General features: G+C 40.2%; 1 protein-coding gene across 2 annotated transcripts; it reads right to left on the reverse strand.

The window, feature by feature from the left end:
- Positions 1 to 386: 386 nt before the first annotated feature.
- Positions 387 to 37920, reverse strand: EIF4B (eukaryotic translation initiation factor 4B). 2 transcript variants are annotated; one of them, XM_036759238.1, is made up of 15 exons: positions 37667 to 37920; positions 25842 to 25982; positions 21919 to 22127; positions 19726 to 19842; positions 17583 to 17637; positions 16559 to 16699; positions 11928 to 12041; positions 11457 to 11630; positions 5306 to 5534; positions 5029 to 5120; positions 4539 to 4758; positions 4159 to 4220; positions 3584 to 3692; positions 2988 to 3060; positions 387 to 2536 (listed from the first exon to the last, which is right to left on the reverse strand). In XM_036759238.1, exons 1-15 carry the CDS (start codon positions 37677 to 37679, stop codon positions 2456 to 2458), a joined length of 1830 nt encoding a protein of 609 aa, XP_036615133.1. In that variant the 5' UTR covers positions 37680 to 37920; the 3' UTR covers positions 387 to 2455. The 2 variants fall into 2 exon arrangements, with proteins under 2 accessions (XP_036615133.1, XP_036615134.1); XM_036759239.1 differs by having other exon boundaries at positions 3584 to 3689; positions 37667 to 37742.
- Positions 37921 to 72089: the final 34169 nt, after the last annotated feature.

The raw sequence follows: 72089 nt of genomic DNA on the forward strand, positions 1-72089 counted from the left end.
CCCCTTTTTTCAAATATTTGAAGATAAAAACTGAAAATATGGAGAAAAATTAGTCATGACTACACTGACCCTGTAGCAGACACTCTTGAGAACTCCTGGCCCTTCATGTATGACCAAGGGAAATAGTAGAGGAAATGGGCTGGGACAACCTTGGAAAAGATATTCAAGGGCAACACCATGGGAAATGGGCAGAGGCCATTTAAAATGCTCTCAATTCCTGGTCTTCAATGTGCATTAAATGGGATGCTGCCTACAGTGGTCCCTTCCAAAGAATAGCATCCATTTGTAAACTATAGGAATATGATGAACTTTCAATAACTGGCGGTGCAATGTCCACGTACCAAAAATTTATAAGCACTAAATGTGCAAATAAAAGAATTTCAGCATTAAAAAGGAACTTTAAAGATTAGGTTTATTTGGAGAAAACAAAACAAAAAACCCGGAAAAAAAAAAAAAACACCACCAAATCCCACAGCCCAGAGGATGGGGATTTTACATCATAAGACATCTCCCAGGTAGTAAGTCTACAGATTACAAATCATTTTCATAGAAGATATCTTTGTACAAATTTTACATGTCTTCAGGTGCTGGACACAAATCAATCCTTGTACCTGGTCTAACAGAGGGAGCAAGAAGGGAAGTGGAGAGAACAGCTTTTTGGATACAACTATTTGGAAGGAGAGTAGAAATGAAGAGGGCAAACCCTACCTTATCAACACCTATGGCAAATGGGTTGTTAACTGCTTAAGTCTGGATATGCCTTCTAAATGTCCACTTCCTAGCTAATGGCCAATCCATGCCAATTACTTGTATTTAGTAATTTATTCAATTTGCCTATCTTTTATTTCCACCTTATAAAATGATTCAATATACCCACTGCTGCAGCCACACAAATACCAGCTCACCAACTTGGCTAGGCTGGGAATCATCTAAGACTGCCTGGAGAAGAACTGTGCAAGTATTAAGAGACTAGGATGGCATCTTCCTCTCACAGGTGCTAATATTTGGTGAAGGGGGAAGAAAGTATCTACACTAAGCTGACCTTCACAAAGTTGCACATAAAATCAAATACAATGGTCTTTTGTGTTGCAACAGAAACCAATGCCCTGTTGAGTAGTTCTCTTATGATCATCATTTATTCTCTCAGGGGAAGATAAAAAAAGCCACACACTGGTCTAGGCCACATAATAAATCTGAATATTAGTGTGGGATTCCAGTGGAGAGAAGGATAACTCCTAAAAACCATCAATCATCAAAATGAATGGAGAAAAAGGCTGGGGAAAGGCTACCAATTTAGTTGCCTCTGTCAATCCATTCCTTATTTACCTCCTAAGATCACCTCTTCCAGTTTGCTGGTGCTCACAAGGGATCAAGGAAGCTGGTGCTGCCACAGACCAGGGTGAGGAATAAAGAGTACCAAGAGGGGTCAAAAAGGAGCAATGGGAAGCTCTTTTGCTTTAGAATAGCAACTCAATTCCTCACCTGACAGCTCCCTGGTATCTGAGGCCCAAGAAATGACCTGTTACGTGACATAAACAGAAGAGGTTAGTTGGGAGACTTGCAGAAAAGGGGAGTGGGTAGTAAGGGAAGTACATAAGACTTTAACTGTACTTAAGGCCCGAAAATTCTAAGATTCAGGATTACAATAGATTATGGATGAATCTTGAAGTTCCCACACCTACATTCCAAGAAATAACTGCTTGAGTTTCCTAGACATTCTAACCTTTCACTTTATCTGGTCAAAAAGGATTTACATCACCCTCAGACCCAGATTTCCCTTCCCACTGCATCTGGTCACCAAGTAGTATGTTTTATCCTCTTGGTACCAACTCCCAACCACCCCCTTGGGGGGTAAAACTGGACGACATTTCCCTCCCTTACTGGCCCCCAACAGCTTGGGATTAAATGAGAGGAGCAGCTGGCAGCCTCCTGGAGACTAAAATAACCTCAGAGACTAGTTATCCTACCTTCAAGGATGGAAGTTTTATTCAGATAATGTTTCAGAATTCATATATGCCACAATAAGATAGCAAGAATTAAGAAGGAGAAAACCCACCTCCTTCCTTGTATCTGTCCTATAGCCCAACCAGCTTTTAGAAACCAACTCATTAATATTATTAATGTTTCTGCTAAAAGGAGGACCCTAGGCACTAATCATACAGGCAGTTATGTGGTGCTGCTAAAACACACCAGAACTTTTCTTTTAAAAAGCTGTACGTGTTTTTCTCTCTGACTACACTGGCTGGAAATTTCTCCAGTTAGTTTAATACTTTAAAGGCTGCAGCAGCATGCAAAAGAATTTCATTGTTTTCCTTTTTTTTCCTTTAAAAAAAAAGTTAAGAAAGGTCTCCAGGAGATGGTGAGTTTTATTTTGTCTTGTCTGGATAGAGGTTTGATTTGCTCTCGATTGTTGCAGGTTGGCGAGAGATGGGGAGAAAGCACAAGATGTGGAGGTTTATTCGTTGTAGTCTTCGCCCTCGTTCTCATCCTCCCCATCCACAGAGAGAGCAGCGTACTTGCTTGCAGAACTGAATTTCTGTAAGAACCAGAGTGACAGTGTGGGTAAGACACATGACACTTTCTTATGTGGGGATTATGGGCTTTCTGAGTCACATGTTACTATCACTGGGCTCATCTTCTTAACAGACGACATCGGTGAAATTCTCTGCCTTTGTATCTTTATTTTGAAAGCTATTTGTACTCCCATTTGTATCTTTTTTTTTAAAAGCTCTTCTCCCCTCTCAGAAAATGGGAAAAAGGATATCTTTTTACACTGCAGAGATAAAGCACTTTGTCAGTGTTCTGCATTCTACCCCCATAAGAGTACATAAAGACCCTGCCAATTCCAACAAATTAAAAAAAAAAATTCCTCCATTTACATTTGTCATGGGCAAGCTAGCACAATTCAAGTAATAAAGTCCCGGAGAAGTAGAATTTCAGAAAAATGACAGCAAACAAAAACTAAAGATTAATACATTAACACTTACAGAGGCCGGATTTTCTTCAGGTTTCTTTGGCTCAGATGCAGGTCTTGAGTCTTGATCTCTTCTGCCATCTTTCCTGCAAAGAGAGAGGGAAAAAAAAATGCATGCCCCCTTCAGATCCCTGCTACCTGCACATTCTGAGAGGTCTAATTTCCTAAGCCTGAAGTAGCCTAGTACAGATGATATCAAGTTTAGTAAAAATGTACTATGAGGTTCTAGTTCTGGTAGATACTTAACTCTGATAGATATAACTTGAGACAAAAAACAAGAGACCACGCCTGCACAGGCATGGAGCATGTAACAGTGAAGAACACAAAAGATATAGGTTCAGAATCTCTACTCGTGGGCAGGGTATTTATATTCCTGGTGCCTCAGTTTCTCATCTGTAAGATCAGACCTGGACTAGATGATTTTCTTAACAGTTCTAAATCCTACAGTGTGATAAATAGTCTTTTTGAGGTTTTTTTTGGGGAATTATGGTTTCTCTGCCATGAAGCCACTCGCGTTTTATGTGAGCGCATACACCCACACACCACACTCAGAAAAGGAAGCATCTTTCCTCCAGCTATACACTTGGGGGGCAGGGAACACAACTGTACCTATCAGGCTCCTTCCAATGGTCTTTACTTCCTCCATCCACTGGACCACGGTTGGAGTTCCCACTTTGGCCTTTCAGCACACTCACCCCATCTACCTTATTTTCATCTGCTGGAATAGAAAGATACAAAATTATTGAAGAAAAGCAATCACTCAACTCACTCTTGTAGGCTTGGGTGAAAGGGAAAAAGTGGCAACCATGGTTTAGAATGGAGGTGGCATAGCTAAATCAATACTTGGATGGAGTGACTACAGGCTTCTCAAACTCTCTCAAAAAAAAAAAGAGTCGTTACGTTTTTAAGTGACCTTGGCCTTGTGGGTTTGGTCTTTCAATTCTGATGGGGAATGTTCATTTCCTTCCCTTTGTTTTTTCTTCCCCCTTTAGAGATGAATGTTCTACCAGGAAAGGGCAGGGCCCTGGGCTCTCTCAAGAGAGCTTTCCTGCCCTCTAGTGGCAAAAGGAGGCACTGACCAGGAATCCAGAGAGTAACACCTTAAGGGAAAGGGAGGCATGAGTTTTGCCTTCTACGTAGGTAGGCTAATGGTTAAAGAACCCCTTCCAAGGAATACACCTCACCTTTCCTTGAAATATTAGCTGGTCCTTCCTCAGACTGCTGGGATGTTACCTTTCCTCCACCACTAGGGAAAAATAGACATTAAGATTTATCAAATAGTCCAAGGAGGCATACGTGGCAAATTTAGGACTATGTTGTCAAAAGCTCTGAAAGGCACTCTAATATTACATTTAACATCATGACATTTAAAAGAAGAAAAGGAGAGATAACATGGAAGATATTACAGCTTATGTTTTATCAGGGACAGCTAGGTGACACAGGGAATAGAGTGCTGGGCCCCGAGTCAGGAAAACCTGAGTTCAAATCTAGCCTCACTTACTAGTTTGTCCAACCCTGGTAAAGTCAGTTAAAGTGCTTGCTACATCCACATGCCTAGACTCACCTTGTGGGAGACTGTTGCTCTGAAGAGTCCGAGCTCTGAGATCGGGCAGGAGGATTGGAGCTTCGCTTCACCCAGGCATTTTCCTTTGGTGGGGGTGCAGGCATCACCTTTAAGGGAAGCTGATCTGATTTAGAAGGCTTGGAAGTTGGAGACTGAGAGTCGTCTTCCTTGTTGAATGTTTCGTTTTCTAGGGATTTCTCACTCTCCCTCCTTCGTGTGTCTGTAGGGACAGCATGATAATAACCCATCAACAGAAAGGGTAGGAGCTCTTCACTGTGACTTTGCACCCTTAATAAAAGCTAATGAATTGAATTAAAAAGATCATTTCTTATAAGAACGCTTGAATATTTGTCAAAATTAATAATTAAAATAAATTCCTTGGATAATTTGTGTAAATTTCATTTCTACATACTATCCCTGGCTTTGAAAGCACAGAAAACTGAGCGGGCCATAAGGTATGTTTCCCTCCCCTTATCTGGTCTTAACTTACTTCTGCCAGATGGAGCTGTATTCCCAGTCTGTGAAGATTCACTTCCTGTCCTTGACCGTTCCTGAGTTTCCTCACTTCGCCAACTTGGGTGTCTATATAAAAGAGGGAAGGATGAAATACAAATATCTACTGCCCAAATGACAGGAGCTGTGGGGCTATTTAGTGCCTACTGATTTCAGCTTAATTACAGATGCCTCTCCAACACCTACTTCTCTGAAAGAGCAGATGCAAGCACACTGCCGACCAGGGAAGTCCTGGCAAGCGTTCCCCACCTCACCTCTCCCGGGGCCGTCTTTCAAGTTTCGGCTCCTCCAACTGACGCTGCAGTTTCTCTTGTTCCTTTTGTAGCCGTTCTTCTACTTCTCGTTCCCGCGCAGCTGTATCCACTGGCTTTGCTCCTCCAAAGATGGAGGCAGCTCGGCTAGACTGTGAAGTGCTAGCTGATGAATCTTCGTCCTTGGGTGCACTGCGGGGCTTCAGATTCAGCTTGGGTCTCTGAGGGGGACCTGAGTTAAACAAAGCCCTATGTAAGGTCTCCTCAAATCTCTGTTTACTACAGGTTTAAAACCAGATTCTCACACATAGGCACCTGCTCCAGGTTAGAATGGTCTACCCAATTGAGTACCATCTTTACAAATGGCAACAAAAGGGGCAGCTAGGTGCCACAGTGAAAAGAGCCCTGGAGTCAGGAGGACCCGAGGTTCAAATCTGGCCTCAGACACCTGACACACTTACTAACTGTGTGACCTTGGGCAGGTCACTTAACCCCAACTGCCCTCCAAACAAAACAAAACAAATGGCAACAATGGACTCTGTAGACAGTACCAGCTGTTCTCCAGGAACCGTCCTCCATGCAGCTCAGCCCATATCCCCACACCTGATCCTGCTGGCTCCTTAAGCTACTGAACCAGAATCTCTTTCTGCTTCCTTTCACAGCTAAACACCACCGAAAAAGCCATCTAAATTTAATGTCTCCACTTTCACTGTCCCCACTCATTTCTCAAACATCTGCAGCGTCGATCAAACATCATCAGTCTCATCCCAACTAAAACTACCTTTTCCAAAGTCAAATTGATTTCTCCTCCTACTTACCCAACTGCTGGATCTTTATCCACATCTCATACCATGACGGCTCAAAAGCTTTGCTCTGGCCCATCTTGTTGTGACACCTTCCTTTTGATCCTCTTCTCAGTTCTCATAGGTTTGGGTTTCATTGTCACCTCTAGGCAGTAGATATCTAGCCCTGGAATTCTCTCCATAGCTCCACTCCTGCTCCCCTGACTGTCTGATAGATACCTCCAAAGTGATGCCCCATAGATATCTCCAACATATCTAAAGCAGGACTTTAAACCCCCCAAACTTCCCTGCTGCTGAAGGAATTGCCACCTTCCTAGTCATCCAAGTTTACCCTCCTAAATGCTTCCCTTTCCACCTCTTATCCATGACCATTCAGTTTGCCTTATTGATTCCACCACTAAAATATCTCCTCCCACTACTCCCTATGTGTTGTCACACGCTATTAGAATGTTATTATTTGAGGGTAGAAATTTCTCCTCCTTGGCCATGAACCTACAGTCCTCATGACTTCTTTACCTCCTGACTGGAATAGTGAAATAGTCTCCTAACTGCACGTCTCAGCTTCCAGCCTCCCCTCCTCTGTAGTTTTTCTTTTACATAGCTGCTGAAACAAATTTTGCTAAGGCATATGTCTGACCATGTAATTTTCCTGTTCAAGAACGGTAAGTAGTTCCCTATGGCCTCTAGGATAAAAGACAAACTTCTGGCTTGCCCTTTAAAAGAATTTGAACCGGCCCACATTTCCAGGCTTATTGCATGTTACTCTGCTGATCCCCTTAGCGTGCCCTCTTCTTAAGAGAGACTGCTAGGGGTAACTTGGCCTCAGACACTAGCTATGTGACCACAGCCAAGTCATTTAACCTATTTCCTCAATTGTAAAATAGAGATTACAGCAGCACCATTCTCTCAGGATTGTTGTTGTTAAGAATCAAATAAAATAACATTTATAAAAGTGCTTTGCACAGTGCCTGGCACACAGCTGGCACTATATAAAAGCTAGCTACCATTATCGATATTATCATAATATATACATGCAATGTTATATTCTACCAGTTGAATATAAATGGCAAAGCCCACATTTTGTTTTTGTAATCCAGGAGCTCAGCACATAGTAGGTAGATACTTAAATATATTCCCCCTTTCTGTATTCCCTTGATTAATTAGTGTTTAAATGTCCTAAGACCAGTCCAGAATTTTATTGCTTTTATGCAAAGATAAAAGTTGAAAAACTTTCAAAGCAAAAAATAGCTACAATGTGTTCTTTGAACACATTTATTTACAGAGAGAATACAATTTAGTTTCTGAATATTTAAGTATACAATGTTTTGGAGTCAATTTCTAAGTTGATGTTACCTGAACTACACACTGCACTGCACACATATTTATGATAGATATTAAGTAGCAACTTCTCAGGCCATGTGAATGAATACTAGAATGAATAACCTATCCCAATAAACTTCTGGAATGACTGCAACATTAAGGAAGTTTATCTATGCAGAAACTTTAAAGAGGTCAGTAACAGAAAGATTTTGCATGTATCAGAATATTCAAGGCTTCACTCTTTATGATAGCAAAAAATGATAAAGGGGGGAGTAATTTTTCATAACAACAAATTTCAGTATATGCCATTAAAAACCAACAACAATGAATGTTAGAGATATAGAGAAACACAGGAAGACTTGCATTAAGTGGCAAAGTTGAAGAAAACAAAACCAAGATAAGATGGTTAAGTAAAAAGAAATGCAAAGAGAGAACTTAGTGCAGTGGGCAAAGGAAGCACAAGTTGTCAGAGATAGTTGCTTTCTTTGGCTCTACTTAACTGTTTCTCTTTATTAAAGAGGCTGGCTAAGGTGGGGTAGGGTGGGGAATAAGGAAGAGCAATACTTAATAAAAACCAAACCCTGTAAGGAGTAATGTGGAATATCCTCAAACTCAGAGTTCCTGACAAGACTACACCAGCAGAAGGGGACCTTGTTTCTGGCAGGGCTTTGGACCAGGCCTGGAATCAGCCTGAGATAAGTTTGTCTGAACTTTGGAAGAATGATAGTCCTCATACCATTACACTACGAGCTTTGTACCAACTTCAAAGGGAACCTTAGGCTAATTTTTGACCCTCCCTCCTTTCCACTTCACCCCTACCCCCACCCAATCAGGGACCTTCTCATCAACTCGACATGTCTCCCAGCCACCTCCTCACCCTTAGCCAATACCCCAGTGTCCTGGCCCTCATTAAACCTTTTCTTTTTTAAAGATATTTTGCTGACGTATATGCACTTCTTGACAAATCTCCTTGCTCCAAAAGAACCTTCCCTTCTAACACTAGAAGCAAAATACATGAGCGCTTGACTCTCTACTTTCTCCTCAAAAATTTAATAGCTTGTTTGTTGTCTTTCCCCTTCCACAAAGCTGTCCAAATAAACGAAGGCAGAGATCTGACTATAACATTCTTCCCCATTTTCAGTGGCTCCCCACTACCTCTAGGTACTGGAACATCACAACCTGGCTCCAACCTGGTTTCCCCAATGTTCTCTCATGTCACTTGCTTTTGTACGTAGTCTGTTCTAGTTAAAATGGACTACTAGTTGTTCCATGTCCTTCACGCTGTTCTCTACCTCCTTGCACCATGACCAGCTGTCCCTATGCTAGAAAGCTTATCCACTTTCCGATTCTTAGAATTCTTATCTTCCCCTTCAAAGCTCAGCTCAAGTGCTCTCTCTTCTATGGAGCTTTCTTTGATCTTCCCAAATATAATTGCTTTCTCCACCCCCCCTCATATTTACATTACATTATTGTATCTTCCTGGTAGAATTTAAGCTTTCTGAAGGCAGGGTAATTTTTAATCACCAATGCATAATGGTGTTTTGCATATTAAATGGTTTTTGAAACTGAATTTTAAAAATCAGTCTGGGATTTGGGGAAGGAGGAAGCAAACTGAGAGCCTGATGAAGTAGAAGACTGAGGCAGTTTCTGATGGCTTTAGTACCAGAGGAACAGAAGAGTCCCGATGGAGGGTAGAGCAGTCATGACTCTTGGGACAGTTTGGTCCCATTTAACATTAAGCCACCTGGAAACAATACCAAATTCTACTGTGGGGGGAAAGAAATCACAAGATAATTCCACAACCATAGAAAGCACTTGAGCCAACATTTTACATGTTGTACTGCAAGGTCAGGAACTGTTCTTTCAGATTCAAGAGATACTTCTAGTTCTCCAAAATTTACACTATTTAAGTCTTTAATGAGACCATCAAAGTTATTTTTTTAAACGAGTCTTATTTTTGGGTAAGGGAAGGAATGCTTCTACTAATCTCAGAGGAATATGAGTCAGGTCAAAATCTTCCACGTCGCTGAGGCATACATTCCTCTAATTCATCCTTCTAAAGGACTTTTCCTTCTTGGAAGCAAGATTGTGTTTAAATATTATATATTATTAGCTTTAGAGCAAATTTAGGAGATTTTAGTACCTACCTGTATGCATACTTTATAATCAGACCTTTAGAATGGCAACAGCGTATGAATTACTTGGGGTAAGCAATAATTTTGACATAGCCTCCTATTTGTGAATGGAGTGTGCTTCTATTGTCATCTGGGAGACTCTGACCTGGACCACATGAACCTGGATTCAACTGGTTTCCCCACTTTTAGGTAGTTCTCTTTTACTTGTGTTGGCGTTCCCCACATTGCTTTCTCTTGCTAAGTTTTAAATTTTGTGACTTTAAAGAATGGATATTCCTTGATTACTGCCAAGGAGGTGTTTGATGGCTGTAGCTCTTAAAGAGCACATTTTGATGACTGTCAAAGATGGCAGGGGTTAGTGATGTGGGGAAGTCAAGAATTGTGAATTTCATTCAAGCCCACAGTGAAGTAGAATCAGTTGCACAAAGGAAAATATGGAAAAAAAGAAAAGATTTTCAGAGGACCTGGCAACTAGCCCATCCAGGTTGTTACTGTTGCCAACCATTGCCACAAACTAAAAGTACTTATTAAAGGCAAGGAAATACAAAGGCCAGAATTCCAAAGCCTGTAAAATCTGGGCATCAGACTGTGAGAGAAATATTTACCCCAAAATATTTCAGGATTTTTTTAATGGAGGTCTTGTTCCAGAAGGAATGATGAATTCTGGCAAATATACTAAGATAATGAAAAGCAGAACTGTTCTATATTTACAGAAATTCCCAAATGGAGATGGAATACTGAAACATTATGCTGTATGTCAGCGAGGTAAAGAAGTTTCCCTAAGAATTAGGTAAACATGGCCTAGGAACTCAACTGAATGAAACACTATTGAAAACCTATGAGCTATAATCAAGGAGAGACTTGGAAAAATGGACTATTTATCTAAAGTATACCTAATATATTTCTAATGTGATAAAAGTTTGGTTTCATAATAAACTTTCATAATGAAAAAGATGTGTCAAAATCTTATGAATTCAATGTCGGATTGTATAAAATAAGTAATGGCATCAAAAGATGAAAAAAGTTGTAAGATTTATTGTATTGTCAATAAATTTATTTTACTTAGTTCTAGTTGATTTGCACACCACTGTAGAAAGGACCTTAACTGACTGATCAGCTAGTATACAACTCTCCCATTTTACAGATGTATAAATTTAGACCCACAGAGGTTAAATGACTTCCCCAGTTATATAGCAACACATCTGAGACTGGAACTCAGATCTCTTCAGACTATGTGGCTCCTTATTGTGTACAATACATTCATGCCCATTTCATAGGACTTTCTGGTCATAAGTATGTGTCTAAATAAACCTTGATGCAACCTTCATAGCTTGATGGGGAGGATTAAATTTTAAGATTAATGCAAGAACACATAGTTGTGTCTAATGGTAGCCTTCTAAGGGGGGTGAAGGGGAGAAAAAGAGAGGGAAAAAAGTATACAGCAGAGAACAAAATAGCACAGAAAAGCAGGGTCTTTGAAAACGATGTGTAGTATTTATTATAGTTTTTTTTTAAAAAGTAAACACTGTGAAATGGAAATTCATGGTTTTATATAGAATCTTCTTTTTATGCTGTGCTGTGTACATGGAGATGTTCTTTTCTTTGTCTTTTTGTATTTAAGTTAAAAAAATATCAATTGTAAGAATGAAACCCAATCTCTGTACAAAAGCCATATTGTTTTTTCCTATGGGAAAACATAATCTACTTTATGATACTTTCCAAGAATGCACGGTGAGGAAAATTGGGAAACTGTTGGTCTTAAGCTTTTTGCTTTGTTTCCAAAGGCTTCTTCTGACTGGACATGAATTTACAAAAAAGATGTTTTCACATCATTAATTCTCTAATTGAAGTTTCCTTAGCTGTCGTGCCCTGAACAAAGTAAAAAGAGTAAGTTACCTCTGTCTTCACGCCTATAATCATCCCGGCTGTAATCATCTCTTGAATTCCATGACCGATCATCTCGTCTATCATATCTGTCTTCGTAGCGATCTCCTCCACCTCTGTAATCATCATCCCGACGGTACCCACTACCAAATGCTCTTCTGCCGCTGCCTATCCTAGAATCAAAGCCTAGGGGACAAGAAAATAGCACTGACAAAAAGATACGATTATCCTAAAATGAGAATTACTATGGTAGTGGAAAAGGCAAAGGGGCACTTGGAAAAAAAAAAAGAATAAGCCAATGAACTCTTCAATAAGCTTGCTATGTTGTAGTATATAAACCCTACCTATATTGGCTTAAAACTTGAGAAAGTCACCAGAAATTTTAATTTTAAAAAGAGTAATCCCCCTCCCTCCCGCCAGGGTAAAACCTTTTATTTTCTTCCAATCTAATCCTTCAGGGGGCAATCTAAGGGAACTATATACCTCTATCATAGTCTCTGCTGCCCCTGTCATCATATCGATCTCGACCTCCATATCGGTCCATGTCCCGTCGTGGACCATCACGGTACCGGTCTGAATCATAACGATCACGATACTCTAGGAAGAAACATGCGGGTAACAAGACTGATGACAGCACTCAGTACTTCTGAACCATTTAGACAGTATTACCAAGTGGGAATTCTGGAGTTCTGTCCTAAAACATCAACACAGTTTGGCCTAATACTGAGCTAAATAAAATAAAAACAAACATATATTAAGTAATTATTGTATGCAAAGCACTGGATTCTGAAAATATATGAAGCTGCTTTCAAGAAGTTTATGATCAAATGATGAAAATTATACATATGCACATGAATACAAATTAGATAATTGGGAAAGAGGTAGCATCTAAATTGGGCCTTAAAGGATGGGAAGGATTTTTATAGGTAGAGACAGGGGGAAAGGATGGACATTGTAGGTGTGATCAGAAGGATAAGAAGTGGAAAAGGACAGAATTAGAAAGCCCGGGAAAAGTCTGTGGAGCAGTTGAGCAGTCATCTATTTGACGCACTGTGAATAGTGGTTAATAACAATAACAGGTCAAAACATGTGATTAAAGAGGTAGATTTGACCAGATTAGAATCCTTGAATACCAAGATAACTCAGTACAATGACAGGTAATGGGAATAGCTCTGAAGATTTTGAGATATGAAAATGAAGAGATATGAGAAGCTATTTCAACAGCTTAGGTTAAGGAGTAATAAGGACCTAAAACCTGAGCAGTTGGCAGTTAAAATGAAGGCATGGACAAAAATATTAGAAAGAGGAAATAAAAATTAGAGAGGTAGAACTAATAGAACTTGATAATTAGTTGGAATGAGTTATAAGAGCGAAGGACTTGAAAATGACTAAGGCTTTAAGCTGGGTGCCCAGGCAGTTGAGATACAATAGTATGAAACGTGGTTGAGGATATGAATGAAATGTTCTCAAATGAATTCAAACCTTAATAACTGTATCAAAGAATGTTCCAAATCACTAATAAGAAAAATGCAAATTGTCCTAAGTAACTTATGTGATTTTTGCCATACTCCACAATACATTCTAAAAAGATATGGGACTTTAATATTAAAGTTCATATGATAAAAAAATTAGAAAACAAGCAAATCATATACCTTTCATATATATTTAAGCAATGAATAGAGTCAATCATAAAAGATAAAATAGATATAGATCTTTCATTACGTGAAACTGAAAAGCTTCTGCACCAACAAAAATAATTTGTCAAGGTTGAAAGGGAAAATTTTTTTTGTATCAAATTTGTTTGATAAGGTTTCACCTCACAAAGAAAAAAACCAGCAAAGATAGCAAAAGATAGAGGTTGTAGGAAGATAGGCACACTAGTGTATGGGGGGAGTTGTGAAGAAATACAACCACTTTGGAAAGCAATTTTTAAGAATGCAAAACAAAGTGACTAGAATGTCATCCTCTGACCTAGAGATTCCACTCCTTGGTTTATTATTAACCCCTGCCCCGCTCAAGTCACTGAGAAAAAAGGATCCTCCTATATCAAAATATTTATAGCAGTAATTTTTATGATAGTACAGAATTAGAAACAAAGTAGATGCCCACTGATTAGGGAATTAATTGTAGTAAATAAACATAATGGAATATTACTGTGAATGTGATAAATGTAGAGAAGCATAGAGGTATCTATATAAACTGGTGCAGGATTAAGTAAGCAGATTCAAGATAACAATTTACACAAAGATTACATCATTTTAAATGGAAAAGAACCACCAATAAAAGATAAAAAGCAAATATTAACAAAATTATTAACAATTATGACTGCAAAGAAGAGAAAAGAGAAGAGATACCCCCTTTCCCTTCTCTTTGAATAGTTGGAGGGTCCACGAGTGTGGTATGCTGTATGTATTTTCAGATTTTTTACTGATTTTTTTTCTCTTTCCTTCTCTTTTTTTGGCTTTTCACCTGAGGTTTCACCTCATGCACATTAAACTGGAAAAATATTGAAAGACAGGAATATTCAATTTTGGTGTAACTATTATAAAGTAACTAAAAGTGCAAACCTCATGACCTAGATATTTCACTGATAGGCATATACTCCAAATAGGTCATTAACAAAAAAGAAAGAAAAGAAAAAGAGGCTCCATATACACCAAAATATTTATAGCAGCACTTTTCATGATACAGCAAAGAAATGAAAACAAAGTAGATGCCTATCAGTTGGGGAATGGCTAAACAAATGTACTCAAATGTAATCAATACTCTGCCTTAACACAATGAATATAGAAACATGGGAATAAATTACATGAATAGATGCAAAGCAAACTAAGCAGTTAGGAAAACAGTATATACAACTGCAACAATGTAAAAAAAAAAAACAACACTACAAAACAATCTAAACCGAATATTTTTAAAGTACAAAGAAAAGGCCTGCCCTCAAAGGAGAGATATGAGGTGATATATTTAGCTCTGCAGAGCGGGGAGATATAACAATGTGTTCATTGGTTTTTGCTGGTTTCTTCCTCTTTTTACCTTTTTCTTTTTTTAAATTACTTATAATGGATAGCTTTCTAGGAGGGAGGATAACTAGAGGAGTGTATCTAAGCAATGTCAAAATAAAGAAATGAATAAAAATCTATCATCTTTATTAAACAAATGAAACAGGGAGGTAATTTTGGAAGAAAGTACATGAATCCTGCTTTGGACTTATTACATTTCAGGTACTGGTAGGAATTCCAAGTGGAATTGTCCAGGTCTGGAATAAGGATCTTGGAGCCTTAACTTGGAAAACATATTTATGAGTCATTTGTATTGATGGGACAGTTGGATGCCCATCAAAAGGAAATGCAGAGACACAGAAAGGCAGGCAAGGACAGATCTTTGATGAATATCTACCTATATTTCATAGAATCTTGGAGCAAGAAGGGATTTTAGTGGCCATAAAACAAACATTTAGTAAAACTTGAAGAAATACAGAAATGTGAATCAGTATCAATACTTTTAAACACTGATTATCACAATTATTGTTGTGTAATCTCAAGTATAACCTTGCAATCATCCAAGTAAAGATGGTAAATAAAAACATGATTATAATGTAGCTTTATTATGTTATAAGGAAGATAGCTATAAAGAATTCAGTGAAATAATGGGAAGACTTTCATAAAGTGATGCTGAGTGAGGAAAGCAAAGCTAAAAGAACAACACACACGATGATTGCAACAATGTAAATCACAACATCAACAAAACAAAACAGGTCAAATAAATATAACTGCCAATGTTAAGAGCCTACTGCTTAAAGTAAAGAGATATATTTCGCCACTTCTGTCAATCATGGATATTTTAACTTTTTTAGGGAATATATTTCATAAGATATGTTGCATTAAAAAAAAAACTTTTTTTTGATAAAAAATGTTTGTGCAATTGTAAGAATGGATAGACAAGACAGAACATTATTTCTGTTACTGATATTTTGATGCCAATTTTAACAATGAAACAGAATTTTTAAAAAATCAGTGTTCAACAGTGTCAAATTTCCTGGAGGTGAAGGAAAGAGAAAGACATTGAATTTAGCATTTAAGAAGTCACAGGTCCCCACAGACAGGAATGTGAGAGTGGTGAGGATTGGAAGCTGAATCATCAGAGACTGAGGGGCAGATGGCATTGAACAGGAAATGCATAAGAAAATCATTTCAGGAGTAGCAGGGTCAAGTGAAGGGTAAAGAGTGCTGACTTTGGAGTCAGAGGACTTGGGTTTGAATCCTGGCTCTGGAATCACTACCTCAAGTACCCCATTGTTACGATTGCTTATTTCATCATGACATCTCCGAAACTACTCATCTACAGATTAGACATGATAGATGGTAAACTAATCTCAACTATACACAGCCTTTGGTAATGCTTACCACAGCAGAGCACATCCTTCCTAAAAATGTTCATAACCAGATAAACACCATCCTCCTTTCCCACAGGCTGATTTCAAGGCTTCAGATAAAGAACAGTTCCTCGATGAAAAATTTATTGATCCTTAAGCTAATCAATTACCCAGAAAATCATCTTTTGTAGCTGCTAACACCTGAAATTTGCATTTTATAATTACTTTCAACTCTTATTTCTTCACTCATGCCTAAAATAAACCGTATTAATGATAGATGTTAAGATATAGTAGAAATTCAGATGAAGCCTACGTATAGACCCCTTCCTTCAGAATGTTTTTAAATATATAAAATACACAGGGTTATAAATGAAACCAATGATACCAACATATTATCAAAGTATTAAAAAAAAAACCAAATTCAAGGACATCTAAAAAGCCTTCACTTAAAGCAATGTTTCCCCAAACTGGTGTTCATAAAGTAATTTAATGGCATATTTATTCCCTTCTCTTTATCTTTTCTAGGCTCCACTTTCCCTTCTACAGTCATTAACATAGCTGAATACCTTTCAAGGCCCAATCACAATTAAAATCCTTGATTTCCACCAGCCCAAGCTGTGTTGAGGTCAGGATGTATTACAGAATTTTGAATATTTGGGAAATATTGTTATGGAATATGGCTACATTTCTAAATAGGTCCCTGATTTGCAAGAGATGACTTTTTAGAATATGAACTTACTGTCTCCAAAGCTATCATCACCCCTTCGAGGAGGGTAGTCATCAAAGCTGTCTGTGGCAGGGCGAGCCCTCCAGTCTGTGTCGGTTTTGTCAGAATCCCGATTTCGATCCCTATCACGGCCAAAGGAACGATCATCTCGGTCTAAAGAAGGTCAACAACCAAGGAAATACTTTGTTAATTATTCTAGTCCACAAAGAATAGATTTCTGCTTCTCAGGGCTCAAATGATGTGCCCCCTCTCCCATGATTAATACCTGAGCTATCAATCTATACACAGCTGAACTAAATTCTGGGATGCTAGGGAGAACAGAGCCGGTAGAGTCTAGCAAGCATGAAGCTCTATTATGGTAGCACAGCACTGGGCCTATTGTCAGTAAACCTGAGTTCAGATTCAACTTCAGGCAAACTAGAGCTCTGTGACACTGGGGGAAAAAAAAATCACTTAATCTGTTTGCCTCAGTTTATTCAACTGTAAAAGAGGGATAATAATAGCACCTACTCTCCCAGGACTCTTGTCGGGATCAAATGAGACAATAATTGTAAAACTTAGCACAATGCCTGGCATCTAGAAAGTGCTTACTGTTTGTTTCCTCTCTTCCTTCTTACACTAGGCATTTGGCTATGAAGAGTAGATGGATGTGGTAAACGTAATGCCATGGTTTTTTACTGGGAACTAATTTTCCTCTGAAGATAACTTCTACCCAACCTGCCCTAGATGCACAGAAGATCCTCATTCCTTGCCTGCCATACCATATCCTTTCCACATTATAGTGCAATGTTAGCACCTGCCTCCCCAAAGCTTTGTCAACCTACTCTTCAATCCAATTCAGTTAGCTAGTCCTCCTCATAACATTTGTTTTAGTTTAATGATGACTGTTACTTGAAACAAGTCCAGGCAAGGCTATAGCTAACTTTAGTTGGGTAAGACAGGATCTCTTTATTCAAAACCTTTGGGGAACTAACAGCACCTTAGTTGTAATCCCAGGTCCTTGACAAACCCTGAGTTTCTCCATTGGTTCTCTCACCTTTATCCTGTGCTTGATCAGCAACATCCACTCGTATTCTTCTGTTGCCTATAGACTAAGAGCACATAACCTTATTAACCAACGTTAAATACCAGAATGTACAACTCTCAAGAGAGGCCTATAGTTAAGTTTCCCTGAATGCTGGAGCTAGCCAGAATATGAAAGTCCAGGTAACTCCTACCCCGATTTCTGGAACTATAGAATTCTCTAAACAACAACAACAACAACAACAACAACAACATAAAAGACTGGGAACCTCTAACTGAGAATTACAATTAAGTTGAGCTATATTCAGACACAGAAAAATTAAACGAAAACTGCACAACATCAAGCAACATTGCTTTTTAAATTATAAAGGGCAATTAAATAATTAGGAAATCATAATTAGCTTCCTTCCCCACAAGAAGAGCCTTTGTAAGCATATTTAAAGTGGCTTTTCAGGTACTTTCTCACACCATTGTTAAAATATCTTGGACCTCTTCAAGTCTAAGTTTATAGTACCATAAGCTTCTCTATTAATTGAAAATGGGACAAATTCAGAGAAGGAGTAAATTTTGATTTGAAGCTCTTGTTTTGAGAGGCATATTCCTACCAAATTATGTGAAAATACCACTCAACGAAAATTTCTGGTTTGACAGAAAGGGAGAATCCATTGTTTCCTCCCAACATATTGTGCTCCATACTTAATTTCTGCCTCTAAACTGTGTCACTTTTTTTAATAGCAAAAATGCATGTAAAAAAGGCCTGCATTGCACAGTATACAAGTAGAGGAACTTTTGTACAGAAGAGAAATTTAAGTGGGGAAAAAAAAAGTTCCACTAGCACTAAGTAGGTTATTCTAAGGCATCCTTATCTAATCAATATTCTAGCTTACTCTGCATCATTCTGATTCTAACCTTATCAATGAGGCTCACTTCAATTTTTCTGACTTCTTTCTACATTCTTATTTAACAGAGGTGTCATTTAGCTTCTGCTTAAACACCTCCCAGATAGTGAACTCACTAGCTTACTCAAGGTAGTCCAAGCCATTTTTTAAAAAACAAAATTACTTGGAAACTGTTCTTATGGTGAGCTGAAATCTTCCAGTCTACCCTCCACCTATTAGTTCTAAGCTCTACCCTTTAGAGCCAAGTAAAACAAAAGCAAATTCTGCTTCCGCAGGACAATTCTTCGATTATATGAAGATGCCAATCATTACTCTTCCCTCCCAACTGGAATGAAGAAAATGGCTTTGTTAATCATCATTCAGTTATAAAGTCTAAAAATGCTCTTTTTCCGTACGTATTCAGCTGCCCTTCCCCTCAAATACTGCTAAGAATGTCTAGGTCTCTAATTACAGGGTGTCCCTAAAGTCTGGACACATAGGAAATCTCATTAATCATTTCACCGAAGACTGTTGTTCAGCGACTTCTTTTTCTGGTATATGCTAAAAGAGAAGGTGAATGAAAACGAAAATCACAGATGTAACACACTTAACTGAACGCATAGTGAATGTGCCAAAATTGATGGCAAAATGGAGTTATTGCATCGAATTCATGTAAATCTTGAAAGCGCACCAACCTTTGCATCACAAATGATAGAAATCATATTGAAGATGTTATTTGTTAATACTCCAATCAAATAAAATATGCATTTTTGCCTATGTGTCCAGACTTTAGGAACACCCTGTATATCAAAAAATAAAGTTTTATACTTCTTAGTTTGGAACTCTTTGCCTACACAGATGTCACTAAAACCCTATTCTTAAAGTGAGACCACCTCTACTGAAACATTCAACTGAGGATTATGTTCCTCTACTGGCCCAAGTCAAACTGCACTTTGTTAGCTTGGCTTACAGTTGTGATAATAGAACCTTCTGAGAACAAAGAAGGGGCTGTATACATAGAACTTTCTGAAACGCTTTTCTGACAGTGACCCTGCTTAATGTGAAATTCTATTAAGAAAGAACAGATTTGCTAGGGTGAGACAAGTTTCCTCAACTCCCCTGGCAAGCCCCATACTATTGAGCCTATGGAATTGAATAGGCCTGCCTTTTCTTCATGTTTTAACAGTCTCAGGAAGACGGTGCCCAGGCATCTCTCAGTCAGGATGCCAGCAAACAAGCCCCTTGCGAGCAGGGCCACCACCTCCTCTAGCTACTCACCTCTTCATTCAGGCTCAAAGCGCTGAGCAGTGAGTCCAGGTCCTCAAACTCAGCATAACCAAAACCTTTCAACCTTTCTGGATTGCTGGGTTCCCGTGGCAAACGTACTGCACTGATCTAGTAGAAGAAACAAAACCGACATCTTCATTTAGAGGCTTATGGTTCTTTTCCCTTTCAATGAGCTCAGCTAGCTTTATCAAAGTAGGAATGATGCCTCTACTTTCTGGTATACCATTACAGTATTTCTTAGAAGAAACACCACGGGAAGGTCATTTGAACTGATCACTAAGTGGTTTAGTACAAAGCTAACTGATCACCAACAAGTGTTTATTAAATACCCACCATGTGTCAGCAACTGCTCTGAGGGATATGACATAAAAATCAAACACCCTCAGCATTCAAAAGCCTACTGAGGAATGGAGCAGTGCTGATGGTTATAAGTACAAGGATACAGAACAAAGGAACAGAATAAATACCCATTTCTGCCAGCCATGCATCTTTTGTAATCTTTGAGTTAAATGTTATTATGAACAGAGTCAAAGGACAATTCATATTTCTGAATTTGCCGACAAGAATGTGTGTGCCACTGAATTTTGAGCTAGTCCTATCCATCCCCTCAACTCCCCTTCAACCCCAGTTGACTCCCTTTTATCTCTAAGATCCAACATAAACTTCTCCTGTTTGCCATTCAGAGACCTTTATAACCTGGTCTCACCAGACCTTTCTAGCCCTATTATCAATGACTTCCCTCCATGCACTCTGGTCCAGGCACACCTGTTTTCTTGCTGATCCTCAGACACCAACCTCTACGTCCTGTTCCTGTCCCTTTGTACTCCTCTCAGTCCTACATGCCATGTTCCCTGTCTTCACCTCTGCCTCCTGGGATATCAGCTTTCCTTCAGGTCTTAACTCAAGAACCTTATTTTTCACAAGATCTTTCCTGGTTCCTCCAGGACACTATAAGCAAGACAGTTTGCTCTGTGCTGGGTATTCATGTGGGGTTACAGAAATTTGACATTTACTTTAATAAACTATAATGTGAATTTTCACAGTTATTTTCCTTTTGTCCACAAATGATAGAGCATATTTCACCTTTATGACTCTTAATGAGATAGTGTTTAGATCTTTCTCATTAAGAAATATACATCTTCCCCACATTTTATTCATTATCTGCTGTTTTCTGTCCCCCGAATTCACTGTTTGCCTTAGCCTAGTGCCCATCTCTTGGAGATATTTGATGACTGAACAGATCCCAAATTAGGATGTGCCCAAAGCCTAAGTAACCTTAAAAATCTACTTATTCACCTAGCTTTTTCACAATAAAATAAAACTCATTTGTTAAGTATGATAGACACTAGAAGAATTTAAATAGCATTCTGCTATAACAAAGCAAAAGCTGACTTTTGTTAGCAGGCTACTGTGGTTTTTTTTGAGGATGTGCTTGGCTAACACCCCATGTTCATGTCTTTTGTTTTCCCCTCCAAATGAAGAACTAAGAATGCAATTTCCAAAAGCCTCAGAAAGTTAAGCAGAAACTTAGGGACAAATACCCAGCTCCATTAACTCAACTGCCACAAGACCCTGGGTATCTCTGTAAAATAAAAGGAAAACTATCCTGGACATCAATCAAGGCTCTTACAATCAAAAAGAGTTAAACCATAGGTGAAAAATGATAGTTTTTCTATGAAAGTCAACATGTAAAAATAGGAATTTTTTTGTCTGACTTCTTAATGGTATTCTTAAATGGATTACATAGTTGTAGAAACAAAGTTCTCACCAATCCTATTCAACTTATCCCATATATTTGCTAAATAAGATGCAAAAGTGGAAATCTGTAAAATCAGATTTGGGCTAACAAACTGAAGAAAATTTCCAATTAAAGTTTCTTCTTTAATCCATTCCTAAAGTCTCACAATTTTAAGTGCTATGCATCATTTCATTTAGAACCGGAGAATCACCTTCCCACTGATTTTTGTAACCACTGACAAAACCATTTAATATAGCTCCTTGTGAAGTGAGAATTGGTTGTCCATCCATTTCTTGATGCTATCATTGAGCTACTAAGACCCACACATGAAGGAAAAGAATTTGGAGCTCCCAAGCACCACAATGCCAGGTACATCAGGTCTGAAACAGAAAGGGTTATTATATACTCTAGCCAAACTACTTAAAAATTTTTTTTAAATGCCATACATTCAATCCTCTAAAGAACTCCTTGATGGAATCCTCTGTCACATCATAGGGCAGGTTCCCTAGAAAAGCAGTGTAGGGTGGCGACTTGGGAAGACGGCTCCGGTCAATATTGGGTTCCCGAGCAGCCCGAGGAGCAGTGGGCAGGATGGAACGGTCAATTGGAGGTGCCCTGTACATGTCGTCATCATTACTATGCCAAGTGGTGGAAACTAGAAGACAAAAGTTTCCATAGAATCAAAAGACGAAGCCCAGCTCCCACCCCATTAGCATTTCCAGATCTAGGAGTGCTAAACTTAATCATTAAAATTACCAGATTCCAAAAAGAGCCAATAAAATTAACTTATAACATGACAAATAAAAGTGCAAAAAAAAAAAAAAGGGGGGGGGGCCTGTCATTTGTTTCTAAGTGTGCTATTTAAGGTATAAATCAAGTCAATCTACAAGATCCTTCATGGTTTGGACCCAACTTATCTGAGGTATGCTACTCCTACTCCTATTGGTAATGCACAAACTCCATCTCAAGTCTATGGAAACTTTACAATGTGAAGTTTTTTTTCTTAATTTTTTGTGGGTGAAGTTCTTTTAAAGATATTTATGTAAAACAATTTTCTGAGACTTGCAAGGCTTGAACAGGTCGCAGAGAGCATTGTTCCACTAGCTGTCTCACCCTTTCCACAAGGATGGTTTGGGAAGGCTCTTCTTGTTCCTAATCCCAAGACACAGGTATCCTCCTCCAATTCCTACTGTTTTATGCCCTCTCACACATAGCCAAATCTTGAATTCATAAAAGGCATGCCTAAACCTTTCTCCTGGGACTAGGCTTAAACCTACCAGATAGCAAGGCAGTTTACTTTGCCAAGTAAGAATCATACTGGCCAGTTCATTTTTATTGACTTCTCCCCCACCCAGAAGCTTCCTTTCTATGTAGTTCCTTGGATGCATTTTTATTTTTTATCAGTAGATGAAAACAAATGTGATATGCTTATCAATTTCAAGTTGAGAGAAAAATATGGGAGAGGGAAGTCTAATTTGCTATACAGCAATCAAATCAGAGATGACTGGAAAACAAGATAAATTAAACCACTGCAAGTGGTATATCATATAGTATCCAGATCAAAGGAGATAATTTTCTACTCATACTTTGCGCTGAGTTAGCCTTCATTTAGAACATACTGCTGAGTTGTAAGATATCATCACAGATAGACTCAAGGGTATTCAAGAGGGTGGGTGGTTAAGAGTATTGTTATTATGTTTAAAAAGTCACACTGTATGTATCAAGTACATTAGTTTCTAAAGCACTTATATATAGTGTCATTTAATCCTCATGACTACCCCACAAGGTAGGTTTTGCAGTTACTGCTCCCTTTTTAAAGTAAAGGAAACTGAAATTTAGAGGTTAAATGATTCAAGGTCACATGACTTAAGAATCTACTGAACCAGGACTCTTCCACATGAAAAAGAATCAGAGGGCCAGGACAGCTTTCAAAGCATATGAAAAACTGCTTAACCTTAAGTGTGTGCAGTTTGGGGTTCAATATAGAAAACTTGCAAACAGTAAGCTCCCTAACTACCAGGAAAAGCCATCAGAGTCTGGGGCTCACCAGCTGCGTGGCACAGGCAAGTCATAGAACATCCCCAAAAAAACTGTTGAGAGGATCACACGAAATCTTGCAAGTAAAATACTTTACAAACTTAAAAAAAGTGTTACATAAAGTTTTTAGCTTTAATTATTTTTACTTATTATAGTAGCAGAAACTAGATTTGCCTGGGATGTGGAAGAAGAGAAGCTGAAATTTATTAGGCTATTGCTAAGACCTTTTCCAACTTTGAGACTGTAGGTCCAATCTAGGGTCAAAACCCTTCAGAGTAATTTTTTCAAATACATGTCACCAAAATCAAAAATAAAATCAAGGCAAAGTGAAGGAAGTTGTACCATGATTCAATTTCAACTAATTCATCTTTAAAACGTCAGGATTCATCAAGTACCTGGACTATACTCAACACTACAGAATAACAACAAAGAGTGTGAGATTCTGTTTTCAAGGCGAGTTTAGAAAACAAAACCAGCACAAGGGGTGCAGTGTGAACTGCAGAGGTGGGGGCTGGGCTACTCCTGGAAAGAGGGGCAGGATTTTGATTGGCTAGATGGGAAGGACTTTTCAGGTGCCAAGAGTCGCTGTGATAGAACCCATCCCGCTCATCATCACTTGTCTCCCCTCAACCTTGCTGGGGAATAGTGGACTGAAGCTGAAAAAGTTGGGTGGGGCAGGATGATGGAACCTTCGGAAGCAGCACTTAGAGTTTTAGGCCCCAAGAACATCTAAGGGACTACGGAGCCTAGAGGACTTTGGGCCAAGAGGTGATCTGCCTAAGTATCTGAAGGGTCATCACGCAGGTGAAAGATAAAATCCCCAGTGGTTTGGACCCTGGTGCAGTTCTCTCTTGGAAGCAGACTTTTTTTTTTTAAGGGAAAACTTGGGGAAAAAAAAAAGTTGGCTTAGATGATTTGAAGTTTGTGACTGGGAGTCTACGAAGGTGAATAGACTCCTCTTTTAAAAACAAGAACTGAATGTTCTAAGCCCCCTAATAGCAACTGCCCACTTCCCAAATTGACTACCTTGCAGTCAGTTTTCCTTCCACGGGTCTGGCCTTCCTCATTTCAGACATAAAGGTCGGTTTTTCAATAAAGGTAATTGCAAAAGGGGAAGAGAATGCAGGACGCAGCATCATAACTCAGACTTGGTTTCAAATCCAGGCTCTGACACTTATCCTCCTATGTTCATAAATGATTTAAATTCTCTTCTGGCCTCAGCTATTAAAAAATGAGGCATTTGACTAGATGATCTCTAAGACTTGTCTTCGAACTAAATCTCAGTAATCTGAGCTAAACATCCTTAAGAAAAGGGAAAAAGTCTTCCTATTCCCATCAGATTTTGTTTAAAGAAAAAAAAAGGGGGAGAGGGAACAACGATGACAACAGTGCACTGGGAGGTGGTCTACTGCAGATTCCTTTGTTACACCCAATTGAATCTTTGTCATCTCCCTGAAAGTGGAGCTACTATATACTCTCAGATTCTATTTTCAAGATTCTGAACCCTCTGCCACCACCACTACCTTCCCCTGCCCCTTATAATACCTGATAATTTCTCCCATGTCCAGGGATTTAGGGGCATCGTGGCAGAGTGGAAAATGTGTTGAATTTGGAGTCAGAAGACCCGAGTTCGAATCCTGGCTCCACCACCTCCTATCTGTATGGCCTTCGGCAAGTCATTTAACTTCTCTGAGAGCCTCAATTTCCTCATCTGCAAAATGAGGGGGTTGGGCTAGATGACCTCTAAGGTCCCCTCCAATTCTAAAGACAATAAAACAAGGCAGCAATATCACACCTTGGTCACAGTTGGCATACTATGTAATAGAGAATTACGGATTTTTCATCAAAATCCCTTATTTTACAGGTGAGCATAACTGAAGCCCAAAGAGTTGACTTAATTAAGGCAACAGTGGCAAAATGGAGAAGTTCTATAACATGGAAAGATTGGACCAGATCAACAAGCTCCCTCTTGTCTTCTCTTGATGCCCTTTCCCTAATACCTCGGTTCAGTGCTCTTTCCACTCTTGATATATTCAATTATTATATATTATTTTAAGTTCAAAGCTTCAGGTTACCTCAAATAGAATCAATGCCCTAAATGATCAATTCTATGGGCATGAAATTCTATAAAATGAATTTGTTAAATCACAGATACCTGTAATCTAATGACCTAACACTCCACGTTCATTCTTTCACTTGATCAGAATTTACTGGGCTACTTTGCAGAGCATCGTGCTGGGTTTGATAAGCAACAGATATGATTCAAAAATTCTGATTTAAATGATTAGGGAGCAGTTTTTATCTACATTAAGAGGAGGGAATAGAAAATTACCATCTCCTTCCAGGTCATCAGTTTCATCAGCCCAGCTGACTGGTTTGGACACAAAGGTGCTTCCTCCACCACCGGTGCCACCATCCTCAGCAAGGAAGTCTGTCAAGGTGAGGGTCTTCCCCTTCTTATTCTTCTTTTTAGCTGTCCAAGAATAAAGCGAATCAACATAAATCAATTTCTGATTTAGAAGACCTAATAGTATCATTTCAAAGAGTTTATCTCCCCTAAGAAGTTAAGATTTGTATTAATAGTCTACCCATTACTATTTAAGGGCATTACAGAAAAGTTACATATCCTGCCCCCTGAACATCTCCTTTGTGAACACAAGACAACTTAGAAAATAGAGGAAACACTTCAAGAGAAATCTGGATGTGAGCACACATTTTTTGATTCCTAGTCTAGTTCTTTTACCTAACACCACACATGATTCCTACGAGGTTTTAGAAGATATTATAAGATGTATAGTCTTCACTTTAGATCCTACAGTGTTAATGGTCATCCGACATCAACACCAAGGCTCACCACTGTTGATAATAAGATAAGCTCTAGAACTAGACCTTGAAAGGCATTCCTGATGGGAAGGGAAAAAAACCAATTAGTTTCTTAGTAACAAACTTCATCTTTACTGCTTCATTTTCTAGACCTCTTTTTTCCTATAACTCCCCCCCCCAATAACTCTACTTGCCTAGTAGCTCTTAAACTCATTTAGATTTCAAGAAACATGTGTCTTGGCTCTCTGATTTTGGCTCAAGGCAAAATTCAATCACACATTCTCCTTTTCCTCATCTTCATAATTTATTAAGTATTACTATGAGTTGTGCTAAAGGCTGAGGATGCAAAGAAAGGTCTAGCCCTCAAGAAGTTCACATTTTAACGTAGGAGACAACATATGAACAACTATGTACATACAAGATACATATAGTGTAAGTGGGAGGTAATTTGAGAGAGAAGCTGGAGAGATACAGTAAGGGAGGGGATCATGGGAAAGGGGTAAATAAGAAAAGTTCTTTTAACAAAAGGTGACATTTGAACTGACTCTTGAAGCCAGGAAGGTGGAAAAAAATAGCAGTCTAAACATGGGGGAACAACTCATAAAAAGGCAGTCAAGAGATAAGAATGCCCTGTTTGAAGAGTAGTGAGATTAGTGTAACTGGATTGTAGAGTATGTGGAGAGGAATAAAATATAAAACTGGAAAAATAGAAAGGGGACAGACTGCGAATGGCTTTAAATAAAGAATTTTATATTTGATCCTAGAGGTAACAGAGAGCCACTCAGTGGGGAGGGGGGAGGAGGAGGAGGACGCAGATGAATCGGAATTGGAGAACAATCAGCAGGCTATTGCATTAGTGTAAGCATAAGGTGAAGAAAGCTCGTACCAGAGTCACTGTTCTGTGAGTGGAGAAGGGAGCACCTACAATATATGTTGGGAAAGTGAGGAACTGAAGATGATATTTAGGTTATGAGCCTGGGTAATAACTGGGAGGATGGTATTGCCCTCCACAGTAATAAGGAAGTCTGGAAGAGAGAAAAAATAAAAAGTTCAGTTTTGGATACACTGAGATTAAGATGCCTGTGTAACATCCAGCTAGTAATGAAACCAGAGGTCAGGACATAAGTTAGAACTAGATCAATAAATCTGAGAATCATTTCATAGAGAGAACTGGATCCATGAAGAGTTCATGGGATCACCAGGTGAGAAAGTATAGAGGGAGAAGAAAGAGGGACAAGGACAGACCCTGGGGTACATCCATGGTTAGCGGCTATGACCTGGAGGAAGATCCAGAGACTGAGAAGGAAGAGGGACAAAGAATCAAGAGAGAACAATCACAAACCTACATAGGGTAGAGCACCCAGGAGAAGAGGGCAGATCTACAGCAGGGCTGTCTAACCTTAGGTTTTTATTGAAACAACAGACAATGTATTTTGATTTGCCATTTTAGTGAGAGCTCTGCAGTAGCTCAGCTTCCTTTACTAAAGCATTTATGTAAATTTCTTTGCTTGTAGGTGGGCCACATAAATCCCACATTTTGGACAGCCCTGATGTACAGCATAAAATGCTTAAGAGAGGTCAAGAAGGATGAGAATCAAGAAACCAGATTCCATTTGCCCTCCTAAACAACTTCCTTTTCAATTCTAACACCAGGAAGCCAAGGAGAATTTCCTGTTACAAAATATTGAGATAGCATACTGAGCCAAAAAAGGGGATATAAGCACAATAAGTGTGCAATCCCTTTGCAGGAAATTTAACCTTTTAAGCTAACGGAACAGTAGTACTAGTTCTATATTAAGACAACTTTCTAATGAAAAGTCATAGTTACTACCATTTGTATGCTTGTTAGTCCTAATTATGCTCCACAGAGCCACAGCAACACTTATGTGAAAGCCAACCAGGTCAGGGTGAGTAGAAGAGAGGCATAATAAAAATTTGAGCAAAAGAATAGCCCTGGCTCATATATTGTTGTCAGGGAATCTTTAAAATTGTGTGTGGTTTTTTTTTGGGGGGGTGGGGTGGGAGGGAAGAGAGTGTATGTGTGGTTGTGATCCAGACACCTGAAGAATACACTACATATCACTCAGAGGTGGTAAATTTCACCTTTGCTTCAATAATGGTTTGTTCTAATTTCTTTTATATCCTGATGCTACTTAATACTAGAGAAAGGTCTTAGAATATTCTGTTCTCTTGTTAGGGAAGTTTTTGTGATACAATAATGTTTAATATTCATCCACGCATACATTTTCAACATATGTATTCAGCAACAACATGTGTGAAACACTATGCTATGTAGTTTAAGGGATACTAAGATGAATAATGCTTGTAGGGGCTATTTCAAAGGGTTGTTGTAAGAGTTCAATGAGATAAGATACATAAACTAGTTTACAAACTTTAAAACTCTATGTAAACAAATGTCAATGGATATTTCCTACTTTTTGGTCTTCAATTAATTGAAATAAAGTTGGGTACTTATGTACAAACCTGCCTTTTAAGAAAACATACCAAAAAGTTGCAACCCTTTTGTTGGGAATTTTGTTCCTAAAAACTTTCCAAAAATGCCCCCCAATAAACATGCTTTATAGTTTACAGTCTCAGATATTTTTGAAACTGAGCCATAGGGTCAAATGTTAGAAGTCACTTTAGAGTTGACCTGATCCACAGCTTTTTTTTTTTTAAACAGACGAGGGTACAAAAGTGGAACAAACAACTAAAGATGACAGCAATTATGAGAGCTGTATTTTATAGGTCTTCTGATTTTAAGTCAAGTTGTATATCCCCTGTAATCTGTTACTTTCCTAGGACTGGCTTGTCCATGTTACACACACGTTAAAAAAATGCATTCACTAATCCTAAAAGACATTATGTGGTATCCATGCAATGCCAAGATATCCAGGAGTTCCTCCAACCTAGCTAGATGTTGGGTGAACTTGTACAATTTCTGGGAGGGCATGGACAAGAGAAGATACCTCCCCCTCAATGAGATTTAAGTGTGTGCAATATTAACAGATTAGTCCACTGAAATACATTCATGGTCTACTACATCAACTAATTAATCAGCAAGCATTCATAAGGTCCCTATTCTGTACTAGGTCATGGGTAGGGAACCTGCGGCCTCTGGGCCACCTGTGGCCCTCTAGGTCTTCAAGTGCAGCCCTCTGACTGAATCCAAATTCCACAGAACAAATCCCCTTCACAAAAGTATTTGTTCTATAAAACCTGGACTCAGTCAACAGGCTGCACCCAAGGACCTAGAAGGCCATATGTACCCTCCAGGCCACAGGTTCCCCATCCCTGTATTTGGCTTTAGGGATACAGGGACATAAGTAAGCCAGTCTTAACTTCAAGGACCTTACATTCTACTGGAGGGATGGAACACATGCACTGATGGTTGAGTATAGGATATATACAAAACAAAGTAATTTCAAGGGGCTGGAGAGGAGAGGGGATTGACAACTGCTTGGATAATCAGGTAAGATTTCTTAGAGGAAGTGGAACTTTAGTTGAGTCTTGAAGGGAGCTAGAGGTTCTAAGCGGTGAAGAGTGAGAATATTTCAGGGATATGGGGGTGTGTGTGTGTGTGTGTTCAGTGTAAAATATGAACATCTCCAATAGTATGTCCCATAGACATTTTAAACTCAGCATGTCCAAAAATATATTCATTATCTTTTCCCTCAAGCCCTCCCCCCCCTCCTTATAATTTCCCTATTACTGTACAACCATCTTTCCAGTCACCCAGGCTCCCAAACCAGGGGACTCCTCACTCTCTGCCCCTTATCCAACCTGTGGTCCAGGACTGATGATGTTACCTTTAAAACATTCTCTTGTAAAACCTCCTCTTTCACCTGTCAACCACTTTGGTGAGGGCCCTCATCACCTCATATATTAAAATAGTCTTCTGGTTTGTCTCAATTGTCTTCCCAAAGTACAATTCTGACCAGGTGACTCCCCCTTCAATAAATTCCTGGGGAGTACCATCACTCCCTGGATCAAATATGCCCTCTCTCTACCTTTCCAGTTTTTTTTTAACCCATCTCCTATGTATTCTGTAATCCAGTAACACTGGTCTCCTTTTGGTTCCTTGCATATGATACTTCATCTCCTAACTACATGTATTTTCCCTGGTTGTCCCCATGCCTGGATTGCTCTTTTCCACCTCCTGGCTCACCTGCTGTTGTTTAGTTGTGACTGACTCTTCATGACTCCATGGACTGTATCAGGACAATACTGTCCACGGGGTTTTCTTGGCAAAGACACTGAGTGATTTGCCACTTCCTTCTCCAGTGGATTAAGGCAAACAGAGATTAAGTCACTTGTCCAGGATCACACAGCTAGTGAGTGTTTGAGTTCGGATTTGCACTCAGGTCTTGCGCTATATCCACTGAGGCATCTGGTAGGCTTCCTTTAGCTCCCAGGTAAAATCCTGCTTTCTGTAAGAAACCGCTCCTTGTGCTGCTTAATGTTAGTGCCTTCCCTCTGAGATTTGATTGTGAGCTCCTTAAAAGGAGACAGTCTTCGACCTTTCTTTGTATAACTAGCACTTAGCAGAGTGCTAGGCACAGGGTAAGTACTTAAATACGTAAAAAGCTAAGCAAATTTTAAGGTGCTATGTCAATGCTAGCTAGCTATTATCATTATTAAAGCAAAGCAGAGATAATAATTATGCAAATGTCCCTTATCCTGTAACTTTTAAAGAAAGCTCAAATATTCCTCTCTTCTCCCATTCCTAGAGAATTTGTCAATTGTCTTTGTTAATGATTTTCAAATCTACTTTTCAAGCTCATTCTCTCCCCTTACCTCCACTCTTACATCTCCAACTGCCTACTGGACATCTCAAAAGTTTTCCTATAGCCATCTTTAACTCATTATGGAACTCATTTTTCTCCTAATCCTTCCCCACCTAACTTCCCCATTGTTGTCAAAGGTATTACCATTCTCCTATTCACTTAGGCTAGTAACCTAGGTATCCATCCTATATTCCTTACCATACCCCCTATTCAATTTGTTGGCAAGTCCTGTTAGATTTTACCTTTGGATCATCTCTTTGCATAAACTTCTTTTTCTCCTAAGACCACCCTCCCCAACCCCACCCCCCGCCATTACAACAGGGTCTCATGAACCTGTATTATTCCAATAACCTGCTAGTTGGCCTCCCTGCTTCAAGTCTCTCCCCATTCTATCCCCCACTCAGATGTCAAAGCAGTAGCCCCCTATTACCTCCAAGATAACCTTTTGTCTTTTTACCCCTTCTTCCCCTCCAAGTAATGTGAAATCCAGTGACATTGGCCTTTTTGTGGCTCATTGAACAATACACTCCCATCTCTGGACTCCATGAATTTTCCCTGGCTGTCCCTTGCCTGGAACTTTCTTCATTCTCATCTCTATCCCCTGGACAACTTGAAGTCCTAGCTAAAGTTTCATCTTCAATAAGCTTTTCCCAATCCTCCTTAATTCTAATATCCTTCCTCTGTTGATCATCTCCAATTTTTCTTTTTTATATCTTGTTTGTACATAGTTATTTGCATCTTCTCCAAAATGTAAGTTCCTGGAAAGCTGGAACTATCTTTTTTGGCTTTCTTTGACTCCTCAGTGCCTGGAACATAATAGGAACTTGTTGACTAACAAGAGATGTAGTATTACAGAGAACAGAAAATAGGTCAGTTTGATGGAATTGAAGAGAAAAAGGGAGTAATATGTAATCAGCCTGGAAAGATAGGTGGAAGCTACATTATGAAGAACCTGAAATGCTAAACAATGGAGTTATCCTAGAGGGAATGAGTGTTTGCTTTTTCAGTAGACAAGTGAGGTGGTTAGACCTATCTATGTAAAGAAGGTATAGGAAAGAAAAGGAGGTGGGAGAAAAGGAGAGCAATTAGGACACTACAGAAACAAGTAGCCCAGGTGAAGTGCCCAAATAGGGTAAATGAAAGAAAATACAAAGGACTTTGCAAAGCTCAGGAGAAACAAATTCTAAAGACAGCCAGCATCAGCCCTCAAGGAAATCTATATTCTAATAAGAGCAGTGGCATAAGGAAGGAGATTCCAGGGGAGGGAAGTTGGGTTTGGGAAGTTACCACTTAGGAAGTGAGTAGAGCCTGGAGAGGTTTTCAGTGGCAAAGGCAGAACTGAATTGATTAGGGTAATTAGGACAGACCCCAAGCATAAGTAATCATAGTAATCTACTCGTTTTTGCACAATAAAACAAGTCTCAATCAGAAAAGGTAGGTAGGGGCACCCTTTGGGGAAGGGGGAATCCAAACAAGTAGGGGTAAACAGTTTGGTTGTAGAGTTAGAGAAGTGGTTAGTAGTTGGGGAGTGAGAAAGGTAGAAAAAGCAGATTCCTGAAGACTAGGCAACAGATACATCGTGTGAGTATGTTCCCTACGTTCTGTAACCCCTGTGCATATTCTTGTCAGCTACAAGTTTACAATTAACAACTTTTCTATTTTCTAATTAGATACTTGCTTATAAGAAACACTTTATAGATATCCTTTTGAAATCAGACATATTGTGTAACCCCTGTGCATTTTACTGTCAGTTCTGTCAGTTACAAGTTTACAGTTAACAACTTTTCTATTTTCTAATTAGACACTTGTTTATAAGAAACACTTTATAAATATCCTTTTGAAATCAGACTATCTGAAATTATCTTGACCTAAGTAAGTTAGGCATGGCCTTACTAGTACCTAAAACCTCCTAGAAAAAAGGGGCAAATACACTTGTCTTCTCTAGCTGCCTCCGTAAAATCAGCTCTAACCAGAAGGATCTTCTGTTTAACTAGAAGCACCTTTTTTGAGGGAAAATATTTTTGAAGCCTTCCTGAACAATTCTCTTCATCAGTTTAAAGTCCTCAGTATCATCGATGGTTGTGTTTATTATGCTATCTAAGTTAGAAAGTGTATATACCCTATCAGCTAGCCATGGTTAAAGTTCAATTAGTCAAAGGCCAAACTTATGCAGGAAAAGACAGATTCTGGAATTCTAAAATCAGCAGACTTAAAACCACACACAACACAAAAACCAAACTTGCAACAAATAGGCAACAACTTAAGAGGAAAGATAAATGAATTAAACAGCCTTTTCTACAAAAATGGCCTTATTTCTGCATCATAGAGCCTCATGCCCAGCAATAATCATTTAAAGAAATTAATCTAAACCAAATAAGCACTGGAATTTTAGATTCAAATGAACAATTATCAGTTTCTATTAACAACCATGCCAGGCCAACCACTTATCTACCCTTCTGAATAATATAGTACCCCCTGGCTAAGAAAGTCAGAAATTAAAACCTGCTTAAGTTTCTCCAAAAAGGAACACTACTCTTAAGAACTATAGGCCTACAAGGATTATTCAGTAAATGCAAAATATTGACCTATCAAAATTCTATTAAAAATGTGGGTATGGAAAATCATACCAATGCACAGTGTATCTAACAGTATGCTTAATAGGATAAAATAGCACTACTTTAAGACAGTTTACTTTCACCTTCCTTTTAAGTCTAGTGTCACTGCAGAACTGGAGTCAGGAGACTTACAATGGATATTCTCCACTCCCTGCTCTTAAGTTACTTGACCTCCCTGTGACCAATTTCTCCATCTGGAAATTGAGGACCTTTTTTTTTTTCCACCCTCAGGGTTATTGACAGGATGAATGTGACCAGCATCAAACTATCTACCTATCTATGTATCAAGTCCCTAACACATGTGACATCCTGCTACCTATCAAAGTTTTGAGAACTTTGGAAATGCTTTAAGTTCAAAGTATTAATACTTATGGTTCAATTAGCTACCATGAGCAACACAAAACACATTATCCTATATTCAATCAATAATCAACAAGTATAGGCTATTAAGTATTAATGGCCTACTCTGACACTGGAGAATGAAACAGTCTCCACTTCCAAGCAGCTTACATTCTAACATGGGAGACAAGGGCATTAACTATATGTAAATATGAACGTCTGGAAGGAAAAGAGGGGGTTGGAGGCAGTCAGGAGACGGGGTTCGTTGTATGAAGAAAGGCAAGTAGGCCAGTGTGGAAGGACTGCAGAATACATGAGGGGAGCAAAACATAAGGAGACTGAATAGGTAGCAAGGGGTCAGATTGTAAAAGTGTTTAAAGCTAATCAGAGTTTATTTCTGATCCTAGTGGTCACTGGGATTGTACTCACAAGCAATGTGCAAGATGGACTGAAATGGGGGGAAGACTTGAGAAAGGAGACCAATCAGGAGGCCATGATAATAAGGAGAGGTGATGAGGGCCTTAACTAAGAGGATGGGGAATGAGTCAGACCAGAGGGTGAGGAATTCAATGGCCCAAGGTTATGAACTGCCTCAGACAGAAGAAACAGGAAGTTTGGACAGGATGGTTTGAGGGGAAAATAATTGTACAGGTTGAGTTTGAGATACTTTAGGGCATCCAATTTGAAATGTACAATAGGCAACTGTATGCATCTGTGTGTCAGCACAGAAGAAAAAAGAACCAGGGCGACTTCAGGCAAGAATGTCACTATTTCTCCCCATATTGTTGCAGAGAGAAAAGCTGAAAAGGATGGTTGAGACAACGTGAATTTAGACCGATAAAGCATTAAGACAGCATTCAAACTAAAACCACAAACACCTATGCTCAAAAAGGATGCAGTGCCTTTGGTTTTCTGCATATATTGTTCTTGCTCAGGAACGATATTGTAGAAAATATTATTTGGCATCTTTTTAATGTACTTATCTGTGCACTGTTTTTTCCCAGAAGGTAAGACTCTAAGTCAGAAATTGTTTTGGCTGTTTTTCTATCTCCAGTCACTTTTTGTGAATGACAGATTGGCCTTTTAGAAATAATGCAAATATGAAGGCTACCAAAAAATAATTAAGCCATGCTGTCACTTAACCTTTCTAGGCCTCAGTTTCCTTATCTGTAAAATAAGGGGAGTGCCTCAGCTCATGACCAAATCTGCTAAATTTATTACAAAGAAAAATTTTAAGAGAAACAAATTTTGGATAAGAGTCTTTCTGAGGTGTCAATCAAAAAAAAATAATAAGTTCTGATTACTTGGCTCATGAGGAATCTAGATCTCCTTTACTCAACAGTCTGCCCTAGGATACTTCCATAGTTCCTAAAGGTCAATACTAGATCACAATGGAAAACAGTATTGCTCCATTGAGTTTCTAAATGGGTCAATGTTGGTTGTGAAAGGGATTTATGAAATTATCCTTAAGCATTTCAACAAGGACCGGTTTAAAGTTTCCTTTAAAAAAAATGCTGGGTGGGCACCAAAATGCTGAAAATGCCACTCAATGCTTCCTAGGTCCTTCTGGAATATTACTGTCAGGGATTGGGAATCAGAATATAGCATTCTGCTTGTCAAAGACAGCTTAATCATCTGGACTCAAGACTGGAAAGACAAAACAAGGGAATATGACAGAAATCTATAAAAAGCTATTGAGTAATCACAACCAGTATGTACTTTATTTTTCTCATTTGCAAAATGAGGGTACAAGAGAATTTTAGAGATAGAAGGAATTTTTAAGGTGACTGAGGATTACATGGATATCTGAGGTTCCTTCAGGTCTAAAATGATAGGTGTGTACAAAGTGATTACAGATATATTTAACAATCCCTGAAATTATTGGCATTTTTGGACCACAGATTTTGGCCTTGAATTTGAGAGGTAAATTTATTAAGATAAATAAAAGTACTACTTTACATGTAAACCCAAAACATAACTCAAACCAATAATTTTGCAATCAAGAGTTGGTAGAATTCATTGGCTAGTAGAGTGGCTTTCACATGGAAGGCACTTTATGGTTGTGATAATAACCTATGCCCTTTTCACAACCATTTCAAAAGCAACAATTGGCTTGATTAACCATGGTTTGTTTCCAGTAGGACAATTCATATGTATTCAAAAAACCTATACCCTTAAGCATTTGCGCAAAACACAGTAACATTTAAAACAAATTTGCAAGAAAGGCAATTAAACCCTTCCAGCCTATGGTACCTAATTATGGGGGAAGGGAGAAGAAATAATTCTTAATATGGTCTGAATACCACAAAAAAGGGCCAGAATCCCAGTGTCTGTTCGCTAACAATTTTTTTTCGAACTAGAAGAAAAAACAGACTGTGGAATACATCTGACTCCATAGCAAGGGAGGCTTAAACTTTTTTTTTGGTCACAAGAGCCTTTAGGACTCTGGTGAAACCTATTAGATCCGTTTCTTAAAAGTTTTTTAAGTGAATAAAATACATGGTATTATGGACCCGGGCTTAAAAATTCCTGGTCTAGAGAATGGAGCATACCAAGAGATGTGACAGAAAACTCCAGCAGACTGCCGGGAAATGGTGCAAAGGCACATGCCGATTAGAGGCATGCTGCATGTCCAGGATGGGCCTATTGAAGGATAAAGGCCGGCCGAAACAGATGAATAATATTGTAACAATAACACCTTTCATTGGTACATAACGCTTTTAACTCTTCCAGAACCCTGAAAGGCAAGAGCGCGTAAGGCTGGTGGGTGCAGGCAGGAGGGAGCGTGGAGAAAACCCCGAACCCCACCCCACTGCTTCGCTTCCTCTTCCGAGGCTCGGCCCGCGTGTCGGCCCCACACGTGGGCGCTGCACTCTAGGGCTAGAGACCAAATACGAGTTACCCCCCACCCTCCGCCCTTCACCTCCCCCCAGCACATGCGCGGTGGGTCAGTGTAGGGACACTGGCAGTCGTGAAAAGAGGTACAGAAAGAGGGAGGAAGAGGGGAAAGCCGGGCCGCGTAGAGCTCCCCATTTGGGTACCGGCGCGCGTGCGCGAACGTCGTCGCCTCCACTCCTCCGCTTCCCGCGCACGCGCGCCGCTCCCTTCCCCCCCACCCCCTGCAACCGGCTCTCGAGCTCGCATTCTAACCGCTCCCCGCGATCTCCCCACCATCTCAACGGCCTCGCGCCCCAGAGACCTAGTATGGAGCGCTCTCAGACTCGCGCCCACCGACCCCTCCTTCCCCGCACGCGCACGGTGTCTGGCGCTTATGGGGGGCAGGAGGGGGTGGTTCTCGAGCCTCCCTTGGGTTCTTTCCGCCCCCTTCCCACTCCAGTTCGCGCCGCAGCCCGTCCCCGCCCCCACTTCAGCCTCGAGCTGACGGGGTAAAAAAGGGTGTGAGGGGTAAGGAAGGACAGCTTTCCCCCATCCCCGAGGGGAGACCCTGAAAGGGCTGAGCCGCCTGCCAGGCGCAGCCTCAAACCCCAAAGGACGGCGGCAGCGCCGGCTCCCCAGCCCAAGGGGACCAGCGAGTTGGGCCCAAAGCGGGGTTTCGGGGCCCGGTAGTCCGCGGCACTCCGGCGCTCACTCACCTGAAGCCGCCATGTTGGGAGAGGGAGAGAGAACGCAAAGGACCCGGATGAGGCAGTCACGTGATTATAGCGAGCGCGTCGGGCTGGGAGACGCGAAGTTGGGCGGGGGGGCCTGGAAAGAGGGAGGGGAGACGGGGGGACCAGGCGGTGCTGAGCTGGGCGCATCAACGTAGCGCGAGGGCGGCAGGGTTGCGTCAGGCAAAGGGACGAAGCACAACGTGAGGGACAGAGGGCGTGACTTGCCCGGCGCGTATGGATGGCGTGACGTGAGCGTGTGGGGCGGGGCCCAGGTTGGGGGCGGGGCCAATTGATTCTTGGGTCCTCCCGCCCCAGGGAAAGATGGAAAAGGGGGCGGGCAGAAAATTATTCTTAGTCTTAGTTATAGTCCAATCTCCCTTATTGCTCAAAAGGAGGAAACTTGATGAGTACTGGAGAAGTAAAGTGACCTACCCAATATTACCCAGCTGGTAAATAGTAAAACCAAGATAAAGCCAGCTCTACTTCCAGCATCAGTGCAATTTCTGCTACATCATTTGGTCTCATTGATTTTTTAAAATATTAAAACTTTTTTCATTATAATGCATTTTGTCAACACATGAAATCACTTTAAATTTAAGATGTGTCGAATTTGTTATTTAGCAAATTAAACATTTTAAAAATCTTCAGTCACATTGGCCTCATTACAGTTTTTCCCACAAGCTATTCCATGCCTCTCACTGCCTGGAATGCTCCCCCTTCTCATCTGTCTCCTAGTCTTCCTTCAACCCTCAGCTAAAACCCCACCTTCTTTGAGAAGTCTTTGCAGTTCATTCCTAAGGCTAGTGCCTTCCCTCAGAGATGACTTCCAGTTTATCCTGTCCCCATCTTGTTTGCACATTGTCTCTCCTTGAGAACCTGTGAGCACCTTGTGAGCAGGAACTATTTTTGCTGTTCCCTTTTAATTCAGGAAAGGCTACAAACAGGGTAATTGACTTGCCTTGGGTCACATAGCTAGTCTATGTAAGAAGTGGAACTCGAACACAGAGTGGTTTTCTGTACATTTGAGTGGTGTAAAAACTGTGTGCAATAGATACCACAGACATTATTTGCTATTTTCAAAGGAGTAAACAGGTATAGAGAAGTTACAGGATATTTCCAGGGTAGGGTTTGAAGTCAGATCATTCTGATCCAAAGCTCAGTACTCTACTACATCATGCTGCCTCTAAAATGTGGTACCAAAAACTGTAGCCCATGTGACCAATAGAGTAAAGACTGAGTAGGGCTGCACTTGAGAAGTATTGTTTTGAATTCTGCCCCATAGACTTACTGGCTATGCCCTGGCCAACTCACTTGCTTTTCCTCCTCTGATCTGACTGCTGCCCTCCCTGACTTCTTTTAAGTCCCAATTAAAATCCTGCCTTCTATAGGAAGTCTTTCCCAACTCCTCTTAATTCTAGTGCCTTCTTTTTGTGAATTATTTCCTCTTTGTCCTGTATATAGCTTGTTGTACATATTTGTTTGCATGTTCTCTCCCCCATTAGACTGTGAGCTCCTTGAGGGCAGAGACTTTCTTTTTCTTATTTGTATACCCAGTGCCTGGCATGTATTGTTGTTGTTGAGTCCTGAATTCAGGCCTTCCTGACTCCAGGCCTGGCACACTCTATCCACTTTGACACTTAGCTGCCCTGCTTAGCTTGTAGTAGACAATTAATAAATGTTGATTGATTGTCTTAACCTCTCTCAACTAGTTTCCTTATCTGTAAAATGGGGATAGCACTTACCCCACAGGATTATTGTAAAAAGCAAATAAGATAACATTTTCAATGTTTGTCAAACAGTAAAATGCAATATAAATGTTAGATATTATTATTATTATTGTTACAGTAAGTTCACTGACATCTTTTGCTTATAGCCACTGTCAACACACAGTCTTGTGATTATCCACTTAAGCATTATCATTCCTATCTGGTTTCATAGCAGTCTCTTAATAGTATACAGGTTGACTTATATAATAACTGTGATATATGACAGTGTCACATCATAGGGTACATTTCCTGTAGCAAAAAGAAAGTCTCCATTGTCTGAAGTCAATTTTTAAAAGGAACCAGCTGATTATAGCAAAAGGTATGTCAGTTGCCATATTTGGGCATCAGATTCTCCTTTCTGCACACTGACGTGGTTCAGTTATTGTGACCAGAACACAGCCCTTCCAAGGAGGCCGATATTGCTAAGTAGTTTGTTGTTTACTGTTTGTTGAATTAGTTGCACAGATTTAGGCTTTGAACTGAAGGAAACTGACAAGTGTGCAGAAATACTGGAGGAAATATTGCTAACTTGAGTGGGCAGAGCATTGTCTCCAAGGAAGCAGTAATACCTGTTTGCATGACAACAGAAGAAATGAAGTTTGCAGAAAACTTGGCTACCACAGGAAATATTCCCACAGCAGGATGCTCACAACAGTTAAGGGTAGAATTGATTATCTGTGATCATAATTCAGATACCGTTTTCATAGACAAAATCTGTAGACTTGTCTAAGGTGAGGAAAAATAAATCTTCAAGTGGGAGGGAAGTGAGCCATAAGAGAACACTATCTACTTAGTGTTTATTTGGGTCTCTGTGAAGCCCAAGGCTGCAGTTCTCTAGAAATGAGAGCTCATATTGAAATTGCAGACAGCTTCCCTCTTAACCACTTTGTAACAGATCCTCTGAGCACAGCGGAAGAAACAAACTATCCTAAGAGGTAAGCTGGAACTTGGAGGAGGAGTGTTTTTGGCTCTGTTCAGGCTATTGATAATTTGTAAACAAGATTGAGATAAAATGAAGTCAGGGTCATAGCCCATAACTGAACAGTCTTGAAGCCAAGTTCTACAGTTTCAAACAAAGTTCAGATAATTTGGTGTTTTATTTATCAGTGTTATTGATGGAATGGAGGGGGTTTCTGGGTGCAGGAAGTATCTGTATCCAAACTTTGTGCCTTACCTAGAGGGAGAGGGAGAGGATGAACTGAGTTACCCTTCTCCTCTCCAAAGAAAGGTAAATTTTGATAGCCAGAAGCTGCCCACTTAACTTGAGGTTTACTGGCTAGATTCCCTCCTTCCTTCCTTCCTTCCTTCCTTCCTTCCTTCCTTCCTTCCTTCCTTCCTTCCTTCCTTTAAACCTTAAACCCAGTTCACTCGGAAGCTTATAGTTTGGACCATAATAGGTCCCTGCCTGAGCTCCACTTAATGGCTGTATTTTGGGCCCTCCTGGCTTAGACTGTTTCTGTTTTGAACAGCAACCCTGAGGGTCTTCCCCTCCCAGCTTGATTATTTTTTTCTTTTTTTCTAATTAAAGGGGCCATCCGATGACTCAGTCCTCAAAGAGGCCTATTCACCGAATGGGGGTTACCTCACCAAAGTGAGTACATGAAAAGGCCTGAGCCTACAAGGGCCAGGATTTCCCATTGCATCCTGGGTCATCTCCAGTCATCCTGATGAATGTCAGGCCACTGGACCCAGGTGGCTCTGGAGGAGAAAGCGAGGCTGGTGACCTTGCAGAGCCCTCCCTCACTCAAATCAAAGTCAACTGCAAGTCATGTCGTCATCTCCCTGATGTCATAGTCCTCTTCGAAAATGAAGGACAGTCACAACCTTACCTATAGAATTAAGTAACAGTACAATAAGGATCGCTCCCTTTTATATGGTGCTTTATAGTTTACAAAATGAAGTGCTTTCTTCACTACAATCCTGTAAGGTAAGCATTCTTGTCACGATTGCACAGGTAAGGAAGCCTCACTGACATGGGTCTAGATCCTGGCTCTGACATTCACCAGCTGCATAACTGTGGAATGTAGTCACTTAACTCCTTCGAGCCTCAGCTTCCTCAGTTTTTTTTTAAAGGGTAAAATAGTTAAACTACCTACCTCATGGTGATGCAGTGGAGAGAATGTCGGGCCCGGAGTCAGGAGTATCTGAGTTCAAATCTAGCCTCAGACACTTATTAGCCGAGTGACCCTGGGCACTGCACTTAACTCTGTTTGCCTCAGTTTCCTCATCTGTAAAGTGAGCTGGAGAAGGAAATGGCAAATCTCTTCAGTATTGTTGTTAAGAGAACCCCAAATGGAGTTGTGAAGAGTTGCACATGACTGAATGATCAAGCAGCAACAACAATCTACCTCATAGGTAGGATTTATTGTGAGGAAAGAACTTTATAAACCGTAAAACACTATCTAAATATGAGTTGTTGTTAAGTCTGTGGCTAGCAAGTAGAATAGCAGAGACCTGAATGAAAGATTTCTGACTCCAATTCAGGGTTCTTTCTATATGCCTCAGTGATAGAGGCAATAAGTAGTATTTAAAAAGTAAGTGAAACTAGCCCTCTCTCCAGCTTTTGTCACTATTTTTGGTATTCAGTACCCAAGTCAAATGACGTGAGCATCCAGCCATCATCCTCCCTAAGGCTAAGCACTATAATAAGTTTCATTGCCAAGAATAAGCCGTTCAAGAAATGCATGTTGGCTGATGAGGTTCTAAAGAGAACCACCGCAGTGAACTAGGAAACGTCACTTTAGCACCTGGATTCATCAGAGTCTATTGAAATTATAACCCAGTTTTCATAGCAGTAGTTTTTCCATGCAGGTGAAGAGCCAACCTTTTCTTTCTTTGTTGTAATTCATTCTAAATTGAGAAATCATTTGACACAACTTGGAAAAAGCAGGAAAGCTTTTTTTTTTTCCTTTTTCAGTTAGTGAGCAGGAAAGAAAGTGAAAATAATTATCTGTCTAATGTGGTATCTGGGATTTCTTGGTTTAGTGTGCTTGAAATTTTCTTTAAAAATTATATTTGTAATCAAATGACTAAAAATGATAGAGGTTTATGATCTTCAGTCTAGTTGCTTTTTGATTAAAATTCAGAATGCAAAAGCATTAGAATGTGAGCTCGTTGAGAGCAGGGACTGTTTTTGCCTTTGTTTGTAGAGTACTTGGTGCCGGTACAGAATGAGCTTAAGCTTAATAAATGTTTGTTGACTTGACCACTTAGTTAAGACAAATCACAGGGCCTCTGTTTCAACTGAAGAATGAGACGTTCAGACTAGGTGATCTCTCTAACATCTTTTCTAACGCTAAATTTCTATGATTCTAAGTGAGGATATGTGATAAATGACCTCATAAAAATGACAACTATTACTCCAATGCCATTTGAAGAAACGTGTATCCCCACTAGAGAATACAAAGGAATCCCTGACCTCACGGGGCTTCCAGTCTACTAGGAGAGGTTGAGAAAGCTAGATACAATTAAGGATAATACAGAGTAAATTGAGAGAGTGCATCAGAGAGGTACAAAGAGGGGGCAGAAAAAAAAAAAAACAGATTGGAAGCCAGAAGGCCTGGATTTCAGTTTTGTCTCCAGTATTTACTTCTGTAATAGTGATGACATCTGAATCTCAGTTTCCTCATTTGTAAAATGGGTCAAATAACATATGTGTAACCTCCTTCACGGGCTGTTGTGAGGAAATCAGTGAACTGTTGTAAGAAATAAAAAGAGGGAAGGTTTATTTCTAGTATGATTAAATATGAATTGACAGTTTTATGAATTGATGGTTTACCTCCCATGAATTCTCTTTCAGTTTATTTTAGTAGCTAAAATCAAATGATCCCTTAAGTTTCTTATGTAGGGCCCCAAGTCCCATTAAAGTCAGAATATCTGACTATTTTAAAATGAAATCCATAGAAAGAGAGTTTGCTGCATGGCAGGATGTTATGTTTAGAATTAGAAGCCCTGGACCAAGTTCCAGCTCCATCTTTTTGCTAGCATGTTTTATCTTGGGGACCTAAGGCGTGTTCTTTCATCTCTCCTGGCCTTACATTACTCATCTATAAAAGGAAAGTGTTGGACTCTGTGATATCTAAGATCCTTTCAAGCTGTAAGCTATTCTCTTTGCCACAGATTAGCTGTATGACCTTGAGGTAAATCTGTCTCTGAGCCTCAATTTCCTTATCTGTGGAGATGAGTATAGTTCTGCTTTCAATACTTAATTCATCAGATTAAAGTCAATCCATTCTGTTTAGGACTCTTCCCTGGAGTTCCTAGATATCCTGAATGGTGAGTAAATGTGTGAAAATTCCCCTCAGTGCACTATGTCATCCAGCCATCCACATTTCATAAGATATCTTGGGGTTTAGGAGCTAGATTTTTTTCTTCCCTACTTATTTATTCTATCATTTCCCCACCAAAATTAGGACAGTTAACCCTTTGTCTCATGTAGTTTTCATTTATGCTTTCTTGAAATATAGATAAAGCCCATTGGGATTCAAATGGAGCCACTTGTCTATGCCTTTAAACCCAAATCAGTTTGGCTCTTACAGATTGGCCAATAATGGGTCCCAGCCCAAGCCTCACTTGCTCATTATTTAGGTTTTGCTGGCTCAGAGTGAGTATAAATAATAATTGACATACAATTTACAGCAGCAAATAAATATAATCTTGTATTTGACAAGTGTAAAGACAACATTTTGGGATGAGAATTCATTATTTGGTAAAAATTGTTGGGAAAACTGGAAAACAGTGTGGCAGAAACTGGACATAGACTTATATCTTATACCATTTACCAAGATAAGGTCAAAATGGATACATGACCTAGATATAAAGAGAGATTTTACAAGAAAATTAGAAGAATATGGAACATATTGCTTATCAGACATTTGGATAAATGAATAATTTATGAATAGACAAGCGATCTCTAGTTGTAAAATGGATCATTTTGATTACCCTAAATTAAAAAGGTTTTGTTCAAATAAAACAAATGTAGCCAAGATCAGAAGAAAAGCAGAAAATTAGGGAAAAAAGTTTATAGACAGCTTATCAGACAGAGGTCTCATATCTAAAATATATAAAGCATTTTGTCAAATTTATAAGAATACAAGTCATTCCTCAGTTGATAAATGGCCAAAGGACTCTGGACCAGCCATTCTAAGGCTGTTGAATTGTATTTGGTCTGTAATTCAGGGTGCTGTTTTTTTCCCCTGAACTAAACAAATGATATTTGTATGCTGGATTAAAGTAAGATTGTTAACCCCTTAACGTTGCTTTCCTTAAGTAAAGCAGATCAAAAGGACCTGTGTTGGCAGCTTTCTGGGTGCTGGTTGTTGGTGGATCTTACACCCACAGAAGCTGCTAGTTGGATTGTTGAAACAATGTGCTCTATCTTTAAGAACTACGGCCAGCTACAGGGTTTGAGGTTTTGTTTTTCTTTCGTTTTCAGTGAAGGAGAGAGAGGGAGAGAAGTTGGATTCTCTTTGATTTAAAAAAAAGTTTAAGAAAAATCTCTGCCCTGAAGATAAAGGGTATGAATCATGGTCAAATTTGCATAATTTTTGCACTTGGAGGTGATCTCGGGGCCCATTGGCTGTGTGAGGCAGGCCTGTGTCATGCCTAGAGGCTGTAATATTGGAATTGTTTGAGAATTGTCCTATAGGAATTTCTGAGAGTTTCTTATATGACATTTGGGAGGCCGTTGGAAAGTGTGCTGTGTGGACTCTGTTGGGACATTTTGGTCCAAGGCACTGGGGCAGACACTTGAAAGAACTATGCCTGATCCTTCCCAGGACCCCAGAAAACTTTCTGGAATGGGCATATAGGCAAATGTGCTAAACATACCCCACTTAACTTGCTGGGGAGGAGGTGAAGTGGGGGCTACATCTTTTTAAAAAGAGAAATAGCTTCTTCCCCTCTATGTACTGTGAATTGTAACTCTTTCTTTCTTTGGGACTTCCACTGAGGGGTGGGTTAGGTGTCCCTATCAAGTGGACCCCAGCGTGGGCCCGGCATAGAGAAACAGTAGCAGTATCTGTAGAAGCTCCCAGTCTGACACAGCAGGGCAGTGGCACAGTTTCGGCATTGTTCTAGCCCTAGTAGTGACGGTGCCTTCAGCAGTGCTTGGCCTGATAAGATGGGGTGGGGGTCGGGGTAGGAAGCCTCCAGCCCTGGGACCAAGAGCTAGTGGCAGCACCATTGAGGAAGGGGTGGGGTAGGATAGAGTAACAATTGGTTACAACTGTGGCAGTAACTGCCCCGATGCTTGGCCCAGCACAGAGGGCATCATTGCTAGGCCCTGGCACCACAGAGGAGGCAATAGTTGGCCCAGGAGAAGGAGCATTGTTATGGGAAGCAATGAAATCAGGACCAACAGAGAGGGTCGTTTGTTAGAGGCTGGCCTCTACTACCCTCTTAGTTCAAGTTCAGTGTTGGGACGACTCTTGTCTCCACATGGAAATGTGTTTAGTTAGCAGACTAGGAGATGGTGATTTGTGTGGTCTTAGGAAATTCATCAAGACAAGGGGGCCCTAAATCCATGTGGGTAAGACTCTTTATCCTCATAGATGACCAGGAAACCCATGAAGGGAGGCAGGAGCCAATCCAGTCTCAAGGATAGCTTTGTTGCCTTTTAGGGAAACTAATCCCTGTTGTGGGAAGCAAGGGAAACCCTAGTATTGCCACAGGGCCCCTCCTTATTACTGTCAGTATGGCCAATGTCACCAAGAAGTGACATTGCTCTGAAATGAAACTGTCTCCCTACCCCCTGCAGAAAAAAGGGTTAGTCACTCAGCAGAGGCCTCTAAAGAGACAAAGATTTGGTACCCTCCTCTCCGTTATGAAGATCCCAGGGAGAGGGAGGTCATAGTTGGTGGGCCAGGGAACTCTGAAGGAGGCTGATAGTACTGGTGGGCTCTTAGTATTGACATGTGACTGGGACAACCTGCATACAAGAAGGCAGTGATTTCTTAGCTGCCTTACTACAGATGACCCCAACTAAGTGATAAGAATGGGCAATTCTGCCAGATGGGTCACCCATCAGTGCTATGACCCTGATCTTCCTAGTGCTGCTCCTGATAATCATCACAGTTTACATTGGGAAACCCACTGTGAATTGCCAAGGTTTAGCATCATACACCATGTGGACCACATTGTTAAGATCTGAGATTTGGTTCTTCCTAAGGGAGGAGGAGGGAAAGCCTGGGGTTTCTGGTCTTCTTTCTCCTCAATATTCTGATATTCTTTCCGGAGGTCCTGAGGTTGTTTTTTGTTTGTTTTGATTTTCTGCTAGCTTTTGGTTTTAGTTTTTTTTTTCCTTATTCTTTATTGCTGCCCATTCCAGGCTTTTCACATACCCACAAGCCTCCTCCCCGCTTTCATCCCCTCCCCGCCCCCCCATTAGGATTATGCAGTAGTGCTCCTAAAGCCTTTTAGTGGGGGAAAATCCTCTAGAAGACATTTAAGACCTCACCACAAAGGAGTATGTTGTGGAAGGAGTAGTATTTGCTTTCTAAGTTAGATTAGTTTTTCTTTAAAAGGTATTGTCATTGTCCTTGAGGCTAACTAAAGTCTCTGGCCACTGGTATAATTTCCTGGTGGCCTAAGATAAAAAAAAAACCCAGCAAGGAGGGGTCAATAGCTCTTCTCTTAGAGGTTTTACCCACAGGCCAGCATGGCCTTTACAGAAACAAGGAAGCTACACCCAGATGAATCAGTGCTGCATCCTTAGGGAATATCCTTTCCTGGCTAAATAAACCTCTTCTGTTAACTGTAAGATGCTATATGAGTATCTCATTTCATTTCAATCTTGAACCTGAACTACCAGGTTGGTCTGAGTTAGGCCTGGTCTATAACACTCAGCAGGTGGTCTAGCTACCAGGTTTAGTCCTGGGGGACCTTGGCCTCTCCCTGGGGGGAATAGACTCCCTTTTCTCGCAATCTTCAGCTTATTAAACTTCTACCACAGCACTAAATGAGACAAGAGAAGTACTAAAAGACACAAAAGACTCAAAATACACACTGACAGACTTAAAACAGGATTTAGTAACTCAACTTACAACCACCATTGAAAAATTGATATTTAAATTTCTTCAGAAAATATAGAAGTTTTGGGGATTGCCAAATAAGCATCATTACATTTCACCTTGGTTTTGCACTGTACAAACAATTCTTGCTCAATATCTTCTGGAAAAATGGGCTAGATTTGGGCACATTCTCTTGTTGGTGGTTTTTTTCTCTAAGGATACTGTGAATAATTAGTTACCAGGGTCTCCACTCAATTAAGACCAAACCCAGGGTCTCTGTTTTTCCTCATCGGTAAAATAAGAGCATTGGATCAGATCAGAGTTTCCTAACCTCAAGTCTGTGAATTTGTTTTAAAAAATATTTTGATAGTGATTTTGGGGCAGCTAGGTGGTATGGTAAGTAGAGCACTGGCCCTGGAATCAGGAGGACCTCAGTTCAAATCCTGCCCCAGACACTTGACACACTTACTAGCTGTGTGATCTTGGGCAAGTCACTTAACCCCAATTGCCCTGTCTTCCCCCCTGCAAAACAAAATTTTTGATAATGATTTCAATATAATGAATTTTGTAATCCTTGTGTTTTATATTATGCATTTGGAAACATGATTGTGGGAAGGGGTTCATAGCTTTCATCAGACTGTCAAAGGGTCCTTAAAACATCAAGGAAGCTCTGGATTAGTGACTGAGGTTTCTTTTAGTTCCAGGTCCGTGATCGTACTATTTGTTTGACTTCAGACCTGCCACACTTTCTGAACTCATGAGGTTGATTGCAAGCTTGTGTACATTCCCCTTAGGGTGGATGTTTGTTTACTTGAGAGAGGAAGTCTTGACCTTTTTTGTGTCATAAGCCCCACTGGCAGTCTAGTGAAGCCTGTGGAGCCCATCTCAGAATAATGTTTTTTTAATATTTGAAGGAAATGCTAACTTTTGGAGGTTAGTGAAAATAAAGGTGTAATTTTTTTTTTCCTGTCCAAGTTAACCCATCTCTCCCCTTGGAAAACTACGCATGAACCCTTGAAGGTCTGTGGACTTTTATGGTTAAGAATCTGTGACCAAAGATCAGGAAAGAGTAAATGCAAGAGAAGTAACTATAAACCCAGGCTCAGGCTTGTTTAGGCAGGGTGTGTGTTTTATCTGCCGCGTGCCCGTGGCTGCATGGCAGATGGAATAGGTGATAGGACAAGCTATTCCTCCTATCATCCTCCATGGAAGCAACAAGAAATAGTTTTGACATCATCTGCAGCCAGAAGGGAAGGGAACACTCAGTTTTAAATATGTATGAAGTCATGAGCTATTCTTCCTGAGGAAACAATAAAGATTGGCTGAGTTTCTCACCTCAAAGTGACAATCCCTCACATCAGTGAGCCACAAACATGTGGTTAGCTAGAAGCAGGCAGGGAATCTATGCGCATGCTCTGTTCAGTCTCTGGTGCACATTTAAAATGCATCAGGAAAGATTTAAGTTAGGCAACTGGGTAAACAGAACTGTGGAACTTTAGAACAGTTGACAGAGAAAGGCTGTAGAATCTTTTCTAAAGAAAATGCAAGGGCATGCTCATGCTTCAAGTAAGGGAAATTCTACCTGGAAGTGGAACAGAGAAGATCATCTCTTGGGGTTTCTTCTGTGTGCTGGAGATAGGGCGTTTGCTCTTGTCCAAATGCAATTTGTTTCTGCCTTCCCCATTGTGGTTCTCATTTGCTGATCTGTGGTTTGTTATTCCAAGGAGATCCTGAAAAGAACTTGGACCAGAGATTTCCCAGTTTTTTGGTTCAAAGTCTGACTCTGAAGCCAGGCAAAAGATGAGGCTTTGTTTTTTTCAATCAAAAAATTTTTTATTATCTTTTTTTAATATCACCTACATTTCTCGCTTTCTTCCTCCTCAGAGAATCAGTTCTTATAATTAAGAATAATAAGAGAAAGAAAGAAAAAAAAAGATCCACAAAACTATGAAAAAGGTCCGAATTGTATTTGGCGTTCCACACTTGTGGCCCCTCACCTCTGCAAAGAAGCAAGGGGAAATCTCATACTTCTTTGGGGCCAAGTTTGGTCATTATTATCGGGCCCATTCAAATTTAATTGTTTGCACTGTTGCACTATTATAATCATTGAGTTTTTCCTGGTTTAGCTTACTTCACTTTGCATAAATTCATATTAGTTTTTCCATCATTCTTTGTTTTCATTTTGTTCGTCCTTTATTTAGAAAAAAGTTTGAACTTAAATCCCCCCCCCCCAAAACCCCCACCATTTCCATATAGACCACAGAATACAAAAAGAGGACTATACATGAAATTATGGAGTCTCCATACTTCAAAAAGAAGTACTCTTTCTTTTAAAATATATGTATATATAATAAATTTCACAGATTACTTTCAAAATGGTCCTGCTTTTCTGTGCTTCCTTCCAAACTTCTTCTCTTTACTACTTTGTATTTTTAAAATGTTTTAACGGTCCATTTCTTTTTTTGGCATTACTATTGCTGATTCCACCTTTTCCCCAATTTCCCCTTCCCCCCCCGATTCAAAGGCAAGAAAAGAAACACCCCTGTAACAAATAAGTTTAATTGAGCAAAGTAAATCCACCCTGTGGCCGTTGCTAAAAGTGTATATCTTTCTCTGTATCTTGAATCCATCACCTCTGTGATAGGAAGGGAGTTCAGTTTCATCACAGGTTCTCTGAAGATAAGGTTGGTTATTGCTTTCATCGGTCTTCTTAAGTGTTTCAAAGGTGTTTTTCTTTACATTGTTGTTGTATAGACTGTTCTCCTGCTTCTACTCACTTCATTCTACTCAGTTCTTTTTCCCAGTATTCTCTGCAGTTGTCTCTTTCATTATTTCTTATGACATAGTGATTTTGCATCACATTCATATGCCATAATTTGTTCAGCCATTCCTCAATTAATGGGCACCCCTTTTGATTTTAGTTTTTTGATTTTTTTTTAATTCCTCCTCCACTTCATGATCATGAAGTTGGTTTAGCTTGTGACTATTCCCTCCATAGTATTTTCTTCCCCTTAACTCCTTCCTTCCTCATCCTCGCTTGTTTGCCTGTTTGGTGTACTTTCATACCAAACTGTGCCTGTGTTCAACCCTCTTTTGTACATTTCTGCTAAGATTGACGTTATTCCCTATCCCTTCCTTTGTATACTCTTCTCAAGCACTTCTTTGGCTAGTTTGCCTCTGCTGGCACTGGCTTCCTTGGAGGTCCCCTTTGCTATTGCCCTGGGATTTTGGCTGACTTTTTGTATGATTCTGGGGTGGAAGAACTCATTTTCTTGAATTTCCATTCAATTTCATTGAATTTCCTGGTCTTTGTTGGTATAGGTGTTATGATATTTAAAAAGGTTCAAGAGACATAATTTCTGTATAATGTAAGCATTTTATTAATAATGCTAGCATTTTCACAAAAAGATAGTCATTTGACCATCTCTCTCATAGACTAAAGACGATTATGGGGGCAATCTCATGGCTTATATGCCCTTTTGGAAGAGGAGTGTTCCTGAGGGGTGGCAATCAACTCTGATTGGTTAACAGCTAATGAGGGGTGGACTTTACAAAGAGAAGTGAGCTCACTCCAGTGAGGGGCTGAGAGTGACATCATGTCACTCTTGGACAGAGACTGTCGCTATACCCAGACCACCCCCAGCCTTGGGCAATCTAGACAAAGAATCTATATCCCTTATCTAATCCTGAACTAGTCAGGTGGAATAGCAATACCCAGAAAGAGGAGAATATTAATCCTATCTTCCATCATCCCTGTGCTTAAGAGATTGGACAACGAAATAGAACAGGGGATAAAAGCTTGGGTCTCCCCAGTGTTAATAATTGGCTATTAATATGAGAGAAATAGTCATTTCTCTCTGTGTGGTGGGAGATAAACATGTTCATTTTTTCTCAGCTCAGGAACATTCATTCATAAAGGCTTGTTTTCTTTCCCGCTCTCTTCCCAATGCTTTTTAAAAATTTTCATTGATTTACTGTTTGTGTAGCATCATCACCCTGGTCTGTGTTAGGTGAACTGAAAGATCCCTGCGTGTAAAAAAAGGATTTCTGTCCTTCCAGAGTTTACTCTCACTCATTCACTCTTTCAACAAATATATTGATTCACAGTATGTCAGGCACCATGCTAAGAACTGGGGATACCATGACAAAAAATGAAACAGTTCCTGCCTTCAAAGAGCTTTGAAAATTAAATATAAAGTAATTTCCAGAGGGGATGGCACTAGGAACTGGACCAGGATTGTGTCCTGTAGGAGGTGTCAATTAGGCTGAGTTTTGAAGGAGGCTATAGGGATGCTACATGGGTCTAGCTGAGGAGGGAGTACATCCTAGGCATGGGAAGCAGCCTCTGCAAAGGCATAGAGGGGACAGTTGGGAATGTTGCTGTGATCAAGAAGCAGCGAGCAGGTCAGTGTGGCTAAAATGTAGAAGAAGCAGCCGGGTGGTACAGTGGCTAGAATTCAGGAAAACCTGAGTTTGCGTGGAGCCTCAGACCCTTACCAGCTGTGTGACTCTCTGCCTGATTGGGGGGCAGAGCCATGAACTCCCAGACTTCCATTTCAGGATGGGCTTCAGCACGGACATCTCATTTCCCACCTGGCTCCATGACTTTGTGATTTTTCTGACTTCTTCATCTTACCCACTTTTTGGATACCTACCCCCGCCCCTTTTCAGCTTCCTTTTTTGTTTTGTCTTCCCCCATTAGATTGTAAATGTATGGAGGGGTCGGGCCTGTCATACTTTTTTCAGATTGGTGTCCTCAGTGCTTAGCAGAATACCTAGCACATAGTAGATACTTAGTAAATATTTATTGACTGTTGTCCCTAGGCAAGTCACTTAGTGACTCTATCTGCCTCCAGTAACATCACCTATCTCCATGTGTTGTTCTCGGGGTCAAATGATATAATATTGGCAAGCACTTTGCAAACCTCAAAGCACTATACGAGCTTTAATGGTTACATTCAGTAAGCCTGGAAGGGTAACTAGAGCCAGACTGTGAAGGATTTTAGAAAACAAAAAAACTCCACTATAGCACAGGCATTCGTTACTGATTATAGGTTCTAGTAGAAACGACCAGTTGGGAGAGGGGGCAGGGTAATATCGAATACTTCACTCAGCTGACTAGCCACAATGGCAACAGATTAGAAACATTAATCAAATACGTGAATGGGTAACAAGTAGTAAGTATACTTTTACATCATAGCCTAGTTAAGGTGTCATTTAGGGAGAGCCAAAGAAGAGAGTGATTCAGGTTGGGTGGGTTAATGGTAAGTTCAGTGGCCTCTAGAGTGAGAGAGTAGACACAATAAAGTGAGCTGATATTGACTATAGTGTATGGATCGAGTTCCTACCTAGGATATTTTCTTTGGTATTAGATAGAGGAGGTAGCATCAGGAGTAGATGGAATCTCTTCCCTTACAGAGCAAGAAAAATATATCATTAGATCATCACTGAATTTAGGACTGGGAGGGGACCTAGAGACCTTACAGTCCAATCTGCTTATTTTATAGACGCAGAATGGGAAGGTATTTTGTTCCATGTCCTATAGTTAAGTTAAGTCACAGAACTAGGATTTCAGTCCAGGTCTTTGGATTTCAAATTCAGTGCTTCTTTCACTATTCCCTCGTAGGAATACATCAATGCCAAATTATAAAGAATTTTTCTGATTCTTCAGACATCTGTGACATTTTTTTTTAAAGCATTGGTCTTCCTTCCACCAATGTATGTCATGATCCTTCTTGGCCTTAGTATTTAAGTTGCTGTGGCTGAAAAATCCATCACCCTGCAGCCAAGTGGGTAGTGAATATCTCTAAATCTAGCAAGATTGGTCCTAAGATGACAGGTGTCAATGGTTCGTACTCGATAGAACTTGTTAGAACCTATGCTTGGACAGCATAGCCTTGAAGAGCCCAGTTACCTCCATGACACCAGGAGGCTTCAGAGAAGAACTTAGTGGAAGAATAGGAAAACATAACATATGTGTTGAGTATAAAGCAAAGGGCAGGGGGAGGAGAAGGTCTTGGAGATGGTGTTTTGCAGCCTGGAGAATGAACTAGATTAAGTTAGGAAGGCATCTGGGAAGAAGTGGTTTTGAAATATCATATTAAAGCTCAATTGAGGGAACAGGGAATGGAGAAGAGAAGACGGGGTGGGAGGAGTCATGGTAGCTAGCTTCGTGTCAGTCAGTTAACAGGCATTTATTAAGCACCTACTATGTACCAGACATGTAACTAATGCATTGGGTATACAAAATAGTTACAAACACCATCCTTTCCTTCAGAGAGCTCACTGTCTAATGGAGGATACCATATGTAAGCAGCTATGTATAAACAAGATATATATAGGATAAATTAGAAATAATCAACAGTAGGAAGGCACTAGCATTAAGGAGGATCCATAAAAACTTCCTGTAGGAGATGGAATTTTAGCTGGCACTTGAAGAGTTGTGTTTGGTCCTTTGTTCTCGAACAGGACCATGACATCAGGGAAATGATGACATGACTTGCAGTTGACTTGGATTTGAGTGACCGAGGGCTGTGCAAGGTCACCAGCCTCACTTTCTCCCCCAGAGCCTGACATTCACCAGGAGGACTGGAGATGGCCCAGGATGCATTGGGAGACCAGCACTTGAAGAGAAGGCAGAAGACAAAAGAAGAAGGTAGAGAATTCCAGACATGAAGGATAGCCAGTGAACATGCCTGTAATTGGGAGATGGAGGGTCATGCATGAAGATTAGCAAGGAGGTTAGTGTCACTCAATCTCAGAGTACATGGTGGGGAGTAAGGTGTAACAAGAATAGAAAGGTAGGAGAGGACTAGGTTATGGAGGATTCTGAAAACCAAACAGAGAGTTTTATATTTGATCTTGGTGATCATGGGGAGCAAGTATTTTAAGAGTCATCATGTGGAGGAAAGATTAGATTTGTTCTATCTATGTCTGTCTGTCTTTTGATCATCTTTTATCTAATGGTTCAGCCCTCCAGAAGCCAATCTAGGCTGGATGCCAGGAAAACCAGCTAAAAATGAGAGTTGCCTTGAAGTGGTATGTGCTTCCTTAGGAGGTGGTGGGCACCACATCCCTTCTTCTCCTGCCTTCAAGTAAAGGCTGGACAACCATTGCCAGCTATGTTACATCATGGATTCTTTTTGTGGTATAGGTAGGACTGGAGAAAAGCTAAGAGGTCTCTGCTTTTTCAAAGTCTGTGATTCTGGAAAAGTCTGGTATACACATACTACAAGGCAAGAGGAAAGGTTTCTTTATGTAGATAGGACTATCTGGGCATGGGTTTCTAGAGTACCAGAAACAAAAGCTGTGTTGGCAGTATCGCCACGTGACATTACCTTAACGGCTCTTTGGCTTTTAACCTATCATTTCTTTGCCAGCAGATGGACCTGTGAGACAAGCAGGATGACAGTAAAATGGAGAAGCCATGCATGTCATGGATTGGGAGAAGCCTGGGAATGAAGAGACTTAGCCACTTGATGGTGCTATAATCCACCAAAACCATGAGTGTCACCTAAAGGGAACCTGGTTAGACAGGCTCCTGCTGCTCACTGGGACGCAGAGGAAGGTTAGAGAAGGGAGGAAGTCCTCATCACACAGAGCCAGCCATCATCACTAGTGAACAGTACTATCAGTTGCCATTTGACAAAAGATAATACTATTATATTGATGAAGGGTTAGAAGTGCTTAAACAGTCACAGACTCTCAAGTCAAATCCAGAGAAATATCTCCCGATCAAAAAGGATCCTGCATGTGCCAGGTGCTCCAGATAGTGTAATTACAGGCTGAGTAGAAGTAGCAGTGGCTGGCCCTACCATTTGCTTCCACCACATGTGTAAAAATATGGTAACTCCTCAACCCCCAGTTCACCTCTGAGTCTCATTGACTAAGATATCTCCTTGCTCAGGAGACAAGATTAAAGAAAGCCTAGCTAAAACAAAACGTGACTACAGCCCCGTGTTCTCCCACCCACCTATCCATACAGGAGTACATAGGACAGAGGTGGAGGTGTCACTGGTCAAAGCAGACTGAATCTCCAGTATCTGGATAGGCAAACTCAGAAGGACTGAAGTAGGAGGAATTGTTTAGAACTGTGCATGTCATCTGGGCCAGAGAGATAGGACCAGTTCGATGCAAAGGTTCTCCTCTCCTTCACTCTTGGGTGAATGCTTCTCTAAACCACTCTTCCGTTTCACAGTCTGCCCATTCACCCTTCTGTCTTCTCCCCCGGAGCATACAAAAACTCTTAGTTCTCCCTACCTCCACTCTTCTTGTGTGCCAGTCCTTTGATTCTCTTTCACCTTTTCTGCTGAGTTTCTTTTGCTTTCCACTGTCAAATTACTTTCTGGCCTTTTACATGTGGTGTTCAGCCTAAGGGTAAGGGGGAGGAGAAGGAAAGAGAAGAAAACATTAAGCTTTCAATGTCATTATCATCATTGATAACAAAACAGTATTCTACTGATACTAGCAGGAAGGTTCCTGGGGCTTACAAGTTCAGGACATATTCATGGAAGGAAAGGGTTTCTGAGATGAGCACAACCTTTTCATTTTACACAGAAGAGAACTGAGGTAATCCCTCTATGGCCTCAGTCAAAGTAGTTAATATGGGCTCCATTTTTAGTGTTAGAAGTCAGAAACAACCTGTCCTTGGTAATGAGAGTGATGGAAGCAAAGTGGGAGGGGAAATAGAGCAGGAACTAGAGGTAGGAAAGGTAGGCAACACACTTGGGTGCAACATAAAAGGCGATACAATGAGGCATACTTTGTAATGTTACTTTTTACACAGTTGTACATTTGAAACGCTGGAATATACTCATGTTGACATTGGGATGGTATTTATTTTACACTATGGCCTTGTTCTTTTTTTGTAGTCTCTTTCTCTAGAATAGACCATTTCAAGTTCGCGGTTATCTTCTACCCTTGAATTCCTTGCCATCTTGTGTCCTCTCTACTTGTGTCTTGCCAAATTCCAACTATATCATTTATCTTTTCCCTTGAATGCTGCTGTCATAAAGAGGCACAAACTACTATGGACAATCCTCTTATTCTTCCCTATCAGACTTCCCACAATGGCTCTTCCAATCAATAGTCCACAAACCTTTATTAAGTGCCCACTATGTGCCAGACACTGTGCTGGGATTACAAGTATGAAAAGAGAAAGGCCCTGCCTTTGAGGAGTTTACAAACTAATGGGGAAAAGACCAAACACAGAGGAAAGCTGAAAAGGAAGAGGGCAGATACCCAGTGCTGGGGTGTGGTAGAGAAGTCCGTCAGAGAAGCCCCAGAGTAGGGCAGCCAGGTGAGAGAGGGGAAGATGTCTGAGCTGAGCCCTCCTTAAATGGAGGTTTGGAGTTCAAGGGCCCCACTCTCCAATCAGAGCAGCAGAGGGTGGGGAGGAGGTGGAGTAAGAAGGCTGATCTTTCTGGTCATAATTTTTTTCATCTCCTCCATATATTCTGGCTCCTTCCCTGATGGCTATAAACATACCCAGGTCTCTTTTTCATCCTACCGAAAAGAATCCTTTAGATCCTGCTATAGCACCCTCTCTGGGGCAGTCTCCCCACTGGACATTTGTGGGTTGGTTCCACCCTGAGGGGGATGGTTCCCTCAGGTTGTAGGTACTCGGGGTCTAAACTCTTAAAACTATAAGCCCTTACTGGTGTGCTTACCTTTAATAGTCATCCAGTTGGCACAATTAGCTCAAAGCAAAGGCATTTACTAAAGTTATATTATAAGAACTCCATGAGCCTGGAGCTCACTAACCCACAACTAGGTACAATGTCAATGGGAAGAGTAGGTACGGATGCACAGAGAGCACACTAGTAGAGAGGAGCGTGTGTAGGTATGAGACTTCTTTGCCATGCCCTAGTGTTCAGTACTTCTCCATATGTGGTCAAGGTGACTCATGTTCCCTGTGACACATGGTCCTGCTGGTGGTGCTTTTCTGCTGACTCTCCTGGTTCTGCTCCCTGTCTCCTATAGGACAAATAGCTCTGTTGTGAGGTGCTCTCCATGGTCAGTTGGAGGAGAGGAGAGGGAAATTACCCTCTCCTGCATTCTTTCCACTCCCCCAGCCAAGGGACATTTCCCTGTCACGTCCCTAGGTATTCTTCCCTCTTCTCAACTGCCAGAGCTCCTGCTCCTCCTTTTGGCTAGCTAATGACTAGCTGTTCTCTTAATGCTATTAGCCACAACCTAATAACTTCTTCATACTTCATAACTGGGTAAGGCAATGTAGAAACTTCTTTGGATTTTGTTTAAGACCTTAACACCTCATTTCATCTATTAATTGCATGTTACATTCAGTAACTTCATCTACCAGAGAGGGGAGAATTAATAGATCTGACTGTTCTGATCCACTTTCCCTCCCAGCTCTCCCCAACTGACATCCCCTCGAGCTATGATGTGACCAAATATGTGGAAAAAATCATCAACACTCTTGGTCTCCACTTAATCACTTCCTGTTTACTTCTCTGTCCCTTAGTGTCTGGCATCACCTAAGTACAACTCCAAGGTTGCTAATGCCCTTTTAACTTTTAATCCTGTGCCCTTTTCTCAAGCTTTGACTTGACAGCCAATCTCTCTTTCTCTTGACTTCTGTGATGTTCTTTTCTCTTGGCTGTCCTGATGCCTCATGTGACCACCCCTTTTCAGTCTCATTTGTTCTGTCATCAAACTTTTCCATCTTCTTAAGCAAGGTTTCTCATATATGTGTGTGTATATGTGTGCATATGTGTGTATATGTGTGTGCATGTATGTGTATGTGTATGCATGTGTATGTATATGTATATATGTATATGTACACATATGTATAAACACCCCAAGGCTCTCTTCTGGGCTCTCTTTTTTTTTCTCTGTGTATATCCATACATAAATACTGTGTGTGTGTGTGTGTGTGTGTGTGTGTGTGTAATTATATAGGCTCTCTTTCTACACACATACACACATACACATCTCCCCATCTCTGTATATTCTCACCTTTGGTGAGCTCATCTACTCCTATGGTTTCAATTAAGAAGACAGTTCCTGCCTCTCTATATGAAATGAATGAATAAAATAGACATTTATTAATTAAGCATTTATTGATATTATTATATGCTGTTGCTACACACCTTATAATCATTATTTTATTTGATCCTCCCAAGAGCCCTGTGAGGTACGTGCTATTATCATTCCCTTTTTATAGTTGAGGTGACTGAGACAGACCAAGGCAGTGACTTGCCCAGGGTCACCTAGTAAGTGTCTGAGGTTAGAACTGAATTCAGACCTTCCTGACTGGAGGCCTAGAGCTCCACCCACTGTGCCGCCTCTATTAACCTCTAATCTGTCTTTTGAACTTCAATCTTATTATTTGATAGCTGGATATCTCTATCTGTACGTTCTATCAGTATCTCAAATTTAGCATGGTCAAAACAGAATTCTTTATAAATAAGTAAATAATAAATTAAAAAAAAATAGAAAAAAAAAAACAAGAAGGAACAACAACCTCTCCCTGCCCACTCCCCAGAATTCATTGTCTTCCTCTCTAAACCAAGCCTTCCTTCAGACTTTCCTAAATCTGTTGGGGCCACCATCATCCTTCCAGGCATTCAGGTTTGCAACCTTGGAGTCACCTTTGAGTCTTTCTTCTTTACTCCCTCATATCCGATCACTTGTCAAATCTTATTGATTTTAACTCCCTGGCATCTCTTATCTCTTTCTTCTTCTCCTCACTTCCATAACTGCTATGCTAGTTCAAATTCTCACCATGTTTTGTCTGGATTACTGAATTTCTTTCCTAGCTTCTGGTTCCAAGTTACCTTCCATAGAGCTGCAAAAATAATCTTCCTAAGGCACAAATATGACTATATCATTTCCTTTTTCAAAAATATTCAATGACATCTGATTGCCTCTGAGAAAAAAAGTGCAAGTTCCCAAGTCTGGAATTAAAAACCCTCCATAATATCATTCTAGCCTACTTACCTGGACTTATTATTTCATATTATTCACCACCACCACCTCAACCCCCCCCTTAAAAAAACAACTATGTAATCTATTCCTTGAACGTGACATTTCATCTCCCATCTCCCATTGGTTTTGACCCCAAATGGAAGAGTTTTTGATTGTCCATTCCTGTTCCCTCCAGGCCTAATCCATGGCCACTACCTACAAGTGAGTGTAGATAATGTTCTTAACAATTTAAATTTATTTTCTGAACTTAAACATGAAATAAAATGAGTATTTTATATACAAAATAGAACAGAAAGAGTTGTACATGAAACTGTAAATCTTTATTATATAGTTTGATTTTCCATTTAAGTATGTAATAAATTTGACTGTGTAATTTTCAAAGCTGTCCTGCTTGTCTTTGTTTTCTTTTGGCTTTCCCTCTGTTCTCTTCTGTGCATTTTTTAAAAAATGAGCTTCAATGACTTTCTTTTCTTTTCCTTTTTCTTTTTTTTGGAGGGGGGGGAGGCAGGGCAATTGGAGTTAAGTGACTTGCCCAAGGTCACACAGCTAGTAAGCGTGTCAGGTGTTTGAGGCCGGATTTGAACTCAGGTCTTCCTGACTCCAGGGCTGGTGCTCTACTCCCTGCACCACCTAGCTGCCCCTTCTTTTCCTTTTTTTAATACCCATGTTGCTAGTTCTTCCCTCCCCTCTCAACTGCTCCCAGCCTCTTATTGGGAAAAAGAAAAGAAAACTAAAATGAAACACCCTAAATGCAGCAAATATGCATCATCTAACAAAACAAATTCCCGCACTGGCCATGTCAAAAAATATATGTCTCACTCTGTGCCTTGCGTCCAGTGCCTTTGTCAGAAGGTGGATAGCATGCTCTATCATCATTCTCTGGAATTCTGGTTGGTTATTACATTGTTCAGAAGTTACAAATCTTTCGGAACTATTCTTCTTCACATAGTTATTGTACACATTGTTCTCCAGGTCCTGCTTATTTCACTCTGTATCAGTTCAAACAAATCTTCCCAGGTTTCTTTGAAACTATCCCTTTTGCCATTTCTTACAGCACAATAATTTTCTGTTACATTAATATATCCTAATTTGTTTAGCCATTCCCCAATTTGTGTTGACATTCTTGGTTTCTAGGTCTTTGCTCTGATAAAAGGAGCTGCCATGAATATTCTTGCATGCATGGATTTTTCCCCTCTTTCTTTACTCTCTTTAGGATATGTGGCTAATCGTGGTATTAGTGGATCAAAATCAGAATTTAGTGACTTTGGGGGATTAGTTCCAAGTTGTTTTCCAGAATGGTTGAACTAATTCACAGTGGCACAGCGGATAGAGCACTGACCTGGAGTCAGGACATTTTGGGGCAGTAAGGTGGCACAATGGATAGAGTGTTGGCCTGGAGTTGGGAAGACTCATCAGGTCTCAGATACCATATTTCACCACATAATTGTCACCACCACATAATCGTTGCACCTTGGTTTTTTTTTTTAGTCCAAATATTGGTTTATAACCTTTACCATTAATTGTTGCACATTGTAATTCTGTTCAGTCACTCTGCTTAAAAAGTAAACAGAGCAGCAATGTATTCACCAGTGGCATATGGGTACCACTTCTCTCTCTTGCATTATGAGCCATGAGCCTAGAATTCTAAGCACAAGTGCAAACCAGTTAAAGACCACTTGCACCATTTCATGAGCAATCACCAATTGATGCCCACTGGAAATATTAAGTACTATTCCTTGGAACTGATATGCATGTGGGTAATTAAAGTCGAGACCTCCTTATACCACACAAAACAGTCATCAAAAGCTTCAAAAAGATGGGAATTTCAAATGTACTAGATGGATCTGAAGATAATGCACTGTGGCAGAGCAGTGATGAAGTAAGCACATATGATATGAATGTCATTGAGGATGGCACATCAGATAATGAAACCAATGGTAGAGGCGCAGAATCTTCAGACACAGAAGATTCAGTTTTGTTAAGTCCATACTTCTCAACACTGTAGTAAATTTTCTCGGGTGTAATGTTTCAACTATAATACACAACTCAATAACAACTAAGGTGTTAACTTTATTTTTCAGACTGGAAAAATGCTCACTAAACTGTGATGAAGAAATGATGTGCATTGATTTGGACTATTCAATTTTAACATATATTCATATTTACTAGTATTCCATGCATCCTAACTTGCACCAAAGACAGTTTAGTAATAACTGTAATAAAGGTAATTAAAGTAATACAGTTTTTTAAAAAAGTTTCACATAATGGTTGCGCCCCACTTTTTGCAAGAAATTTGGCTAAAAATCTGTAATGATTATGTGGTGAAATATAGTACTTAGTAGCTGTATGACCCTGGGCAAATCACTTAACCCAGCTTGCCTCAGTGTCCTCATCTGTAAATTGAGCTGGAGAAGGAAATGGCAAACCACTCCAGTATCTCAGCCAGGAAAACCCCAAACAGGGTCATGAAGAGTTAAGCATGACTGAAAGACAACTGAACAACCTGGAGTCAAGAAGACTTGAGTTCAAATGCAGTCTCAGACAATTACTAGCTTTGTGACCTTGGGCAAGTCACCCTCTTTCTCAGTTTCTTCAATTGTAAAATAGAGATGGTAGTAATAGCTCCTACCTCCCAGAGTTGTTGTGAGGATAAAATGAGATACTTATAAATTGCTTAGCACGGTGCCTGATACATGGTAAATCCTATATAAATGCTAGCCATTACTATGATCATCTCCACCAATAATGCATTCATTAATGTCATTTTCCTTTATTGTCATCTTTGTTAATCTGATGGAGGATAAGTTGGAATGTCAGGGTTGTTTTAATTGGCATTTTTCTAATTTGTAGTGACTTGGAGCATTTTTCCATAAGGCTGTTGATAGCTTGGATTTCTTCCATATCTGTTCATATTCTTTTGATCATTTATCAATTAGAGAATGTCAGCTTCTGGTCTTTTCATCAGGAATATTTGAAAGTCCCCTATTTCTTTGACCTGAAAGCTGTGTGTTTCAGCCATAATGTTCCTGGGTGTTTTTATTTGGAGGTTCTTTCAGAAGATGACCAATGAATTCTATTTTCATTTTGCCCCAAGGGTTCTAAGAGATCCGGTCAGTTTTCTTGAAATATGATGCTCAGGCTGCTTCACCCCACCCCCATCATGGTTTTCAAGTAGTCCAATGATTCTTAAATCATCTCTCCTCATTCTTTTTCCAGTTCAGTTGTTTTTGCTATGAGATACCTTATGTTTCCCTCTATTTTTTCAGTTTTTTATTTTGTTTTAATATTTCTTGTTGTCTCACAGAGCCATTAACTTCTATTTGGTCCTTTCTTATTTTCAGAGAGTTTGTTGTTTGGGTAAGATTTTGTACCTTTTGTTTGCCAAACTGTTAGTTCTTTTCCCAATTCTTTCTTCCCTAGCTTTCTTTTCTTTTCTAATTTTTTCCTCTAGCTCTCTCATTTCATTTGTAAGAACATTTTTACATTCTCATTTTAACTTTCGTTTTATCTCTTCTAGGAATTTCAGTTGAACTTGTGCTCAAGCTGTGTTTTTCTTTGAGACTTTTATTGTAGATATTTTGGCGTTGTTCTCTGCCTTTAAGTGTGTACCGAGCACACCTGTCGCTATAACTGCCCTTTTCTTTTTCTTTGCTCATTTGCTCATTCTTCCAGCCTTACTTTTTGACTTTGGATTCTGTATTAGAACCACTCAACGTATAGTCTAGGGTCAAGGACTATTTGCCTTGTACTGCTCCTTGTCCTGGACTCTTAGGTGTAGATCCCATCTTCCGTACTTATTGGATATGTGACCTAGCACTGGGTAGTGAACAATAGCTACCAGTTGGAACCTGTTCCAGTTGCCTGCAGAGTATTTTGTCCATCTGTGCCAGATCTGAGACTTCTTGCTAGTACACAGCTGCTGTCAATTGCTTATTCAGTCTCCAACTTGGGATATTTGGCTCAGGGCCATCCCAGTGTCTGCAAATCTCTTTGTCTGACTCCTTATAAAATCTTCTGTTTGGCTTTCAAAGCCCTTTATACAGTCTTTCCCTCCCTCCACCATTACAGTCTTCTTACACTTTGTACCCTCCACCCCTACTCCCTTTTTACACATGACACTCCATCTCCTGACTGGTCTTTTTCACTGGCTGTCCCAGGTGCCTGGAATTCTGTCCCTCCTTACCTTTGTCTCCTGGTCCCCTTAGTTTCTTTCAAAGTCCCAATTAAAATTCCACTGTCTACAGGAAGCCTTTCCCAGTTTCCCTTAATTCTAGTTCCTTTGCTCTGTTGATTATCTCTAAATTTCTCTTGTATACAGCTTGTTTGTATGTAGTTGTTTGCATGTTGTCTCCCCCATTAGACTGTGAATTCCTTGAGGACAGGGACAATGTTTTTGCCATTTTTTTATATGCACAATGCTTAGCACAGTACCTGGCCCATAGTAAACACTTGTTGTTCAGTCATTTTTTCAGTTGTGTCTGACTCTTCGTGACCCCATTTGGAATTTTCTTGGCAAAGGTACTAGAGTAGTTTGCCGTTTCCTTCTCTAGCCCATTTTGCAGATGAGGAAATTGAGGCAAGCAGGGTTAAGTGACTTGCTTAGGGTCACACAGCTAGTAAGTGCTTAATAAATGTTTAATGATTGACTGACCTGGGCTAGAAAAATGATTCAACATGATTTTTTTTCTTAGATTTTGTGACCAGGCCTTGGTCTGCTGGATTTTCTAGGTCTTTGTGAAGTGATTGTTAGGGAGGGCTCAGCTGTACTTTTTCCTGCTACTCCACCAATTTGGGGGGCACAGAAAGTCCTCTATTCCATTCAATTTTTTCATTCTTTTCCCATCTAGGGTTATATTAAGTTTTTCAAGGTAAGTTATTCTTGGTCCTAAACCCATATCTTTTGCTTTTGGGAATCTTGTATCCTAAGATAGCCTTTTCTTTATAATGGTAGTTTCCAAGTCTTATATGATCCTGACTGTGTTTCTATAGAACCTAAACTCCTTTCTGGATGCTTGCAGTATTTTTTCTTTGACCTGGAAGCACTGGATTTTGGCTATGACATTGCTAGGAGTTTTCATTTTGGGTTTTCTTTTAGGAAGTGATCTCTGTATTCTTTTTTTTTTTCTATTTTTACTTTGCCCTCTTGTCCTAATAGATCTGGGCAATTTTTGTTTATGATTTCTTGAAATATGCAGACTTTGCCCAAAGGGCTATAAAAATATGCATACCCTTTGACCCAGCAATACCACTCCTAGGGCTGTATCCCAAAGAAATTACACAAGTGGGAAAAGGACCTATATGTTCCAAAATTTTTATAGTGGCAAGAAATTGAAAATCAAGGGGATGCCCATCAATTGGGGAATGACTAAACAAGTTGTGGTATACGAATGTAATGGAATACTATTGTGCTACAAGAAATGGGCAGCAGAAGGATTTCATAATAACCTGGAAAGACATATATGATCTGAGTCTGAGTGAGGGGAGCAGAACCAGGAGATCATTATACACAATTACAGACACACAGTATCCCTGATGACTAACTTTGACAGACTTGGGTCTTCTCAGCAATGCAAGGTTCTAAGACAACTCCAAAAGACTCATGATGGAAAAAGCGATTCACATCCAGAGAAAGAACTATGGAGTCTGAAAGCAGATTGAAGCAGACTATTTGCTCTCTTTTTGTTTGTTTTTGTTTTTGTTTCTGTTTTGTTTCTTCTTTCCTGTGGTTCATTCCATTAGTTATAGTTCTTCTTTACAACTTGACTATTGTGAAAATATGTTTAGTGTGAAGGGATATGTAGAATCTGTATCGGATTGCATGCTGTGGGGAGGAGGGGGAGAAAATTTGAAACTCAAAAACTTGAGGAAATGAATGTTGTAAACTAAAACTAAAAATTAATTAATAAAAAAGAAATACAATATCCAGACTTTTTGTTTGGTCAAAATTTTCACTTAATCCAGTGATTCTTAGATTACCTGATTACCAGAACCTGCTTTCCAGGTTGGTGGTTTTTGATAGGAAGTATCTTATATTTTCTTTAATTTTTTCAATCTATTGATTTTAATATTTCTTGCTTTCTAATGGAGTCATTGTTTTCTTGTTTGGCTTATTTTAATTTTCAGAGAGTCCATTACTTGGGTAAAGCTTACCATTTTTTCCTTTAGGCTACTTATTCTCCTTCCATTTTTCCCCCCTCTATGCCTTTTATTTCATTTTTTCATCTCTGCTTAATTTCTTTTGAATATTTATGTAGACCTTGTAGAAAATCCACTTTTTTTTCCCCTCTGAGTTGCTTTTTGCAGTTTTTATAGAGTTGCTTTTTCCTTCTAGGCTGGATTTTGTAGCACCTCTAGATCAATAAAAATTTTTTATATTGGTCATTATGTTCTTTGGTTTACTCATCTCTCCAACTTTAGCTCCAGAATTAGGACTTTGGGTCGGGGATAGGCTCTACTATAACCATGTTTGAATGTGAATGAAGTGGTCAGCCTTGAATGTTCTCTCACCCTGGGTTCCTGAACTCATCTCCACCTCCCAAAGTTAGGTCTTCCTGGATCTCTGAGGTTCAGAGTTTTGGATCTTCAGAACACTCTATGGTCTGTCAGGACAGAGTGTTAGTGACCTCAGAGCCCCTACGCACCTCAACTGTCCCATTCTGAAGGCTACTAAGCTGCACTGGTCACTGACGCTCCCCCAGGGTTTCCAAGTTGTTTTCTACATCCCTGGGTCTTTCTGACTACCCCTGGTTTTCTTGGGGGAGCCCTTCACTTTTGCTGCCTCCAAACATAAGACCTTGCAGGCTATGTCACTGGGCCATCTCTTTTTTCACTTTGGGAGGTTACTATTTTCTTTGCCCATGTGAGCACTGGCTTTGCTGGCAGCCCCCTTTTCCTACTACTTGTGGCTTTCTGGCTAACCTAATGTGCAGTTTCAGGGATAGGATAAGTCACTTAATGTAGTTTCTTATTGGATTTCTTGATCATTTTTCAGTCTGGTGCAAATTTGAAGTTTTTGGTGGATCAAGAGGAGGGAACTGGGCAGTCTACCTCAATCAGGCACTGCTTTTGGCCAGCAGTCTCTTTCTAGTCCTTCTTAAACTTTACTTCCTTGTACTTACTGTATGATCTAGCTGCATTGGCATCCTTGCTATTCCCCGAACAGGACACTCCATCCTTTGAATGCTCACATTTGTACTGGCTGTCCCCCATGCCTGCAATGCTCCATCTCTCATCACCTCCAGCTCTTAGTTTCTTTGGCATCCTTCAAGACTTGGCAAAAATCCCACCTTCTGCAGAAGGCCTTTACCCATCCCTTATTTGCATGATGTCTCTCCTGTTAGAATATGAGGTCCTTGAGACCAAGGACAGCATTTTTTTTTTTTGCCTTTCTTTATAACTCCAGCTCTTAACTCTGTGCCTGGCACACAGTGAGCTCTTAATAAATGCTTGCTGGTTAACCGAGGTGCACGTGAGGTGGATCAGGACCTCCAGTAGGTCCACAGTCAGCATTATTATATGCTATTTTGTGTCCTCGTTTAATTTGTTGTATTTTTTGTTTCCTCAATCAGATTGGAAGATTCTGTAGGTCAAGGAACATCATATCTACAATCTGTGGCCCAGCACCTCAGGTTTTGGGTTCATGTGAGTTCAATCTTTTTTTTTAATACATAAATAATTTTTATTCAATATTTTCTCCAGAGCAGTACTTTAAGAAAAATTTAAATAGTATCTGGATTAATATAAAAATTAAATGCTATATTATACATAAGACACCATTAATTCTCTAGTAATCTGGTAAGCCATTAGGATAATCCTCAATACCACATTTGTTAGTTATGAGTGACATTCATTAGATAAAATCTTCCATAGATAGCATGCCAAAGCCTTTATGTAACAAGTACTTAGGCCCAATGGTGGCCATTTGTTCTTTGCCAGTTCCAATGTGTTTTCTTCCAACAATGGATTATATTCACTCCCACTGGCATATGATTTTTTTGTTTTGTTTTTATTTATTATTTAATATGTTTAGTTTTCAAAATTGATTTCCATGAGATTTTGAGTTACAAATTTTTTCCCCATTTCTACCCTCTCCCCAACTCCAAGATGGCATATATTCTGATTGCCCCTTTCCCCAGTCTGCCCTCCCTTCTGTCCCCCCTTTCCCCCTCACCTTATCCCTTTTCCCCTTACTTTCTTGTAGGGCTAGATAGATTTCCATACCCCATTGCCTGTATATCTTATTTCCCAGTTGCATGCAAAAAAAACCCCAAATTTTTTTTTGAGCATTTGTTTTAAGAACTTTGAGTTCCAAATTCGCTCCCTTCTTCCCTCCCCACCCACCCTCCTTGAGAAGGCAAGCAATTCAATACAGGCCACACATGTATCATTATGCAAAACACTTCCATAATAGTCATATAGTGAAAGACTGTATTTCCCTCCATCCTATCCTGTCCCCCTTTATTCAGTTTTCTCCCTTGACCCTGTCCCTTTTCAAAAGTGCTTGCTTTTGATCACCTCCTCCCCCAATCTGCCCTCCCTTCTATCATCCTCCCTCTCTTATCCCCTTCTCCCCTACTTTCCTGTGAGGTAAGATAACCCATTTGAGTGTGTATGATACTCCCTCCTTAAATCAAATCTGATGAGAGCAAGATTCACTTATTCTCTTTCATCTGCCCCCCTTCCCTTCCAATAGAACTGCTTTTTCTTGCCACTTTTATGTGAAATAATTTACCCCATTCTATCTCTCTTTCTCCTTTTCCCAATATATTCCTCTCTCACCCCTTGATTTTATTTTATTTTTTAGATATCATCCCATCATATTCAACTCACCCTGTGCCCTCTGTCTATATATATATGTGTGTGTGTGTGTGTGTGTGTGTATTCTCTTCAACTACCCTAATACTGAGAAAGGTCTCATGAGTTACAAATATCATCTTTCCATGTAGGAATGTAAACAAAACGGTTCAACTTTAGTAAGTCCCTTAGGATTTCTCTTTCCTGTTTACCTTTTCATGCTTCTCTTGATTCTTGTATTTGAAAGTCATATTTTCTATTCAGCTCTGGTCATTTCATCAAGAAAGCTTGAAAGTCCTCTATTTTATTGAAAATCCATATTTTGCCTTGGAGTATTATATACTCAGTTTTGCTGGGTAGGTGATTGTTGGTTTTAATCCTAGCTCTTTTGACCCCTGGAATATCATATTCCATGCCCTTCAGTCCCTTAATGTAGAAGCTGCTAGATCTTGTGTTATCCCGATTGTGTTTCCACAGTATCTGAATTGTTTCTTTCTGGCTGCTTGCAATATTTTCTCCTTGACCTGGGAACTCTGGAATTTGGCAACAATATTCCTAGGAGTTTTCTTTTTGGGATCTTTTTCAAGAGGTGATCAGTGGATTCTTTCAATTTCTGTTTTACCCCCTGGCTCTAGAATATCTGGGAAGTTTTCCTTGATAATTTCTTGAAAGGTGACGTCTAGGTTTTTTTTTGATCATAGCTTTCAGATAGTCCAGTAATTTTTAAATTATCTCTCCTGGATCTATTCTCCAGGTCAGTGGTTTTTCCCATGAGATATTTTTCATTGTCTTCCATTTTTTCATTCCTTTGGTTCTGTTTTGTAATTTCTTGATTTCTCATCAAGTCACTAGCTTCCACTTGCTCCAATCTAATTGTTAAGGTAGTATTTTCTTCAGTGGTCTTTTGGACCTCCTTTTCCATTTGGCTAATTCTGCCTTTCAAGGCATTCTTCTCTTCCTTGTCTTTTTGGAGCTCTTTTGCCATTTGGGTTGGTCTATTTTTTAAGGTGTTATTTTCTTCAGTATTTTTTTGGGTCTCCTTCAGCAAGTCATTGACTTGTTTGTCATAATTTTCTTGCATCACTCTCATTTTTCTTTCCAATTTTTCCTCTACTTCTCTTACTTGATTTTTCCAAATCCTTTTTGAGCTCTTCCATGGCCTGAGACCAATTCATATTTTTCTTGGAGACTTTTAATGTAGGCTCTTTGACTTTGTTGACTTCTTCTGGCTGTACGTTTTGATCTTCTTTGTCACCAAAAAAAGATTGTATAGTCTGAGTCTGCATCCTTTTATGCTGCCTGTGCCTGTTCCCAGCCAACTACTTGACCGTTGAGCTTTTTGTCAGGGTAGTCATACCCATAGAGTAGAGAATATTTTGTCCCAAGCTTTAGGGGCATTGCGCTGCTGTTTTCAGAGCTACTTCTACTCCACTGTCACCGCAAGCTCTGTCATAGCAGTGCTCCTCCACCCCCAAGAACCGCCAACCATGACCATGACCCAGATCCAAGCTGGGCAAAGCAAGAGAGCCCTGTCTCTGCACCAGCAAAGGGCTCCCTTCACTCCTGCTCTGAACAGTCGCTTGATTCCTCCCACGGGATGGGCCTGGGACTGGAAACAGCCCCAGCTGGAGCTCTGGAAGCAGCTACAGGGGCTTCCTGCTGCTGCTGCTGCCACCTCTGCTGCCCCCAGGGTTGGGACTGGATGGCATACTTCTCACCTAGATCCAGCAGTTTTCCCACTAACCTGCTCCGTGGTCTTTGGCGTTTGTGGGTTGAGAAGTCTGGTAACTGCCACACATGGCCCTATGGCGTGCTGCGCCTGACTCCCAGTCTGGTCTGTCCTGGCTCGGCCCATGCTGGGCTGCTCTCCACTCCCAGCATGGTGTGATAGACCCTTCCCAGCGACCATCTAGGCTGTCTTGGGCTGGAGACTTGTTTCCCTCTGTTATTTCGTGGGTTCTGTAGCTCTAGAATTTGTTCAGAGCCATTTTTTACAGGTGTTTGGAGGGATTTGGGGGAGAGCTTAAGCAAGTCCCTGTTTTCCAGCTGCCACCTTGGCTCTGCCCCTCAGGTGAGTTTGATCTTAAGGGGCTTCCTTCAGAGTCATATCTCTGTCTTATTTTTGCCCCCACTCAGAGCTCCTGTTGGAAAATTTTAAATTTACTTCATGCCTTAGCCTTCACAGATTATGCACAAGCAATGCACATTTGTTACAGTTTAACCTTCATCCCTTTGAAAATATAGGGAACGTTTCAAGAGCTCACAATGACCTATACATACATAACTTTTAACATTTCCTCTTTCTCACGGATCCCACCTCTCCCCTCCAAAACCCCCAGACTTGATGCTACCTGAATCTGCTATAGATAGTCCCTCCACATTCTTATGAGTCTTGTCTTCACTCCAGAAATCCAAACAAGAGTCAGCCTTATGGTACCACCCTGAGAGCATGAATGCCTGTGAAGGGAAAACAGATTTTGCTAGAGAGGCAGTCCCCTTCTCATCGTACATATTTTATCCAAATAACTCATGGGAATAGTGACAAAATCCAGATTTTTTTTGTTCCCCCACTTCATAGCATTAATCCCTTGTTCTTCTACCTTTAGGGACCATGTGTGAGATGCAGCTAGGTGACATAGTAGAGAAAATGCTGGGCTTGGAGTCAGAAAGATGAATTAAAATCCATCCTCAGACACATACTAACTTTGTGACCTTGGGCAAGTCACTTAACATTTGTGTGCCTCAGTATCCTTAATTATAAAATGAGGATGCTAATAATACCTACTTCCTAGGGCTTATGTGAAGTAGTATTTGTGAAGTGCTTAGCATAGTTCCCAGCAAGGAGTAGGAGCTTAATAAATACTTGTTTCTTTTCTTTTCCCTTCCCTCCTTGGTGCTGCCTAGGAAGCAGCATTTTCTTGAAAGAGAGCCTCATCTCAGGACACTTGTGCTTGGAATTGCTAGGCACTATGCAGGACCTTGTAATAACACTGTTGCTAGCAACTACTGTGGCTGTGTAAGACCAATAACATCAGCACACAGAAGGGCTGCTAGCACAAATTCTTTGATCTGCTTTTCTAAGGAAAGCAACTTTAAGGGGTTAACAATCTTACTTTAATTAAACATACACATATCACTCACTTAGTTCAGGGGGAAAAGCCAGCACCCTGAACTTCAGAGCAAATAGAAAACAGAGACAATATGAACAGAGCAAATAACACAATTCAACAGACAGGCTTGTCTTATATAGTTACCAAAAAGAGAAGCACCAACATCTGGGTTTTCAAGCCAGGGGTGGGGGGCCGGGCTCCAGCGGCTACCCAGAGTCTCCACATCAACACTCTTTCAGTGAGTGAGAGCCCCAAACAAAAGCTAACCTCTGAGTTTATATATCCTTCTTACGCCTGGAAGGCTTCACACCTAATCAGCAAAAGGGTGTAGGCCCTGGGCTTTGCACCTAGTAAGACTTAATCAAAGGCACTTGATTACTTTAGTATTCTAAAAGAGAAAACAGTAAAAAAGTCCCACCTTAATTACCAATACAGACCTTCTCCTTCTTTTGAGGAGGCTGGGTTCTGAGACTACCCAGGAATGCTGGGCCTCCCCTTCCCTCCCTCCCTTTGTCTCTGGGAACTCAGGGTCTAGGAACTGTCCTCTTGGGGCACATGGGTGAGAGCACATGCAACTCCCTCTGAAAACGGAAAAAGGCAAAAGAGGCCAAATAGGGGATGGCCATTGACCCTTTATTTATAGGCCCAGAACAAAGGGCTCCCCACAACAGTTAGGGATCCAACCAATTCATCCACAGTCGGTGAAATACAATGAAAGGTACACCATTCTCTAAAGTCATTAGGAATTTCCCTAATCAACCCCCTATGTACATATCTT

This window comes from Trichosurus vulpecula, chromosome 5, assembly GCF_011100635.1.
Source record: "Trichosurus vulpecula isolate mTriVul1 chromosome 5, mTriVul1.pri, whole genome shotgun sequence".
Lineage (NCBI taxonomy): Eukaryota > Metazoa > Chordata > Mammalia > Diprotodontia > Phalangeridae > Trichosurus > Trichosurus vulpecula.

Excerpts from the sequence above, each read along its gene's own strand:
- EIF4B (XM_036759238.1), bottom strand. Across the intron at positions 11,631-11,927 it reads CAGCAGAGACTATGATAGAG|GCTTTGATTCTAGGATAGGC; the intron begins GTATATAGTTCC and ends CTTGTCCCCTAG. Across the intron at positions 4,759-5,028 it reads TACAGCTCCATCTGGCAGAA|ACACACGAAGGAGGGAGAGT; the intron begins GTAAGTTAAGAC and ends CTGTCCCTACAG.